This window comes from Akebia trifoliata, chromosome 1 (genome assembly GCF_017979445.1).
Source record: "Akebia trifoliata isolate Shusen 1 chromosome 1, ASM1797944v1, whole genome shotgun sequence".
Lineage (NCBI taxonomy): Eukaryota > Viridiplantae > Streptophyta > Magnoliopsida > Ranunculales > Lardizabalaceae > Akebia > Akebia trifoliata.
Genome location: NC_141375.1, coordinates 5,149,088 through 5,221,176, shown reverse-complemented (window position 1 = coordinate 5,221,176; position 72,089 = coordinate 5,149,088). Strand labels below are relative to the sequence as shown.

The 72,089-nt window shown below is 33.8% G+C and overlaps 3 protein-coding genes and 1 long non-coding RNA gene across 11 annotated transcripts in view; 1 reads left to right on the top strand and 3 right to left on the bottom strand.

Annotated features, from left to right (window-relative positions):
• Positions 1–42,796: 42,796 nt before the first annotated feature.
• On the bottom strand, positions 42,797–44,139 carry LOC147410511 (uncharacterized). Its single transcript, XR_015176840.1, has 3 exons — positions 43,981–44,139; positions 43,618–43,843; positions 42,797–43,428 (listed from the first exon to the last, which is right to left on the bottom strand). It is a non-coding gene; the product is annotated as an uncharacterized LOC147410511 (long non-coding RNA).
• Positions 44,140–50,415: 6,276 nt separating this feature from the next.
• On the top strand, positions 50,416–52,932 carry LOC147410510 (expansin-like A1). Its single transcript, XM_086442015.1, has 5 exons — positions 50,416–50,761; positions 50,916–51,025; positions 51,119–51,297; positions 52,464–52,596; positions 52,687–52,932. The coding sequence occupies exons 1-5, from the start codon at positions 50,650–50,652 to the stop codon at positions 52,930–52,932; spliced, it is 780 nt and encodes a 259-aa protein (XP_086298141.1). The 5' UTR covers positions 50,416–50,649.
• An 8,614-nt stretch (positions 52,933–61,546) lies between these two features.
• On the bottom strand, positions 61,547–68,322 carry LOC147410509 (uncharacterized). Of its 8 annotated transcripts, none has more exons than XM_086436313.1 (8): positions 67,809–68,322; positions 67,633–67,710; positions 66,156–66,248; positions 62,743–62,843; positions 62,407–62,482; positions 62,077–62,169; positions 61,879–61,971; positions 61,547–61,784 (listed from the first exon to the last, which is right to left on the bottom strand). In XM_086436313.1, the coding sequence occupies exons 3-8, from the start codon at positions 66,186–66,188 to the stop codon at positions 61,650–61,652; spliced, it is 531 nt and encodes a 176-aa protein (XP_086292439.1). In that variant the 5' UTR covers positions 66,189–66,248; positions 67,633–67,710; positions 67,809–68,322; the 3' UTR covers positions 61,547–61,649. The 8 variants fall into 8 exon arrangements, with proteins under 8 accessions (XP_086292439.1, XP_086292381.1, XP_086292391.1 ...); XM_086436255.1 differs by lacking the exon at positions 66,156–66,248 and adding an exon at positions 66,786–66,885 and having other exon boundaries at positions 61,567–61,784; positions 62,587–62,843; XM_086436265.1 differs by having other exon boundaries at positions 61,568–61,784; positions 62,587–62,843.
• Positions 68,323–71,692: 3,370 nt separating this feature from the next.
• Positions 71,693–72,089, bottom strand: part of LOC147410508 (NDR1/HIN1-like protein 13) — a 1,191-nt gene continuing 794 nt past the window's right edge. The window contains exon 1 of the mRNA XM_086436245.1: positions 71,693–72,089. This exon is cut by the window's right edge and continues 794 nt beyond it. Coding sequence (XP_086292371.1) covers positions 71,969–72,089 — 121 coding nt within the window. The 3' untranslated portion in view covers positions 71,693–71,968.

The following is a 72,089-nucleotide window of genomic DNA, read 5'->3' as shown; positions in this document are numbered from 1 at the left end:
AATGCCTTGACCAGACAAATTACAAGAGCTACATTAGGATGGTACAAAGATGGGTTATTAATGGTGTGATGCAAAGAAGAGAGTATAAGATAAATGACATATGACTGCTGTTACTTACATTAATAATCTGCATGAAATATAATATTATTGCTTTTATCTAAATGGATTTATTGACATTTTTTGCAAAGTGGTGTACACAAATTTAAAATTGTTTTAATGAGTCATTTTGAAAGGCATAATGTTTTAAATAAAATACACTATATCACAATCGGCTTGATGAGTCAAATGAGAATGTTAAACCACGTTTTGGGAGTGGCCTAAATGGCCAATATATTTTGAAATTTTATTTAAATTAGATTCTATATTAAAGAATTGACTATAATTAGGAAACACCTAATTGTTTGAAAATTAAAAGGGAATCCTCATTGAGTTTTATTAGGAAAATTTGATGGATAGGAATTCTACCAAGTCTTAAAGGCATCTTGATATTCCATCAATCATATAAAACCTTAGTTGATGAACCAAGAATAGAAAGAGAAGAAGAAGGTGAGTCTAAGAGCAACTCCAACGCAAATAGCGATACTGGCTAGGCATAATTGGTAGGCACTTTGTTATGGAGAGCAATTTTGCCTATTCATGGGGTTTGCACTCTAATTGTAAAAATAGAGAGAGAGAAAGTATCCTAGTCTCTACTTTTGCCTCTTCGTCTTTCTCTTTCCCTCTATCCAAAACATTTCAAATTAGCTCTCCAATGTAGAGTGCGTTGGAGATGCTCTAATATATTAAAAAAAGGTTGATCAATCAAATACACACACGATGAAAATATTGATCTCAATGGTAAAAGGTATGCTTCCGAATAACTTAATTATATGAATATTACCTTGATATATTTCTTGAGATGTATATATGGATTCAATCGATGTAAATAGCATTGTAAGGTTTAATGTTCATGTTGAATGGAGTTTGTTTGATGAAAAATCTAACATGTGATTCATTTGACCATTTATCCTTAAACCCACTAACTTCCCGTACTTAACCTCAAGGGGTTTGCCTAGTGGCAAGCCGAGCCTTGATAAGCTCCTGAGGAAGGGTAGGTCAAGCGTACAAAACCCCACGAAACGATGAATTTCTTAGGGCCACCATCCAGAGTTCGATTAACCCTCGAGTCAACCAATTGCATGTAGGACTTTCGAAGGGGTGGTGCGTGTGACCGTGGGATTAGTCTCACCCGAGAAGGGTGGGGATATCCACGATAAGTAGTTAAAAAATATTGCCATGCTTGCCTAGCCAAAAATAGAACTCTTAACAATCAACATTGAAGGGATGGGTAGCAAAGGAAAGAGATGTTTTGTCCAACAATGGGTTTTTTGTTTGATTGATAAGTTGTGCTTGAGCAATGGTTTTTTTCATAGCAAGAAGCTACGAGACAAGAAATAAGCAAAGAAAAGGGAAACTTTCAAAAGGACTTTTCTATCCACCCACGGTTGAGGTTCTCCATCAACATAACAGATAGGATTTTAGGGAAATTAAGATTTCCTAGAGATTAGTTATTATCTTCTATGGATTAAACACACACTTTCCTAGGGACACATTTTTCTTGGGAATCCCGTACATCACAACGGTTGCGTTGATGGAGAGATTCAACCCATGGGTTGAGAGGCTAGCCTTTTCCTGGAAAAAAATATAAATATAAAAAAGCAAAGAGAAGGGTAATTTAAATAACTGTGATGTTTTTAGTTTTAATTCTTTTTTGGACAACATAACTGCTATATTCAATCATAGAGGCTTTGAGGAGTTTGAAGACAATGAGTGGGGAGAGAAATATCAAGGGTTTTTTGGTCAGAGGATTGAAGAAAAGGATATTTGAGTCATTTTCTATTAGTCACTTACAATAGACTGCAATCAAGGGGTGTGTTATGGGTTGGATAATACAGGGATATCTCTAAGAATAATGCTGAAGTGACCCCAAGATTGACCTCATTATATTGCACTTTCCTTAAGTGGAAAGTGTGTAGGAATGATATATGTTTTTTTCTAAATACAAGTGAAAAGGATAGATGGTTCTGTGTGTGAGAATTAAGAAAAACTAGGGTTTCTTATTCCAATAATGACTAAATTGTTATGTTACATAAAAACTGAACTACATATAAAAAACATAGAAAATAGGAAACCTACCAACAATAGGATATCTACTAATAATAGGAAATAAACAAATAAATAAAAATAATATAATCTAACATCCCCCCTCAAACTCACGATGCTACTGCTAGAAGCATGGAGAGGTTGTCAAACAAGAAACAAAAATGCGAAGTGGAGTGTGCCTTGATAAATATGTCGGCAATTTGCACAGAAGAAGGAACGAAAGACAATGTGATAGTGTCAAGTTGAAAATGATGTCGAGCAACATGACAATCAATCTCAATATGTTTGGTCCGCTCATGAAATACCGAATTATATGGGCAATCTGAATAACACTCTTATTATCGCAATATAAGGGAGTAGGGTGACGAAGAAAAATACCCATATCTGTAAACAACCAACGTAACCAAACTATCTCACAAGTAGTAGAAGCCATAGTACGATATTTTACTTCTGTTGAAGATCTAGAAACAACATCTTGCATCTTACTCTTCCAAGAAATAAGAGAATTACCAAGAAACATACAGAAGCCAGTGGTGGACTTGTGATCTATAGGATTATCAACCCAATCAACATAAAAGTATGCACACAGTTCTAAAGATGAAGTAGATGGAAGTAAAAGACTCTGAAATTGAGTGCCCTGAAGATACCTTAGAATATGAAGAATAGCGGCCCAATGAGCTATAGTAGGCACAGTAACAAATTGACTGACTAACTACATGAACATGTGCAATATCTGGATGAGTGATGATGAGATAAACTAAGCTGCCAACAATAGTACGATATAAACTAGGATCCGTCAAGGGAGAGTCATCAGATGGAGAGTACCAAGCATTAGTCTCAAGAGGGGTATTAACAACCTTATTTTCAGTAAGACGTGCACGCTCAAATATATCAGCGATGTACTTGGACTGGGATAAAATATAACCTTTCGGAAAGGAGGTGACCTCAATGCCCAAAGAATAACGTAGCTTGCCCAAATCTTTCATTGCAAAGCAACGAGCTAACTCAGACTTTAAAGATGCAATGCCGTCAACATCATCACCAGTAATAATCATATCATCAACATATAAAGAAAGTAGAATACAACCTACAACAGTACATTTGACAAATAATGCCGAATCATGATGACTAAGATGAAAATCAAGCGAGTAATCACAGTAGAAAACTTCTCAAACCAGGCTCGGGATGCTTGTTTGAGACCATAAAGGGCTTTTCGACGCCTACAAACTGTACTAGGTTGGTGAGAAACACCAGGAAGAGGCTCCATGTAAACTTCTTCATGAAGATCACATTCAAAAAAGCATTTTTAACATCCATTTGAGATATGTGTCGTCGATGAACAAAAACAACTACTATGAGCGTACGAACAGTAGTCATTTTTGCAACATGGGCGAAACCATACTCCTGAGAGTAACCTTTAGCAACAACTCAGACTTTGTATCTTTCCATAGATCCATTGAATTTAGTTTTGATTTTGTAGACCCAACGAGAACCAATGGCTCGTTTTTCTAGTGGTAAAGATACCAAGTCCTAAGTATGAGTCTGATGTAGAGTTGTAAGTTTCTCAGCCATAGCATCTTGCCAAAGTGGGTCACGAACAACTTATCTATAGGACAAGGGCTTAGAAAGACGATGAATAGAAGCTAAAAATGAAGCAAAAGAGGTAGAATAACAAGAGTAAGAAAAATCTGGTAGCTTAGTAAACTTACAAACACGTGTAGATTGGCGAATAGGAGGACGAATCACAGTCTCAGGAGATGATTGGACAGCCGCAGGAGGAAGAACATGTGTATCAAGAACCAAAGTACCAGAATCTATTGAGCTGTTAGTGGGAAACCTACAAGATTCATTATTTAAAACTTGAGTAGCGGGTGGTGCTTCCTCAGTATCCATAGTGAAGGGATCAATGTGAATAAGATCAAGCTTGGTCATATTATGAAGACTAGCAAGAATAGAAAAAAATGAAATATGCTCAAGAAACACAACATGACGAGAGACATATAACTTTTGACTAACTGGTTCAAAGCAACGATATCCTTTTTGTCCTATGCCATAGTCTAAAAAGACATACAAAGCAGACCATGAGGACAATTTATTACGTTCGACATGAGGTCGATAAACAAAATAGGTAGAACCAAAAACAGGCAAGGAAGAGTAATCAGGAGCATATCCATATAACTTTTCGAAGGGTGACAGACTTGAATTGTGTAAAGTTGGAATCCTGTTAATCAAATGAGTAACAGTAAGAATTGCGTCTCCCAAAAATGCACTAGGAATATCGACAGACAATAAAAAAGAATGGGCTATTTCAACAAGATGCCTATGTTTTCTTTCTACAACACCATTCTATTCATGGGTATATGTACAAGAAGTTTGATGAAGAGTACCATCAGAAGTAAGCAAATTAGAAAAATCGTTAGAAGTGTATTCTCTTCCGAAATCACAACGAAAACACTTTATATAGCCAAATGTTGAGTTTTCACAAGAGCTATGAAGTTATTGAAAATAGAAAGATAATCAGAACGACGTTTCATAAGATAAACCCAAGAATAACGAGTGCAGTCATCAATAAACGAAACATAATATCGTGATCCCCTTTTTGTGGTTATAAGGGAAGGTCCCCACACATCAGAATGAACAAGATCACATGGAGCAAAAGAAAAAGAAAGACTTCTATAAAATGGTAAAGCAGAAAATTTTGCCAGTTTGTAACCACTACAATCAGAAATATCATAAGTTTTTAAATATCCTAATGCTCTAGTAGAAGTTAAAAATTGTAAACGACACGCTAAAACATGACCTAAACGAGAATGCCATAAATAAAAATTAGAAGGCGAACGACTCAAACGAAAAGATGACAAATCCATACTTGAAGTTGCAACTTCTGGTACTTTGAGTTGATCCAAAACATAGATTCTCCTTTGCCTATGGCTTGTCTCAATCAGCTTCTGAGATTGCGGGTCTTGCACATAACAAGTGGAAGAAGAAAAAAGACTAAGTATCCCGACTCACATAATTGACTAATAGAAACAAGATTCAAAGTAATATTAGGAATGTAATAAACATCCGGAAGATACAAACAAGATGCAACAATTGAACCAACGCCTACTGATGGCATAGGAGTGCCATCAGTAGTCACAATAGACACAGATGAATTGAAAGATATAGAAACAAATGATGAAAAATTATGTGATATATGATGAAAGATGCCAGAGTTTAAGATCCACAAGAAGGAAGATATACCTGAAGTACTTGAAGACGACAAACCTATATGAGAGGAAGCAGACATAGCATGTGGTTGTGAGGCAAGAAATTGTTGAAACTGCTCAAGTATATACGGATCTAATGATGGTGCAACCACTGCATTATTACGCTGGGATAATTGATTACCAAATTGCCATGGAGGAATCTGAGATAGCAATAGTGGTTGTTGAGGTCATCATTGTTATTGTTGTTGCTATTGCTGGGGTTGCGATGATTTGACTTTATTCAACAGTAATGGGCACTGAGCCTTCTAGTAGCCTTTCTTCTTACAGAGCACATTCATCAGGAGAAACCTTCAAATTCGACCTATTTTGATTCAGGGGTCTTTGAGGCGCTGCAAAAACAGATGTAGTAGATATTGGGACAGTCCCTTTGTTTGCTTGAGACTTAAGACGTATCTCCTCAACTAAAAGTTCATTGACCACTGAATCAACAAAAGGGAGTGGGCTACGATGCAAAATTGTCCCACATAATCCCTCAAAATCATCACGGAGGGCTATCAGAAATTGTACCAGTCGTTGTTCGTCTCTACGAGCGATGTAAAGTGAGAATACTCGCAATTCAGCGGATTCTCTAAGTGCTAACTAGTCCCATAATTCTGACATGGTAGAATAAAAATCTTGAATACTCATATCCTTCTGTTGAAGAGCACGAATATCTGTCTTCAACTGATATTGTCTTGTAAAGTTAGACTGCGTGTATAGTCTTGCTAGATGATCGCAAACCTCTTTGGCAGTCTCATACTTTGTCAACTGAGAACCTATAGAGTGCGTAACAGAATTATTGATTCAAGTGATAATCTTTGAATTATCAGCCTCCCAAACATCCAACGATTCTGTATAATCAGTAGCCTTGTTTGTAGGTTGAATTCTTGTACCCGTAACATAACTACACATAGATTTGCCCAACAAAAAATTCTTCATAACATAACTCAAATACGAATAATTTTTCCCATCTAATTGCACACTAATCGACTGGAGAGAATTATCTTTACGACAAGCCATGATGAGAAAAAAAAATAATAAAGAAGACTAACAAATAATCACCAAACAATAACGAAATCAAACGGAGATGCGAAATCAAACCAGAATCCAATCAAGATGTGCGGAAATGAGCGAATGGTAGCGAAAGCGATTGTGTGAACGCACTAAAAAAAAATTCTTCAACAAAAATTTCTTCAAAAATTTTTTGGACCTCCACCTCGAACCTCGAGCAGGGGCGAGCCGCCCCGAACCCCCTGCACCCCCTAACGAACTCATCGTGAAAGTTGTGGCTAAGAATAATCTTTCTTCAACAAGATGAACAAAATCCAGAAGATGGTGGCTCTTATACCATGTGAGAATCAAGAAAAGCTAGGGTTTCTTATTCCAATAATGACTAAATTGTTATGTTACATAAAAATTGAACTATATATAAAAAACATAGAAAATAGGAGACCTACTAACAATAGGATATCTACTAATAATAGGAAATAAGCAAATAAATAAAAATAATATAATCTAACATTGTCCCCATCACCACATCAAGAAAGTGCGATATGAGTTCACTCCAGCACGATTCTTATCTCTAATATAGATAAAGAGTAATGTTGGGGTGACATTGCGATTGTCACATTTCTGATGTGGAGGTGTGCACTTAACTGTAGATGCTTTTTACTCATATCTCGAGGAAATACATCTACGGTTATCACATCAATGCAGTGAAAAACAAAATCTCCCCCTGGATTTTCCTTAGATAAAAAAAATGAAGAATTATGTCTAAACTACAATAAAAAATAAAATAAAATTGCTTACAGAAAAATCAATATGGGATTTCATGGAATCCTTGACCGGCCAATCACTCAGGTATGTATTGAGGGGCATACACAATTTACAAAACTACACTCGTTAGGTTTCAAGTACTTGATCACACTACAAAATAAAAGGTCTTCAATGGCGGCTGAAAACAACATTGAAAAGTAAATGAAATGCTGGAATTAAGTATCAACGACAGTTTGATTTTCGCTGGCAATTATGACGTCGAGGAAAGTTATAGTGGCTGTGTTAATGTTGGTTATGTAACCGCCGGTAATATAAGACTTTTAAAGGCGGTTCCCCAACCCATTACCGACAGTTATCTATTACGGACAAAACCTTAAGTTCAAATGTATTTGTTTACTACTGGCGTTACAAAACTGCCGGCAATGGCTCATATTAACAACATTTCTTGTAAACCACCACTAAATAATGTATTAGAGGCGATTAAATTAATCGTCGTTAATATTATTAAAATTAGCAAAATTGGAATTAGTGGTGGTTAGTAACTGCTGTAAATAATATTAAAAATTGTGTTCTAAAAGTATCGAAATTTGAATTAGTGGCATGTAAAATATTTTTTAATAATAATTTTATTAACAAAAATTACAATGATTTAGGTCTGTCAAATTTTCAGTAAAAAAAAAGGTTGGTATCTGTACCTAGACAAAAATTAAAACTTGCAATTATATTGTTTCTATAATGTTTCATTAAAGCACACCTATATTTATATTTACATCAGTAGTTACACATAGCCAGCTTAGAGCATTCTTAACTATATTACAACGTTATAGATCTCCAGTTATAACATAAAATATATATATCTTGATCCGCAGATCAACCTTACATTTCGAATCCCACGATGGGGAAAGCGCAGATGGAAATTTACCTTTCTGAACAATGACTCTGATTCCATCACAAACGATCTTAATCCCAACCTTCTTACTCTTAAATTTTCCCATCTTCACCTTCACGTTGGTCTCTATCTCTATCTCCGACACCAATTCTCCACTCTTCTTCTTCAGATCTGAGTTCAACAAACTCGCAGAATTCGAATCCAGATCTTGAGCTTTACTTGTAATCGAAGATCTCATAACAGTAGTGTTCTTAGTTCCATGAACGAGAGATGGAAACAATCCATCAGCAAGATCGACGCCATTTGCTGTGACAGTGAAGGGATCATAGAAGAATGCGAGTTTTTCGTTAGGGTTTCGACTAGAGATTCTGAGATCGAAATTTGAATTGAGGTGTGAAGTGGAAGATTTGGTGGTTGTGAGGTTGAATTGGGAGATTCAAATTGTGGAGACAGAGAAGGATGGGTGATGGAGGGCATAAAGAAAAGCTCCAACAATGGCGGCCAAGAGGATCAAAGCGAGGAGTAGAAGAAAAGTCCATACGAAACAAGAGCAACAAAAGCTTCGGCAGTAGCGCTGAGGCTTGGATTGGGGACGATAGATGAAGTGTAGATAAATTTGTATGAAATGTGCTTACACTTTTACTTGCTTATGTTCAAATGTTTGTATATGCATCCTCACAAGGTCTGAAACAGTCTGACATATTTTGAAACCATCCGAAACATTCAAGTTTTGGGGGTCAATAGTTAGTTTCGATCGTGGCCAAAAGTGGAATGTTCCACCAAACTATTCTAAAATGGAATGAAACTTTGAAAAATGGTCATATTCCTCGCATACATTTTCAATCTCTTCTAGTCTCTCATCAAATTTACCTATGATGATTCTTGGGATAAATGTTCGGGATGTGTTTGATGTAGATGATGGAGGCCAACCCAAGCATATGAAGGGAGATGCTTGGATTACGTGGCGCAGTTGATCTACTCGAGTTGTTTCAGACTTTTCTCAACTTAACCTATTTCAAGTCAGTTATCTAATTTAATCTATTGTTTATTATTCTATTATCTCAACATAGATAAAATGCTGTGAACTTGAATTCAATTGGTTTATTAGTACTGATGTTCTTTATCTATTTTAGCTTTTTTTCTGCTCCTATCGGGTGGAATTGTTTTGTCTGTGAAGCATCTCTCTATTTCTAAGTGGTATCTCACTGGGTTTGATTATATTGGTTGGACTGTGCAGTTGTGGACAGGTTCAAACCAGTTCCTTTCTAGATTTGGCAGTTCCCAATGGTCTGTTTGGGCTAGGAAGAAGATGATGGTGAGAGAGAGAGGTGCTACTGTAAGTGGATGTTGATGATGGCGTTTGGAAGAAAGGAAGAAGATGATGGCAAGAGAGAGAGAGAGATAGGTGTTTTTTTTTTATTTTTTTATTTTTATTTTTTTGATCGGTAAGCTGAGGCTATGAAGGGCCCCAACCTTATATATTAAATAAAAGGCTAATGCCGAAGAAAACAAATGTTCAAATCCTCCAAGAGGATATTATACAGGTCCACAGGAACATTCGATTGTTGGGGGGGCGTTGGAATTTGGCTGAGAGAGCGAGAGAGAGGTGAGAATAGGGGGCTATGTGGCTCAATGTGAAAAGGAGGAGAAATAGGTACTTTAGGTTGCTGTTTTGGGGTGTCAATGGAGGTGAAATAGGGGCTGCAGGTTGCTGTTGGGGTTGTTGTTAATGGAGATGAAATAGGGACTACAGGCTGTTGTTGGGGCTGCTATTTTGAGGTGTTAACTGAGATGAAAGGCAAAGACTACAAGTTGCTGTTGTTGTAGGAGATGAAGGTTAGAATGCATTGAGAGGAGGTGTTGACAAGAGGTGAAGAAAATGAAAGGTGGCTGCTGTCATGAGAAAAAAAGAGAAGATCAAAGAAGATGAAGAAGAGAAATAGAAAGAAGAGAACAGGAGGTGTGCTAATGGCATGTAAGTTCTTTTTTTTCATTTTCTGTTCTCCCTATTTTCTCTTTTACTGTTTTAGTCCAAATGAGAGAGAAGAGAGCTCTCTCTCTCTCTGTTGTCGTCTCTGCTACAGTAAGAAAATGAGTCTGTTTTATTTTTTATTCTTATGTTCCAGCCTTGTACGTTAGATCCTCCTCCTCTTGGTGTTATCTCCTCGTTCATTCTTCGTTTTATTCCTTCTATCCTTTTTCTTTTGTTTCTAGCAGAATTAAAAGAAAAAAGAGCGTGAGAAAGGGGAGAAAATCTGGAGGGTTTCCTAAAACCAAGGCTCATGTTTGAAATCGACGTTCATGTTCCCATTGCCTGCGGTCCGTACTTTTTAGCAAACTCTTTTGAGTTCAAATATTTATTTTTAGATTATGTTGAAAAAGATAACAGAAAAATAACTGTAGTGAAAGAAATTTTGTATTTCTGATCTACATTCAAATGTACAATAGAATGGCCTATTTATTGTTGGATGAGGCTTTAAAAGAAAGGAAATACAATAATTACAAATCACATAAAATCAACATATTTAGAATAATGAATACGGTATAAAATATTTCTGTAATATCTTGAGAATATTATGGGAATATAATATTACAGAGATGTACTCTTGACATAGCGCAAAATGCGAAGACCGGCAGCATAATGAGTAGATCGAGGTGCACTCATAAATTGATTCACCAAATGAACAACATAGGCAATATCAGGCCGTGTAACAGTAAGATTGATGAGACTGCCGACTAGTTGCCTATAGAGAGTAGCATCTGATAAAGGCTCACCATCTGTGGCTAAAAGTTTGACATTGTTCTCAAGAGGGCTGCTCGTTGTTTTACTGTCTGTCAGATCTGCTTGAGAAAGTAAATCAGATGCATATTTGGCTTGAGAGAGATAATAACCATCATTACTCGAAGTAACCTCAAGACCAAGGAAGTAGCTGAGTGTCCCGAAGTCCTTCATTTCAAAATTTTGGCTAAGAAAGGATTGAAGGGCTCGAATACCGAAAATTGTCATCACCAGTAATAATCATTTCATCGACATAAAGAAGGATAAAGATAGCACTAGTAGCGGTAGTTTGAAGAAAGAGAGCTGAGTCATATGAATTAGAAACAAAGCCTTGTTGAGCGACCACAGAACTGAACTTGGCAAACCAAGCACGAGGAGCCTGCTTGAGACCATAAAGTGCTCGACGAAGTCTGCAAACTTTGTGTGGTGGATGGTGATAGCCAGGTGGAGGATGCATATAGACTTCTTCTATAAGATCACCATTAAGAAATGCGTTTTTAACATCCATCTGAAATAACTGCCAATGACGAACAACAACAACTGCAAGTAAGGATCTAACAGATGTCAGTCTAGCAACATGAGCAAAAGTTTCCTCATAGTCAATGCGATACGCCTGAGCAAAACCTTTCACAACAAGACGAGCCTTATAGCGTTCCACAGATCCATCTGCACGAGCCTTAATTTTATAAACCCACTTACATCCCACTGCAAACTTCCCAGGAGGCAAATCTACTAAGTCCCATGTATGGGCATCTAGTTCATCAGACATAGCTTTCTACCAAAGAGGGTCAGCACTAGCCTTATGATAAGAGTGAGGTTCATGAAGAGTAGCAAGAACAAAAAACCAATGACAATCATGGAGATGGGCAGGTGGTGTTCTTACCCTATCAGAGCGACGTGGTTCATGGGAAGGCTCGGGAGTATGATACAACAGGAGGATCCATAGTTGAATCAGGAAAATCAGAAGCAACCGTAGAAGGTTCTTCTAATAAGCTTGAGTTATCTACAAATGATCCAAGAAATAAGACAATGGAGGGGTCAGTGAAGACAGGAGAATATGCGGAGGAGGAATGCGGAAACTGCATTTGACTAGTGAACATTTTATGTTCCCAAAACTCTACATGACGAGATATCCGAAGTCTTTGGGCAATGGGGTCATAGCAGCGATAACCTTTTTGAGTGATGTCATAACCAAGAAAGCAACATAGGCGAGAGTGGGGTTCAAGTTTTGTACGCTCATGTGGAGGAAAAGTGACAAAACAAATACAACCAAAGACGCGAAGCAAAGATTAGTTGGGTGTGCTACCATACAAGCGCTCATAAGGAGTTTGGTTGTGAATAGTTGAGGAAGGCACATAATTAATTGTGTAAACAACAGTGAGATCGGCCTCACCCAAAAAAAACCAGGAAGGGAGGCAGAGATGAGAAGAGCTCTTATAGTGTCTAAGATGTGATGATGTTTGCGTTCGGCACGCCCATTTTGTTGAGAAGTGTAAGGGCAAGAATGATGAGAAAGGGTCCCATTTTGTTTCAAAATTTTTTGAAAAGATTTCTCATTATACTCCATAGCATTATCTGAACGAAAAATTTTGATGGTACGAGAAAATTGGGTCTGTACCATCTGATGAAAATTTTGATAAACTTGAGTGAGTTCAGATCGATGTTGTAATAAATATATCCAAGTATAACGAGAATAATCATCAAAAAAATAACAAAATAACGAGACCCCCCTTCAATGGGAACAGGGACAAGGCCCCAAATATCAGAATGAACCAAATCAAATGGTGTAGAAGACAAAGACTCACTTTTATTAAAAGATAAATGTGTTTGTTTTCCAAGATGACAAGAAAAACAATCAAAAGATTTTAAATCTACTGATCCTAAATGACCTTGAGATGCAAGGAGTTGGACACGTGATAGAGAGGCATGACCCAAACGAGAGTGCCATAGGTTGGAAGAGGCATTGGATATTGTGACAGCAGCTAACAAGTGAGTAGGAGTCTGCAAAAACGAAAACTGAAAAATACGTCCAATCTTACGATCTGCCCCAATTAGTTGACCCGTCTGTGGATCCTGCACATCAACACCCCTGTTAGAAAATGTCAACTCTAGACCTAGTTCACAAAGTTGGCCAACTGAAAGAAGATTTAATGACAGTTAGGGAACGAGGTATGTATTATCAATAGATAGATTAAGCGCAGAAATAGACCCAGTGTCACTAGCAGGTAACCTAGAACCATCAGCAGTATAAATGGCAGGTTTAGGAGAAAGGACAGACTTATGAGAAAATAAAGTAGGATCAGAAGTCATATGATTACAGCAAGCAGAGTCAATAAACCATGAATTTTTACCTGATGTGACGGACAAGGCAGTGGAGGAACGAGATAGAACCTGTTGGATTAATGCCTCAATGTTAGATGCAGTGAGAGCAGAGGTTTGAGATGGATTCTCAGTGTAAGATGCAGGTGCAGAGGAATCAGATGAAACAATTGCAGCTGTCTGTTGGAAAGGAGCCCGTGACTGACGTTTGTTTTGGAGCTTGTAGCAATTTGCAATAGAGTGGCCAGGCTGTTTGCAATAATTGCACATTAACTTCTTGAATGATGACTGTGGTGTGGACTGTCCGGGAGTAAGTTTAGGAACACTCTGAGAGGTAGCAGCGACAACCATATCGGGAGATTGTAGGTGCATAGTGGACCGTCGAGTCTCTTCAGACATAAGTTCTGTTACAGCAGCTTCTAATGTAGGAAGAGGAGTGCGGTGTAAGAGAGCGGCTCGAGTGGATTCAAAATCCACATGAAGAGCCATCATGAAATGCATAAACCTCCGACGATCCCCGATACTTTGCAAATATTTCAACATCTTCAGGATACTTCAATTGAGGATCTGTAGCGGATAATTGCTCCCAAAGACTATTAGTTTGAGAATAAAAATCAGCAATAGACTGACTTGGTTCCTGACGTGTCTGATAGAGTTTAGTTTCAATCTGAAACTCTAGTGAAGCATCATAAGTGCAATTGTATCATTTTGCCAAAAACTCCCAGGCAGCCTTTGCATTTCCAAGCTTTGGGAGTAGACTATGAATGGAAGGAACTGAGGTGTTCATAAACCAAGAAATAATCCGATAATTTGCACTATCCCAATCATCAAATCGACTAGCAAATTTGTCGACTGATTCACCTTCTCTTTGTGTGGGTGCAACAGTTTCTCCACTAACATAACGCCATAATTTTCTCCCTCTTAAAAAAACTTCCATATTTTGAGACCACAACATATAATTGGAGCCATCTAAAATATTGTCAATGGGACGGACAATATTATCAAGATTGGTAGACATTTTGGAATAGGGAAAAATTAGATAAATAAGCCTGAAGGCTAATCTGATCTGGCGCACGACTTTGTTTCTTCACATGTGTTGTTGAAACAAAGAATAAAAAGAAACACCAAAAAGGACGCTTAAACGAAAAACAGTAGTACGGACGGGGAACGGAGGCTTAAAAGAGGTACCAAGACAATGGTAGCTCTTACCATGTAGAAAAAGATAACAGAAAAATTACTGTAGAGAAAGAAATTTTGTATTTCTGATCTATATTCAAATGTACAATAGAATGGCCTATTTATAGTTGGATGAGGCTTTAAAAGAAAGGAAATACAATAATTACAAATCACATAAAATCAGCATATTTAGAATAATGAATACGGTATAAAATATTTCTGTAATATCTTGAGAATATTATGGGAATATAATATTACAGAAATATAATTTTCTAACTTGGTAATAATCTTCTAACAATATTTATGTTGTTTTCAAATATATATATAAATAAGATCATCTCACTAATTATAGTATTATGTGATGATTCTAAAGAGATGGAAGGTGATCAACTCAGATTCAAATCTAAAGAAAATAACATTTTTTCAACATTGAGAAGTGGGTGTCCAATGCATTTGATACGTGTTACGCCTTATACAACTAAATTGTAACGAGAAAAGAGAAAAATAACAAAACAAATCTAGGGAAAATCTTAGACTATTTATGTAGGTTAATAAGTTGAAACCCACTTCTAGAGGAAGATAACCACCATCAAATGTATAGTGTTTTCTGAAATTAACTTTACCTACTTTACGTAGTTTTCATTACAACAATGCATTATATCAACCAAAACAACGCATCATTTCTCTTGAATTGATGAATAATTTTTCCCAATGTACCATTCTTTGTCTTTATCACTATCATCGACATATCCACATATATGACAACCAGAATTTCAGATCTCCACAACCCGACCTAAATGTCCTAGGTTGATCTGTAACTTGAAGCTCGAGTATCAAAAAGGAAGAGAAAAATAGGGTAAAATGTATATGATAAACACGGAAGAGCATTTAAATTTGAAGGATGCCATCCAACTATAATCTTTGTGGGGCATACTTTTTTACCTTTCCTCTTCACTCTTTTTACTTTACTATATTTCCTATTTTACTCCTTTAACCCACTTTTTTTACCTTTCCTCTAGCTCTTTTATAAATTTGATTTCTTGCCCCATCTCAACAGTTGTCTGGAATTATTGTCAAATTGATTTTAGTTAATATAAGTAGGGGTGGCAATGACACAAGTAGTATCATGTACAGGTAAGGGTATTCAAAGTTTTCTCAAACTTGACTTGTTTAACAATTGTATCAAAACCTTTAGACTGAAACTGATCCATTTATTAAATATGCAATACGACAAGTGTAACTATTTAATAAATTGGTTGCAATGTATTAGGTTCAGGTTGACATGCATGGTCTGTTAATGACCCAATAACGACATTCGAAGGGGCAATTTTTAATCAATTTTAGTTAAGTTCTTTGTTTGTTTAAATTGAAAAAACCATTAAAATGTAGATTTTAACAATTGTTAATATTTAAGATACATCTTATATTTTATGATATGGAGGTCAACACATTAAACGGATCAAAATGGATTAAATGTCCTAACCTGAACGTGACCTATTTACTAACCTGTTGGATATGATTAGACTATACCCAAACCCACTAGTATCAATAATTGCCATAAGAACAGATTACTCAGACGAGTCTACTCGGTATCCATTTTCAAATCTTAAAAATGATCGTAGTGCCCACCTAGATTATCATATTGGCAATCCAACGCCATAGCCATCTAGATTTCAAGAAAAAACTCCTGGAAAAAAAGTTCAAAAAGAAAAAAACCAATGTTTTTTTATAGCTTGATCCAAGGTGTTGCAAATGGACGGCTAACAAGCACCCAAATTTAAAATTAAATTTCAACAATGAGAAATAACTTTTTTTTTTAATTCATAGAATTCCGTCCTCTACAACTCTAAGGTATTGGATCTTGTTTTTGAATTCCACAAGGTAATCTTTTGAGGAAATTTCATTTTTTTTTCCACCAGTGGTGTGTGATTAGTCTGTCCTACAATTATCATTAATCAATAAGGACTGGTTTGGGGCTTTCAATAGAAGTGCTTATGTAAGAATCACTTCTATATACTATGATTAGCACATTAATTGTTTTGTGTAGTGGTTAGTGTTGGACAATATATTTAAAATTTAGAAGGTACCCATTTAGCAATGCATTTAGGATGTGTTTCTCATTTAGCACTAAAATTTCTTTGTTGGCCAGAGAGAAGTTAGAAGCAACATGAAGTGATTAGAAGTGAGAAATGGCTCAAACCTGCTTCAAGAGGAAGCGAAACACCATCGCATGTACATTGTTTTCTAAAATTAACTTCATCTACTTTATAAGTTTCCATTACAACAATACGTTATATCAAGCACAACAACGCATCTTTATTCCTGAATTGATGCATGTTTGGTGTAGATTATCGAAAAATAAAGTCCTTGGCAAGAAAGGATCAATGCAAAGAGAGAATGTTAATCTGCTTTTCTTTTTTACTTCAAATCTAATTCAGTTTTACGCAAACTATTAAAAATAGTTTTGAGAATAATTTATCTAAGCCAAAACACTAAAGAAAGAAATTAAAATACTATGAAAAAGTGTAGATCAGTTTGATCCACCATCACAAATTCTATTAATGATTTTACGATCCTCTGTTTATCACGATCCATTAAACAAAGCTAATATTTGTGGATCGAAAAATTTAATGGTTATATTAGAAAGAAAATTCAAAGTATGTCATTAATGTATTAAGTCAAGATTATAGGATAAATATTAAATGTTCTATGTGAAGCATGGTTTATCTTGAACTTATCAAAGAATTAGCCATTAAAACTAAGGCATAAGTATTCTATTCCAATAATATTTACTTAAAATTATCACAATAAAACAATAAGACATTATTATGAGAACAATAAAGAGATTAATAAAAATTTGTTTTGGTTTCCTTGACTGATTTAACAGAGAGTTTAGTTGATAGTCATTGCAAGAATAATAAAACAACAATAAAAGAAAGAAAACATGAAAGTGAGAAAGTAGAGATGATATAAAAGAGTCTTCTTTATTGATTCTTGATTCTGAAACCGACAGAACTTCTTCAATTACAATTTTTTCTTTTAAACAAAAGCTCAAAGAAAAACAGGAACTAAAACTACAAAAACTAGATACTAGATATCTGTAACTCTGGTTTGGTCTCCTATTTATAGAGACCAGATTAGGGTTTCTAGAAGAATTAGGATTTTTAGGGTTTCAAAAGCTTTTTGTAGTTACAAAAATTCACAAATCCTAATTCATTACGAATGAATTTCAGCCGCCAAGCTTTTGTGTAAACTTCGAGGCTTCATTCATTGACTAGACCGCGCCGTCCTAGTCAACCTCGACACCACGGCCAAAGTGGGCCTACTGAACTTGGGTCTTAATCAGTTGACTTCTCCCGAGTCCTTGATTGCAATGATTTCTTTGACTTTTCTGAATTGTTTCCAAAAATTTATTACATTTTCTTGTTACAGGAAAATAACAGTAATTAATTTCAATATACATTATTAAATGAAAATCAATGATAAATATGAACTAACAATGCATTATGTCTAATGAGGAGTTTTAGTGTATAATTTACTTGTAAAGTCTATACAATAAGGGCTCTAGAAACCACTTTCTAGACCCTGATCACACCCCAAGCTTAGATTTTGTTTATCTTGAGCAAAAATTAAATTACAAACCACTTTCATAGGTCTCACAATTGCATTTAGCAGATGCAACAAGCCCTTAAACATGAAATTCACTTACATAGGACAAATACCAACAATTACCTCATAATAACACTCTCATTCACATAAAAAAAAAAGCTGGGCTCTTGTACCAATAAGAAAGTCCCCAAAATCCAACTTTCGATATATAAAACAATCCTTTAAAAACCAAAATTTTTTTAATAAAACTAAGCCCCAAATTTTTTGATTTTATGACTCCCAAATGAGTCCAAAATTTCAGTTCTTCTACATCAAAATAAATCTCAAAACATAACCTTTCTGACATAAAAACATTTCCACATAAACCTGGATTTTTTAGTGTCAAAACAAGTTTCAAAAATCTGTTTTAGAGTATAAAGATAACTTCCAAATTCAGAATTTTTAGTATCGAGAAGTGTAAAAAATCCATATTTTCAACACTAAAATTGATCCCAAAAATTCAGTTTTTGAAATACTAAATCAATCCTATGGATTTGGTTTTACTAGGATGAAACCAATAAAAAATAGTTTTTAGAGCACCAAAACCACCCCATGAGATCAGGTTTTATTTTCCTAAAACCAATTCCTTTTTTTTTTTTTAATATGAACAATCTCCCAAAATCAGTTTTTCATCATGGCAAACCAACCCCTAAAAACAACTTTTTGACATTAAAAGCATTCCCTAAAAAAATCAGTTCTTGTAATGTCAAAGTTGTCTAAAAAATCAGATTCTTAACATTCACATAGCAACCACAAAAATCTAATTTTTTACTGCATAAAATCAGTTCATACACCAAAGCAAGTCATAAAATCGAGACCATTTTAACACTCTAAAACTAAATTGAAAAAAATGTTTTCAAGTGTAAAAGTAGTTACTAATGATCAATATTCACACTACAAAAAAATTCTCTCAAAGTCAAATTTCTATGACATCAAACCAGACCATAAAAACAATCTTTGGACATTTAAAGTAGTCAAAATAAATAAATAGATAAACAAGTTCACAAAAATTGTTCAACATAAGTTCTAATTCATGGAGGACTTTGAACAAACATATAATAAACATTATACCTAGAAAGAAAAAAAGAAAAAAAAAAGAAAGTAGAACTGAAGAGATGTTAAAAATGAAAATGTTAGAAGTCCACTAGTTATAATGAAATCAACACCCTGCAATGTGTATCAAGTTACTATCTTGCATTAGAATCATCTTTAAATGAAAAATAATAGTAAGTACCTTATTACTCTCTTCCTTCCAAAGAATAAATAGACAATAACATATGATATTTATTTCCTTCAAGATTTCTAGGTTGTAAGATCAACTGAGAGAGACGAATGCAACCAAAACTTTTCTTCTTCTTTTTTCATTGAATTCCAACAACAATGGCTTCCAACATACACTAAACCCACACAAATAAAAGGGAGAGATTTTTAGAGAAAAAGGTTTCCAGCACCTTTTGTTGAATCATTTTCCCCTTTTATAGACTCCAAGTTAGTTCAGCCCACTTCCTTTCATGGTTTCATGAGAGAGTAAAAAGATGAGTTCGTTGGTTTCTTGAGAGGAAATTGTGGGTGGAAAACATGGGATGATGCTTCTCACCTATATCTCGGTGAAAAGCATACATCATGTGAAGCGTCATCTACATTCAGTTTCAACCAGCCCAAAGGTGGTTTTATCCAACGCACAAACTTCAACGTACTTGGAATAACAACCTTCTATAAGATACCAAGGTCCATTAGACATCTTCTCCTCAAATAGGAATAAGACTTCTATACTCAAGGACAAAGGCTGACTCTTGAAGCCATCTACAACATTTTTGAATGACCAATTAGATTTCTTCTTTTTTATCCTAAAAAATCCTACAGTTCCTTTCACACCATATGCACAATATCACAATCCAAGGTGTCATTGAAACTACAACCTGAAATTATTTTTTAGAACGATCCTACTCGCAAATAGAGTGGACATTAATAGAAGGCACTAAATCACGAACTATAGTGCTGAAGAAGCTCCAGATTTTCATAGAAAAAGAACATGAACAGAAAAAATGTTTTATTAATTGTTTATAACAACAAGGACATCAAGAAGCGAAATTCATTCCCCATTTCTTTCGGTTTTGATCAATTAGGAAAACTCCATGATGGAATTTACAAGCAAAGATTTTCATCTTTATCGGAATATGAGTCTTCCAGAAGGCCTCCCACTTGTTATTTCTAACTTCCTCACCTAGACTAGATTCCAAGCATCCTAAGAATGGAATAAGATCTTCTAAGAATTGTAGAAGAAGATCTAATTTGTATTTTCACTCGATAGTAGTGTTTTTTAGGGAGAGGTCCCTTTAAGCTCAGCTTACCAATAAAATAAAATAAAATAAAATAAAAAAAGAATGGAATAAAATTGAAGAACTTTGCTTCCAAATAACTTTCTCCATAATGCTCCGCTAAAGATGAAATTGAAGAATATATGCTGATGCACTCTCATCATTCACCACTTCAGTTTGAGGACCTTTAGAAAGTAAGGGACAACTCAAAGTATAATCATGATTGGAATGGGCATGCTAGTTGGGGTTCAATTGTCATGCTTCTAACATTGCTATGGGGGTTCTTGTGTTATTTTTGGAAAGTGTGATATTAAGGATTCAACTTCAATTGATTTACAAGATACAAAAGGAGTAAACTTGGCTTACTCTAGCTTAGTTTGGATGGGGTTATTGATCCAAATATTCATTTAGCTTCTTATTGGGTTATTGTTGCATAGATATGCATGTAGTTCACCATGTAGAAACAAGCAAAACAATTACTCAGAAGTTTACTCGGAAAGGAAATTGTTGAGTTTTCATATTAAAAAATACCCCTATTTTTGCTAGGTAAAATGATTAGGTTATTATTGTGGAAGTTGAGAATCAACCATAATCAATGGCAATGCAAACAAGAGAAAAACAATAAGAAAACAATCACATTCACATGCAACAAATTTATGTGATCTAACGATTATATTCACAAGCAACAATGATCAAGATCTTGCAAAATATTACCTGAAACGATGGCTTATATAGGGGTCTCAAACCATAGTCCCAAAGTAAAAAAGGAAAACCTGATATGGAAGTTTACTTAAAGGAAAGACTGAAACTTTCTTAATGGGAAAGTACCCCTCAAGAAGCCCCCACTTGCAGCTACCCAAGAATTTTTGGGTCCCATATTGAATTGAAGACATCCAATTCACATTTTACTACTATTGCATAGCTAGAAGCTACAATACCATTAGGGTGTAAGGGGCCAGTAATCAGTGAACCACCTTGGTCGGTGATATTTAGGCATTGGATATGCTCAAATCTAACAATTAGAAACCCCCTACTTAAGATTGCAACATCCCATCTACCACCAACACCATGACATTGCCCAAGATTGCAACCGTGTAAACACGATTAGTTCAAATGAATTATAACATTAGCAATCCAAAGCCTTCTAGATTCCAAGGAAACCCAACCCCCCCACCCCAAAAAAAAAAAAAAAAAAAAATACATTTTCTTTTGGACTTTGTCTAATGTTTTTAAAATTGATGGGTGGTGAACTTCCACCTAATTCCCAAATTTAAAATTAAAATCCAATGGTGAAAAATAATATATTTTCTTTGGAATTGTTTTCAAAATTGATAGAATCTTGTAATCTCTAACCCTAGAGAATCATATTATGTTTTTAGATGCCACAAAGTGAGCCCAAGGACCCTTAGTAAGGGTGAAATCCTTACTAACTTAGTACGGCTAGTTGGAATCATACTTTTAGGGAGCTACTATTGGTACCCAACTTTAAATTATTACACACCAATTTCCAAAATTATTTATCACGCCACAATTAAAGATTAAAATACGTTCTTCAAACATTACAAAGATTAATCCACATGTCACCATTGAGACCAAGATAATCTTTTACCCCCTAAATAAAACGGTACTCAACATATTTGTAGAGGAAAACTCATGGTCCATATAAATAGGAAAAAATGGAAAGAAAATAAAAAACTTCAAAAATTGGGGAAGGAAGAAAGGGAAATGTAACACCAGCTTCAGTATGGAAAGCAAGAATAGTATTTATTGAAAAATAGCATATAGAACAGCGTACTTGTAAGAAAAATTGTTCCAACAAAGAAATATACTCATCATGAAATAAAAAAATGTTAATGTTAGGATACACCTTCGATTTTTCTTCATAAAACAACACAAACTACCTTACAAATTATGCCAAAAACAACACGAAAAGGGAAAACCAGAATCAAATTTTCGTACATTTTCACAGTAGGCGATTAAACAGAAGGAAATAAAAAAATTTATATAAAAAACTTTAAATAAAAAAAGAACAAGAAAGGGTTTGAGAAGTGTAAAAAGTCCATATTTTCAACACTAAAATTGATCCCAAAAATTCAGTTTTTGAAATACTAAACCAACCTATGAATTTGGTTTTACTAGGATGAAACCAATAAAAAAACAGTTTTTAGAACACCAAAACCACCCCATGAGATCAGGTTTTATCTTCCTAAAACCAGTCCCGAATTTTTTTTTTTTTTTATACGAACTGTCTCCCAAAATCAGTTTTTCATGATGCCAAACTAGCCCTAAAACCAACTTTTTGACATTAAAAGCATTCCCAAAATAAATTAGTTCTTGTAATGCCAAAGTAGTCTCAAAAATCAGATTCTTAACATCCACACAGCAACGCCAAAAATCTACTTTTTTACAGCATAAAATTAGTACATACACTAAAGCAAGTCATAAAATCCAGACTATATTAGCACTACAAAACTAATCTGAAAAAAATGTTTTCAAGTGTGAAAGTACTTACCAATAATCAATATTCACACTACAAAGATAACTCTCACAAAGTCAAATTTCTCTGACTTCAAACTAGCCCATAAAAATAACCTTTGAACATTTAAAGTAGTCAAAATAAAAAAATAGATAAACAAGTTCACAAACATTGTTCAACATAAGTTCTAATTCATTGAGGACTTTGAACAAACATGTAATAAGCATTATACCCAAAAAGAAATAAAAGAAAAACAAAAAAAAAAGCAAAACTGAAAAAATGCTAAAAATGAAAATGTCTAAAGTCCACTAGTTATAATGAAATCAATACTTAACAATGTGTATCAAGTTACTATCTTGCAATCGAATCATCTTTAAATGAAAGATAATAAGAAGTATCTTATTACTCTCTTCTTTCCAAAGAATAAATAGACAATAAGATATGGTGTTTTTTCCTTCAGGATTTCCAGGTTGTAAAATCAACTAAGAGAGATGAATGCAACCAAAACTTTTCTTCTTATTTTTATTTATTGAATTCCAGTAACAATAGCTTCCAATATACACTAAACCCACCTAAATAAAAGAGAGAGAGAGAGAGAGAGAGTGAGAGAGATGAATGCAACCAAAACTTTTCTTCTTATTTTTATTTATTGAATTCCAGTAACAATAGCTTCCAATATACACTAAACCCACCTAAATAAAAGAGAGAGAGAGAGAGAGAGTGAGAGAGATGAATGCAACCAAAACTTTTCTTCTTATTTTTATTTATTGAATTCCAGTAACAATAGCTTCCAATATACACTAAACCCACCTAAATAAAAGAGAGAGAGAGAGAGAGAGAGAGAGAGAGTGAGAGAGATGAATGCAACCAAAATTTTCTTCTTCCTCTTCTTCTTCTTCAACTTTGACAAATTGTGATAGAGTGGAATCATTAGAGAATGGGACAGAGATATACAGTGGAAGTGGTAGAGACGAAGAGAGGAAAAGAGGAAACAAAGAACTTACCGCCAAATTGAAGACCGTGAAGGCGCCAAATTGAAAACGCCTCGATTCTTCATCTCTTTAATGGGATTTTGGAAGAAGGAGCATCGATTAAGGATTTGTTAGGGTGGTTCACAAAATTGCGATCGATTTTCGCCATTAAAATCAGCTTAATTGATTTAGGGTATCGTTTCTTCTTCTTCAAAGGTTTTTCCAACAGAAACGCCTCTCATTCCTCAGATGCTCGTCGTTCTTCATAGGCATTTCCAACGAAACTGCCACTAAACTGCTCCCTTGTTGACGCTTCACAAAACTGCCCAAAGAAAAAGCCTTTAAAAACCCTCATTTGTGTAGTGTGATGTGAAAACTTAAGCATCTCTTTAGGATTGTGAAAGCTACATATGTTTTTATGATTACAAGAACACAAGGAATTTTTTTATTCGAATCAATTCGAATAACAACACAATGAGGCTTGTTTTCATTGATATAGGGTAGACGCAAATAAGGTTTGGGTCTGTTAATTTTTTTTAACTCAATCAAACCAAATTCATTTATAAATATGATTTTTTTCTCATCTCAACATTCTTCTTGGATTACTGCCAGATTGATTTAAATTAAGCATGACTGGTGTAGAAATGATTTTGTTGATTTACCTCGTACAATTAAAATCACTTCGAAGATGGGCTATCTTTCTCCACAAGTATGTTGGGGCACTAGTGTGTCGATGGAAAGGGTAAGTGAACATCTAAAAGGAGTAAAAAACGGATTTTATGAAAAATAGTAAAATTTATTTTTTAACTGTTTGAGTAACGAGGAGTAGATGAAAGCGGTAAGTGAACCCCTTAAATAACTGTAGGGGAGGTAAGTGCAACTATCAAAAGGTTAATGGGTCTAAATAGAATTATATCAAATTATAAGGGGTGAAATGGTAATTTACATCCACTTATAATTCCCAATAGTAGCCTAGTGTCGATCTCATCGTTCATCCATCAGTTTCCCTCCTTCCCCAAGAACAGAAGTTACTAGTAAGCCTACTTTTTCTTCTTCTTTCTTAATAATATAATTGTATATATTTTCCATTTAAAGTATTCATTTTTTTTTTCTCTCTTGATTTTGGTATTTTTATTTTATTTTATTTCGAAATCTCTCTATGGTGTGTCGGTTCTGTTGTTAATTATATGGAAATTCTCAGAAAAAACACCAAAAGCTTGCATTTCATACTCAAAACAAAAAAGCTCAGAATATTGTAATCCATGAGTGTAGCATTTTTATGGTTCTTAATCAAACTTTATCACTTACTAGGAGTTCAGATACGTGATTTTTGACTATGAAGATCAACAATAGATGGATTTGGAGTCTCCACCATTCCCTTTTTTTTTTTTTAAAAGGTGGTAAATGGGCACCTAGAATATGATTTTTTTTTAAAAATAATTTTTATAATGACTCTCATATGAATAAAGTATCGGACTATCTAATATCTAGGTAAGGGTTCAGTTAAAGAGGGAGAGTTAAGTCGACTGAGCTTGAGGAATTTTTTAGAAAATGAGAGAGACTTGAGTGGGGATGTAAAAGCATGCATTTTTTGAGAAGGAGATGGGCATTTTTATAAGTTTTGAGGATGGCTTTTGGCATTACAAATGTCAAAGTAGAAGATCAAGGAAGAATGACATGAGATTTAGGGATGGGGTATTTGTCATTTTAAAGTTGGGGAGGGATAATTTGCAAAGGATGAGTTACTTTTGACCCAAATGGGTTGAATCTTTCGACCCAAATGGGTTAGATCTTTCCACCCATATGGGTTGAGTGTTGTACAAGGTTAGGGGTGTGAGTGTTGGTTAGAAGACTTATTATGTAAGGACGATAGGTGTTGATATTTTTGGAGAGTGGAGGAGATGGCGACACATGGGTTGAGTGTGGATCTTATAGATGGCCGAGGATTGGATCTTTCAACCCATATGGGTTGAGTGTTGGTTAGAAGACTTATTATGTAAGGACGGTAGGTGTTGATATTTTTGGAGGGTGGGGTTGTAGGTTAAGTAAGTTGACTAAGGAAATTGGGGTGTGGTGGGTATGAAGATGACTTCTAGACTGTTTTGAGAAGAATGTGATGGGGTTAAGTTGTGGCATGTGGTATGATGTAGGAATAGTGATGGGGTGATAAGAATAATTTCTTTTGAGAGATTAGTGGTGGGGATGACATGTGTCCACCTTGATAATCAAAGGATGTATGAATCTTGATTGGTGATGATCTTGGACATGGGTATGGGTTTGAACTAGAGTAAGGGTTTGGGCTTAGGATTGGGTAATGGTTTAGGTTGGGTTGCATTTAGGAATTGTTTAGGTTCATTGGGCTTTAGGGTAGAGTTGGACTTGATTAGATTAGGGTTAGAATGATGATATGTTGAGAAGATGATGGGGTTTAGATAAGTCTTATTATGGGTCCATATGATTATTAAGAGTCTTTGAGCTTTTGATTAGAAAATAAATATCAATTTTTTTAAGATTTGGATCTTTAGGCCTATTTATGATTTTCTAATGAAAATTTATCTTTTTTAAGCTCTTTTTGAGTGGGGCCCGTTCAAATTGGGGTGTCTATAAGGAGAACTCATTACATACAGGGAGTATCTTAGTAGAAGGTGAAAATCGCATCGACTCTTTGTCACTAAATAGTGAAAAGGGTCCGATTAGTAAATCGGGATTTTTTGAGAAATGGGAATCGCCACCTAATTTAGTTATAGGAATAAAAAAATAACTCCAAATAGATCTAAATCGGTCCACGAATAAAAGAAATGGGCAAGGGGCCAGATTATGGGTTTCGAAAGGTGTTAAGCACCGAACTCGCCTGATTAAGATAAATAGTCTCTACTATGATTCAAAACTATCCTATAGTCAATATATGGAGACTAAAGTCAAACTAGGGTCCAATCATCATCAATTTATATCGGATTTGCTAAACGAATCTTATGGCTAAAATCCCTTTAAATATTTTCATGATTCATTGAATTTTACATAAAAAGGGAAAATTTGTGAAAAAACCCTAATTATATCTCATGATTTAAAGCCAATTAGCAATCCACATGTAAATATCTTTTGAATCGAATAAAATAAAATTTTATAAAAATCTTCAAATTAGAAAATTATGAACGTGAAAATTCTAAATTAGCAATTTATGAAGTTTCTAAATTAGAAATATGAAATTTCCCAAATAATAAATTTAAGAATATATGATAAGTTTATAAATTAGAAGTTTATAAAAATGAATTCTTCAAAATATAAAGTTTCAAGAAAATATCAAATTTCCGAATTAGAAAATCCCAAATTTCCATGAATATGAAATTTTCAAATAGAAAAATGCAAAACCTTCTAAATTTGGAAATTACTAAAATGTGAAATCTCTAAATCAGAAGTTACTGAATATGTGTTTTTCAAATATGGTAAATTATAAAATTCTCTTATTAGAAAGTTCTATGAATCCGAAAATTTCAAAATAGAAAATATGGACATGAAAAATTTTCAAAATAGAAAATTCCCAAGACACGTGCAATTTATGAATTTCTGAATTACCAAATCATGATCATGAAATTTCTAAATCAATAAATTACTCACATAGATGAAATTCCAAAATTAATGAGAGATAAAGGTCTGCCAATTTCTGAATTTCGAAAAGAGTCATTTTGAATATTTATCGATTTAACAAACAAATTATTGTATGGCATCATTTTCAAATCATTGTACAAATATCACTTATCACAATCCTTCAATTTAAATAATTATACATTCCTAAACATGAAAACAATCAAAATAATTCTAATTACTCCAATTGTCAAAAGAATTTTAAAAAAAAAAAAAAAAATTCAACTTAAATATGGTGATCATGAATTTCATAAAAAAAATAATATAATTCCTAATCTTACTAATATAAGAAAAATAATGAGAAAGGATAAAAGAATAACAATTTCCTATACCCCAAGCTACATGATGATTATTATTCTAAAATAATTGGAAATACTAATATAATAATACATAAATAAATAAATAAAATGAAAAAGAGCAAAGCATGAGCAAAAGGAGAAGAGAAAACAAAATAAGAAAAAAAAAACAATTATGTCAAACTTACCTTGATGCCAGAATGGCGACTGGGTGTAGCTTCTTCAGGCACAACTCGAGATTGCTTGCGAGTATGGTAGTAAGGAAGATGAATGTGAAGGGAGCTTTGAGGAGTTATGGAGAGACGATTTTGTTGCTGCTGTGGAAGGCGTCAGAGAGAATTGGAGAAAGCAGAGAAGATTGTTGTTGTAAGAGGCATTGGAGAGAAGTGGAGAAGGTGATGGTGCTGCTGTTTGGAGGAGAATGAGAGGTGAGGATCTGGATGTGGCTACTGTGGAGAAGGAAAGGTGCTGTCCTTTTTCAATTCTTCCTCTTCTTTTTCTTCTTCTTATTATTTTTTAAAGAATAGTTAAAGAGAAAAAAAACCAGCACCTTGATAACGTGAGGACTTATTTGTTTGATTTTTTTAGAAGATAGAATGGGTTGAAGACGTTCCAGCCCCTGTTCTTTAAAACGTGGAGAGAGGTAGAGTGTAGGGGAAAGCAGCTACTATGTTTCTAGAGATAATGGGAGAGAAGAGTAAAGAGGGGGGCGTTGTTGCAGGGACATGAGGGAGATGAGGGCTGAGAGAGGGAGCTGGGCAAAAGACATGTGAAAATGAGGGCTGAGAGATGATGCTGGGTAGAAAACGTCTGTGGAGATGAGGGCTGAGAGATGATGCTGGGCAGCCACGTGAGGAAGAGTGAGAGACGTGGAGAAGGACCTCTGTGGAGAGAAGGAGACCTTCTCTTTAAAACATGGGAAGAAGGAGGAAATCAACAGGGAGAAAGAGCCATGGGGCGTTGGTGCAGCAGGAATAAAGAGCTTGTTCAGCCACAAGAAAAGAAGCCTTTTGAGAGTGAGAGAGGCGTCTCTCTTTATAGACAAAACCTTTCTATTTTCTTTGTTTCTCTTTTTTTTTTGTTTCCATTTTTAAGAGAATGGGAGTCACGATCTCACGTTACTCGCCTTGATGGTCCTCCAACAATTGATTGGATTTTCAGTTTTAATTTGGTAGGTTAGCTTTAATTTTTATTTTTATTTGATTGGTCAATTTTTGGTTTTATCAATTGGATTTGAATTCGATTTATTAATTAAATTTTAAATCAATAGGTCTATTGGAATATGATTTTAATTTGATTGGCCAATTGGATTTTAATCTCACTTTGATTGGTCGATTAGATTTTAATTTTGAATTTATTGGTAAATTGATTTTTAATTTTTAATTTTATTTTACATTTTAATTGGTTGAGTGATTTTTAATTTGAACTTAAATTTGATTTTGATTAAATTTTAATTTTTTGATTTTTAATTTGATTTTGATTTTAATTTTAATTGCTTGATTTTTAATTTGAGTTTGATTTTTAATTTAAATTTGATTTTCATTAAATTAGATTTTTAATTTGGTTTCGAATTTCAATTTGATTTTGATTTTGATCTTTTATCATATTTTCCTAAGGATCAAGGTCTCTAAGTTAGAGTTGGGCATTGAAGGGCATTTCGGTCATTTTTGTGATTTCTCATAAATTTCTCTGTTTTCGTCAATTTATGTCTCATTAGATTCAAAATCACATTCTAAGTGCAAAGGTGGCACTTTCGAGATTTTTTGGAGGTCCAAAATTCATAAGGGGTATTTTTATCATTATGATGATTTTTGTATATTTTTTATAAATTTTGGCATGAAGTTTCTTTCTGTTTGAACTTGATTATTTTCTAAGTCTCTAGGTCATATTTTCCTAGTGTAACGAGATCTCTAACTTATCGAACTGTGTAGTAAACCTAACCGTACGTGCTTGCTAAATCAAGTGTAAGATATAGTGATCCTAAGCAGGCATAAATTTCTATGTCGAGTCGTAATGAGTAGGGGAACATAAAATATTAGAAATGGAAGGAATCAATGACAGTACTCATAGGCCTTCGAGTTATTTGAGTTTATCATAAGGAATTCACGACAATTGGGTAACGAATTGTCGAATTTGGCATATGCAAAAATGGGGTGTCTCCAAATGCCCTTCTTTGGCAGAGGGTGGAAGCAAACTAGATGACCAATCTATTGTAGTAGATAGTGCGACATCCGAATTCCAAAGCCAGTGACAGTTCAATTTGCAGCCTGATTCGGTGATTTGTCGATATGTCTAAATCCTTGAGAGTAACTTCTTCTTCGACTAATTAAAATGCAATGCAAGTGCACGTGTACCAACTGTCACGACCCTATTCTTTCGAAACGGGGTCGTGCGGCACAAGGGGGTCAAATCCACTTGCAAGCCTGTAAAATGATCGTACACCACACACACGTAGCTAGCAAACAAGTAAACGAGGCAACACGAGGCAAAGCCCGGAGGCAACTTTGTTGATATAATATTAAATTACACAGTGCAACGCGTTACAAAAGCAATAGATGCGTTACAAGCAAATGATGATCCTATGACACGCGGGACTTCCACGGAGCTGGGCTTCAAGGGCTTCAACAACGTGGGTGTAGGCCGGGGATTGGGATAGCACTGACACCCTTCCTACAAGGTAGATATCTTTCCCTTTCCAGGTTTCCAGAAGGAAACATCAAAAGTGGAGGCCGGTCATACTCCCTTATTACTAAAATGCCACTAAGCTAACAAGTGTGCCCTAACACGGGGCTGACATGTACCCTAAGCTAACAGATATGCCGTGGTACGGGGGCTGACATGGCTTCATAACGAGCCTTACATGATATTACATGGGTGCTCCCAGGTAGCTCCGGGGCGAGCTTACACCTAACTCTAGGTGACAGATGATGTGGCCATTACATAGTGCAGTTATGATTTTGGAAAGGCATACTTACATTCTACACATTCATAATGGGAGGGTAATGAGCTTAGTAGTGAAAAACTGCGTAAAGTCAACATAAAATCTTAGCAAAGCTTGAGAAAATTATGAATTAAAAATTGAATAAAACTAAGTAAAATCTAAGCATAAAGTGCGTATAATCAATGCATAACTAAGCATAATCAAGCATAATCTAAGCATAAGATCTTAGCAAAATTTGAGAAAAATCTGAACGGGGTCTGAGCATAATTTGAGCCAAATCTAATTAGAATCTCAGTGGTCTGAGCAAAATATGAGCATAATATGAGAAAAATCTCAACAGAGTCTAAGCATAATCTGAGCAAAAGTTCAATGTCTTACTCTACCTATCCTGGGTGAAAAAGTAATGAAATTATTTTTTTATAGTCCTACTTTACCTACTCGGGGTGAAAAAGTAATGAACTATTTTTTTTTGGGTCCTACTCTACCTACTCGAGGTGAAAGAGTAATGAACTATTTTTTGAGAATCCTACTCTACCTACTTGGGGTGAAAGAGTAATGAACTATTTTTTTAGAAGTCCTATTCTACCTATTTGGGGTGAAAAAGTAATGAACTATTTTTTTTTCAAGTCCTATTGTGAAAGAGTAATGAACTTATTTTTTTGAACAAAATAATAAGATATTAACAACACTTCCGGATTATTTTGTTTTTGAAATCAAACGTTGAATTTTATGAAGGCCGGGTCAACATTTTAACTTTCTTTAAACCTTTGGGATTTTCAAAAATTACTATCAAGAAAGTAACATTTAATTCAGGGTTAACCTTATCCTTTGGGTTTAAAATTGATCAATCTTCAGAACAAATTCCCCTCGTTTGACAGGGAACATTGTACTGGGGATAATTGAACATAGTTTGAAAACGAATGCCCTTAGTATAAGAGAAGAAACTACACTCTTTAGAAAAACGAAGTGCCCTTGTTATGAAGGATTGAAATCTTTGATTACCGCAAGCGCAATAAAGGTTTAACTTTTAATTTTGACTTTTTATATTAAAGATTTTGAGTCAAGCTCAAAGAAATTAAAACACAATATTTCCTTTTAAAATTCATCATAGAATCTATTTTTTCTCCCCCTTGATTCATTTAGGGACGTAACGCTTTTCAATTTAATCTGGACGAGATACTTATATCCATTGAATCTATATTTCGTTCAAATTGGGTATTGATTGTACGATGATTAATTATTTGTCCTGAAGTCAATGCAGCTTGGCCTTTCAGACTTTCAATCTTTTACCTCAGATCACTTTTCAGGTTTTCAACTTGACTAAGATTTGTTTTTTTCTACTGTAATTTTTGCTAGATCGTCTTTTCAGATTTTCTATCTAGCGAGCATGCTCTAACTTTTGCTTAGATCGCCTTTTTTAGGTTTTCGATCTAACAATCTTAACCTTTTTTTTTCTTTTTTTCTTTGCTCTGATTGTTGCCAAGGTCATTATTTCGAATTTTCAACTTTGCGAGCTTGTCTTAATTTTTACGTAAGTCGCCCTTTCAGGTTTTCGACCTAGCAAATTTTTTTTAATATTTTTTTCTTCCCTTCTGAACCTCTAAAGCTATTGTCTAGCAAATTTTTTTTAATATTTTTTTCTTCCCTTCTGAACCTCTAAAGCTATTGTCTAATCATGATTTACTATTTTCCTTGATTTTTTCTCATGGTACTTAGGAGGATTTCCATAAGTGAGTTTAGGACTAGACTTAGAAACTAAGGTAGTTTGAGTCTCAAAACTCGAATTTGTGGCATTTCTTTTAATTATTTTTTCTTTTTCTTTAAATTTTCTTTCTCGTTTTGACATTATCTTTTTTTTTTTCTTCTTTTTTCAGATCTTTTGTTTCTTTTGTATATGGGGAATATATTTTTAGTTTTGAAGTGGTCTAGCCTGAAATAACTTCTCAAGTTGCCTACGTATCCCAATTGTTTTTGGGATCAAACCAAAATGTAGTTCGAGCACATTCCCTCCCCTTGGTTAAATAATCAGGTCAAGAAAAAAAAAGGGAAATTTTTTTTTGAAAAAACTGTAAAGGCTAAGGAAGGGGATATTGAGCTGGGTAACAAGAGAATTGATTCGATCGAAGATAGCCTCCTTAAATATAGTATTGCTCTATATGGCCAATGTTGAATAAAACTAGCATTTTGGTGTCGTTATGATCTTTGAAGTCTGACAGCTTTTCCAAATAGTTTTATTTTGATGACGAAAGGACCTTCCCTATTGGATTTGTATTTTTCTTTGTTTGGTTGAAGACAACTACTCAATTTTCTTTGAAAGCTAAATCTTCAACTTATATGTCTCGCACCTTCACTTTCTTATCAAAACACAAGTGTCTCATCTTGTACTTATGATAAATCAAATTTGCTTCCAACGAATGGCTTTCTATTAATACTTTAAGAAATGAAACTTTTATTTCAAAGCTTTTTCTCATATCACATAATAGAAGGCACTAAGTAACTCAAGTCAAATTTTGGCATGTTGAGGGTTCGAAAGACAATTCCTCATACCAATTTCTATGTGTCTCATACATTTTCGTGATGATGGCAAAGGTAATCCTCTTTAGGTATCCTGTTATTTTGAGAATTATAGCATAACCTATCCTTCGATTATGTGATTCTATTCTGGCTTTGAATGTAGTGTTCCCGTTTCATAGGGCGAGTATTTATTTAGTGTTGGACGACACCCAAGCTTACCCAACATATCCTTATAGGACCACGCGAACAAATCTTTTGAATTTTCTAAATAAATTCATCATCTCCTCGTGTTCTTCTGGGGATAAGTTAGTTCCAACCTAAATTTCTTGGGGATTATTTTTTGTTTCGAGGTCAACGACCTTCCATTCTGTGGACACCCCAATTTTGCATATGTCTAATTTGATACTTTGTCACTCAATTGTTGTGAATTTCTAATGATGATCACAAAGAACTCGAAGGCTTGTGAGTATTGCCCCCAATCTTTTCCATTTTCAGTCCTTTCATCCCCCACTCATGACAACTCGACATAGAAATTCATGCACGCTTAGGATCACTACACCTTACACCCGACGTAACAAGCATATACGCTTAAGTTCACTACACAGTTCAATAACTTAGAGACCTTGTTATGTTAGGAAAACATGACCTCAAAAATTAGAAAGAATCACGTAGGGACTGAAAGAAATCTCATGCCAAAATTTATAAAAATCTACAAAAATCATTTCGGACCTTCAAAAAGTCTCAAAAATACCACTATCACACTCAGAATATGATTTTGAATTTAACGGGATTTAAATCGATGAAAACAAATAAATTTAGGAAAATCACAAAAATGATCGAAATGCCCTTCAATGTCCAATTCTAACCTAAAGAATTTGATCCTTAGGAAAATCTCATAAAAGATCAAAATCAAATCGGAATCAAATTGAAGATCTGATCTAATGAAAATCAAATTTAAATTAAAAATCAAACTCAAATAAAAAATTAAAATCCAATTTAAAAAATCAAATTAAAGATTAATCGACCAATAAAAAACGTTAAAATTAAAAATCAAACTCAAATTAAAATGCAAAATCAAATTAAAAATTAAAAACCAATCAACCAATAAATTCAAATTCAAATTCCCTCGAAATCCAACTAAATCAAATCAACAAATTCAAAATCGAACTCAATTGACCAAACCAAATTGAAATTACATCTTAATTGAAACAATCAAAATTTAAATCAAATGCAAATTCAAATTTAAATTAAAAGAAATTTTTTTAACATCAAATTAAAATTTAAATTAAAATGTTGACAAAACCCATTTAAAATTCAATTCAAAATCAAATTAAAACTCAAAACCAAAAATTTTGGAATCAAAAATAAATTGGCCAATCACAACTCATCGACGGAAGACTATCATACTATGAGTAGCATGAGATCCCCACCATCATTCTCAAAAAAGAAATCAAAAGCAAAATAAGAAAAACGTTAAAAAAAAAGAGAAAAAATTAGAAGGTTTTTTTTATATATAAAGAGAGACTTTCTCTCTAAAGACGAGAAAAAAAGAAAAAAGAAAAAAAACGTCTTCTTTAGAAGCCCTCTTCTCCAAGGTGAAATTCTGCACCTCCCTCTCCCTCTCCCTCCACACGTTCCTAGCTGGGCCCTCTTTTCCATGTCTCTTCTTCTTCTCCATTTGCTTCACGTCCATTCCAACTCTCAGAGAAAGCACTCTTCTCACGTCATCTTCTCTGCTAGCTGCACCTCTAAGGACGTCTCTGCTGGATGTTCCTACAGGCTGACTCCCCTCACGTTCTTCTTCTACAGACTCTCTTTCTTTTTCTCTACTGAACCAACGCTCCCAACTCTCTCTACGTTTCATCTCTCCCACAGTCCATTACAGGCTCTTGCTGCCCCTTTTCCTTCTACATTGAACCTGCAACACCCACAGTCCATTTACAGCCCCTTGCTGCCCCTTTTCCTTCTCCATTAAACCCGTTGCATCCATCTCCATTACAGCACCTACAATACCCCAGCCGACCCTTTCCACGTTTCTCTCTGCCCTTCTCCCTCTCTACGTCTTCTTTACAACCCCACTCAATTACAGCACCTACCAAGACGTCCTTACTGCTTTAACTCCCTGCTGCACCAACGCTCAACACCATTACAGTAGCTAGTAGGATGGTAGTCCCTCACACTATTACAACACATATCAGAACGTCTCTCTCTCAGCCCTTTTCTTCTCTGTTGGCGGCCATTGCAACCCCTCTATTAGCCTTCATCTCACATCTCCACAACAGCAAATACTCAAAAGCTTTAGGGTCGTACCTGAAGGAATCAACTTCTGTCATCTCTCTATAGGTAAGCTTATTTCAAGTTTATTTTTGTTATTTTTGTTCTCTTCTTTTTCTCCTTGTTCTTCACCGTTCATTTTTTTGTGTATCTAAAGGATTAGGGAAATATTTTTTTTTATGCATTTTTTTCTACTTTCTTATTTGTTTTTGCATTTCAATAAGATTAAAGAAATTTTTCTAAGTAGTTTTTTTAGGTTTTTATATCGGTAGGATTAGGTGAATATTTTTTTTTATGTATGTTTTCTTTTTCTTTTTTTCTTTTTTTCTTTTTTTCTTTTTTGGCATATTGATAGGATTAGGAGGATATTTTTACTTTATGTAGTTTTTTTCTATGTTTTAGTATCAATAGGATTATGATAATATTTGTTTTATGTGTGTTCTCTGTGTTTTTTTATTCATTCTTTTTTGCATATTGATAGGATTAGGAGAATATTTTTTACGCCTCTATTTTCTTTTTAATTTTTTTTTTATTATTTTTGCTTGTTCATAGTATTAAGAGATTTTTTTTGTTAAAATGTTATGACTCATGATGATATTCAAGCTCCTTGGAATATTTTAAGGTTGGAAAATATATTTTTGTGATGAGTTGAAAATTGTTCCATGTGATTAGTGCGCTTCCTAACTTAACAAATATGCATATCGTTGAATGATAATTATTTTGAAAAATTCAAAAATTATCTATGCATGCTCATTTGGTTAATTTAAAGATTGGATAAATGAGGATTATTTCTTCAAATTTGGAAATTTTGCATGTATTGATATTTGTTAATCTCCAATGTGGTAAGTACGATAACATGGATTTTTTTTATTATTTTATAAATTTTCAACTAGGTGATTCTTTTTAAATTCATGATTTTCTAATTTAGGACTCCATATTCATAAGATCATTTTTTTTTTTGAAAAGTTTTTGAGCAAAAGTTTGTTTCGGAAAATTGATATTGGAAACTTTCTAATATGGAAATTGCGTAATTTTCTATTTTGGGGAGAACATATATTCATAAATTTCTGACTTAGAACTTTCACCTTTTAATCATTTCCCAATTTATATTGGGGCAATTTTAATCGTAAGATTCGTTTAGTACATCCAATATAAATTGATGATGATGATTGGACCATAACCTTGACCATAGTTTTCCCCATTTGATCTTAGGATTTTTCTTGGATCGTAATAGAGACCGATCATTTGGATTGGGTGGGTTTGATGCCTAGCATCTTCCGAAACTCGTAATTTGACCCCTTACCCATTTTTCTGATCCGTGGACTGATCTAAATCTATTTGGAGTTATTTGTGATTCCTAGACTTAAACTAGGTGGCCACTCCCATTTCTAAAAAATCTCCAATTTACTAATCGGACTCCTTCACTATTTAGTGAAAAAGGGATTGAGGCAATTTTAACTTCCTCGATTAAAAGTTGAGCCTGACCTTTGTCTTCTTGTTCAAATAATGTGAATAACTCAAGAGGGGGTTCCTTGTTAGAGGATCTTCTCTTAAAGCGAGATTATTAATAATTCGTTAATGTGCTCGAGGTATTCAAAAATTTCTTTTGTTCCATTAAATTCAGATAAGGCAACATACACCATTGCAGGCTCGATAAACTGACTCGACTCAATAGAAACAAAAGGGCTAAACTCGATATAACGAAAACAAAACATAGTGGAATTGATTAAAAAAAAAATTAGACTCAAACTAGGCCACATGACTTGTGAAAAATTAAAGACAAGTACCCAAAACGAGTTTGATTACACACTGAGGACTCAAGACATCGTTTTCAACCAATAGGACTAAGGCACTATGATCTTCAAGAAATAACTGGACAATGTTGAGAGATTCTAAGGCCATTTTTGATTGTTGGCTTGGTACTGACGTACATTCCAATTGATCGGACTTACTACATCAACTAAATAACGGATGCTTAAACTTAAGAGCAATGATATCCTGAAATTTCATCAAAGATGGATTATTCGTTATGGACCCAAAAGTAAGTTTTTAGTAATTAAAAATAAAGATCCCTCTTGATAGTGGTTATTAAATTAACCCCCTAGATTCAATGTCTCTAACCGATGAAACATTTCAAACAAGAAATTGCATGAAAATGATTTATCGATTGATCAAGAATCTTAAAAAAATTTGAGCCATGATTAAGGGTTGTACGAACTTCAAAGAGTAAAATCTAAGTTATGCTAGTCAGTATACCCCTTTATATATTTTCTACTAATCCTAATGTTGTTAATTGTGAAATAGTCAATCCATTGAATTAAATTAGCTAATAAAAAGTTATTGGACTATGTACCCATTTCAGTTGAGGCTGGTTCGACCCAATGGATCCGAATACTTTACTTGAGTTACTTCATCCACTATTTTAAACTAATTAGTCTAAGCGATCCATGTTTTGATCTATAAGATCCATTTGCCAATTGGGCTAAATGATTTAACTTGACATCAATCGGTATGTCTCATCAGTTACGTCTATTGGGTTGGACTAGTGTTATGGCTTCAATTTGAGCGGTGTAGATCAATTTATCTTGTTACCTTTTGGTTAAATTAAGTAAAGCAACATATGAGCACTCTTGGTCATTTTGAGTAGTAACTTAGTGGGACCGCACTTAAGTTCAAGGTTCTAAGCTCACTATATGATTGATGATAAGTTAGGCCAAAACTTAGGTCACTTTAACTCGAAACATCGATATACTATCCCAATTTCACCTAGTCAAGCAAAACGTGATGCTTTAGTTTGATATATCCGAAGGTACTGTACTAAAGTTGTAGCATTCATTGTCATCTCCCGTGTCTCGAAGGACCAAATTAGTTTCGATTCGACTATGAGATTTATAAGAACACTTTATGATGCAAATATGAGTATGCATGCTTGTAAGTGTGTGCGAAGGGACAAAATACGCCCATGACTTTTTCATGAATATTCAATCATAGAAACCACATATATTCATCAAAGCTAAACGCAAAAAATAATCCATCAATCACATCTAATCACATACTAACGAAAGAAAGGAAATAATCTAACCTAATCTAAGAGTCTTTTTGAGTTAACTGGTTTGACTCAAGCAAAAGGTCAACCTAAGGATAGTTTTGGATCAAGTCAAGTTTGACCTTAAAATCCCTAGTAGAGTCATCACTGAAATTTCCTCGACCCTTTTTTCATTAAATAATGAGGGGGGTCCCGATTGGTGAATGAGGATTTTTTGATAAATGAGAGTCACCACCTAGTTTTGGTCTAGGAAAAAAAAATAATTCCAAATGGATCTGGATCGGTCCATAAATAAAAGAAATGGGTAAGGGACTAGATTATGGGTTTCGAAAGATGTTAAGTACCGAACTCGTCCGATCAAGATTATCGGTTTCTACTACGATCCAAAACTATCTTATGATCAATATACGAAGACTAAAGTCAAATTAGGGTCTAATCATCATCAATCTATATCGAATTTGCTAAATAAATCTTATGGCTAAAATCCCTTAAATATTTTCATGATTTATTGAATTTCGCACAAAAAAGAAAAATTTGTGAAAAAACCTTGATTATATCTCATGATCCAAAGCCAATTAACAATCCATATGTAAATATCTTTCGAATCGGATAAAAAAGAAATTTGTAAAAATCTTCAAATTAGAAAATTATGAACATGAAATTTCTAAATTAATAATTTAAGAAGTTTCTAAATTAGAAATATGAAAATTTTCAAATCAGAAATTTAAGAATATATGATAAGTTCTCAAATTAGAAGTTTATAAAAATGAATTCTCCAAAATAGAAAGTTTCAAGAAAATATCAAAATTTTAAATTAGAAAATCCCGAATTTCCATAAATATGAAATTTTCAAATAGGAAAATGTAAAAACTTCTAAATTGAAAAATTACTAAAATGTGAAATCTCTAAATTAGAAATTATGTGTTATCCCAAAATAGAAAATTATGAAATTCCTATATTAGAAAGTTCCAAATAAGAATTTTCCACAATAGAAAATATGAACGTGAAAATTTCTAAATAGAAAATATGATCATGAAAATTTTCAAAATGGAATATCACAAACTTAAATAGAAAATTCCCAAAACACATGCAATTTTTGAATTTTTGAATTACAAAATCATGATCATGAAAATTCTAAATTGAAAAATTACTCACATAGACAAAATTCCAAAATTAATAAGAGATAGAGATATGCTAATTTCTGAATTTTCAAAAGTGTCATTTTGAATATTTATCAATTTAACATACAAATTATTGTATGGCATCATTTTCAAATCATTGCACAAATAACACTTATCACAATCCTTCAATTTGAATAATTATACATTTCTAAACATGAAAACTATAAAAATAATTCGACTCATTCCAATCGTCAAAAGAATTTAAACAAACGCAAAAAAAAAATAATAAATAAAAAAAATCAACTTAAGCATGGTGATCGTGAATTTCATAAAAAAAAAATATAATTCCTAATCCTACTAATATAAGAAAAATAATGAGAAAAGATAAAAGAATAACAATTTCCTATACCCCAAGCTACATGATGGTTATTATTCTAAAATAATAGAAAATGCTAATATAACAAATAAATAAATGGAAAAGAACAAAGCATGAGTATAAATAGAAGAGAAAAGAAAATAAGAAAAAAATAAAATTATGTAAGACTTACCTTAATGCTGGAATGGCGATTGGGTGTAGCTCCTTCAGGCACAACTCGAGATAGCTTATGACTATGGTAGTAAGGAAGAAGAATGTGAGGGGAGCATTGAAGAGTGATGGAGAAACAAGTCCATTGCTGCTGTGGAAGGCGTTAGAGAGAATTGGAGGAAGCAGAGAAGATAGTTGCTGTAAGAGGCATTGGAGAGAAGTGGAGAAGGTGAAGGTGCTGCTATTTGGTGGAGAAGGAGAGGTCAAGATGTTGTACGTGGCTGCTATGGAGAAGAAAAGGTGTACTCCTTTTTCAATTCTTCCTCTTTTTTTTTCTTCTTCTTGTGCGTTTTTCTATTTCTTATTACTTTTGAAAGAATAGTTAAAGAGAACAAAAAATAGCACCTTGATAATGTGAGTAGGATCTTTGTTTGATTTTTTTAGAAGATAGAATGGGTTGAAGATGTTCCAGCCCCTGTTCTTTAAAACGTGGGGAGGGGTAGAGTGTAGGGGAGAGTAGCTGCTATGTTTCCAGAGGTAGTGGGAGAGAAGGGTAGAGAGGGGGGCATTGTTGCAGGGACGTGAGGGAGATGAGGACTAAAAAAGGTAGCTGGGTAGAAGACCTCTGTGGAGATGAGGGCTGAGAGATGATGCTGGGTAGCCATGTGAGGAAGAGAGAGAAACATGGAGAAGGGACCTCTGTGGAGAGAAGGAAACCTTCTCTTTAAGATGTGGGGAGAGGGAGGAAATCAATAGGGAGAGGGAGCCTTGGGGTGTTGGTGTAGCATCGAGAGAGAGCTCGTTCAGTCACAAGAGAAGAAGCCGTTTGAGAGAGAGATAGAGAAAGACGTCTCTCTTTATAGACAAAACCTTTTTATTTATTTTTTTTTTCTCTTTCATATTGTTTCCACTTTTAAGAGAATGGGAGTAGCGATCCCATGCTACTCACCTTGATGGTCCTCTTACAATTGAATGGATTTTCAGTTTTAATTTGGTAGGTTAGCTTTAATTTTTGTTTTTATCTGATTGATCAATTTTTTATTTTGTTGATTGGATTTGAATTTGATTAATTGATTGACTTTTAAATCGATCAGTCAGTTGGAATTCGATTGGCATATTGGATTTTAATCACACTTTGATTGGTTGTTTAGATTTTAATTTTGAATTTATTTGTTCATTGATTTTTAATTTTTAACTTGATTTTACATTTTAATTGGTTGAGTGATTTTTAATTTGAACTTAAATTTGATTTTGATTAAATTCGATTACTTGATTAAATTTTAATTATTTGATTTTTAATTTGATTTTAATTTTAATTTTAATTGTTTGATTTTTAATTTGTGTTTGATTTTTAATTTAAATTTGATTTTCATTACACTAGATTTTTAATTTGATTTCGAATTTCAATTTGATTTTGATTTTTTATCATGTTTTCCTAAGGATTAGGGTCTCTATGTTAGAATTGGACATTAAGGGGTATTTCTATCATTTTTGTCATTTCTCATAAATTTCTCTGTTTTTGTCGTTTTATGTCTCATTAGACTCAAAATTATATTCTGAGTGTAATGGTGGTACTTTACAGAATTTTCAGAGGTCCAAAATTCATGAAGGGTATTTTCGTCATTTTGATGATTTTTGTAAATTTTTTACAAATTTTGGCATAAGATTTCTTTCAGTTCAAACGTGATTATTTCTAAGTATCAAGATCATATTTTCCTAGTATAGCAAAGTTTCTAAATTATCGAACTGTGTAATGAACTTAAACGTACATGCTTGCTAAATCGGGTGTAAGGTATAACAATCCTAAATGTGTGTAAATTTCTATATCAAGTCGTAATGGGTAAGGGAGAAGAAAAGACTAGAAATAAAAAGAATCAGGGACAGTAATCACACGCCTTTGAGTTATTTGCGCTCATCATAAGGAATTCATGACAACCGGGTAACGAATTGTCAAATTATCCATATGCAGAAATGAGGTGTCTACAGTAGGGCTACTCTCATTGATGGCATCGAAGAGGGCGAAATCAGGGACATCTCGTACTCCCATGTAATCAACAACGATAGAGCTATTGATGGATTGCAAGATAGAGTCAATCTGTTGAAGAGAGTACGTTTCATCTTAGTAGCGACTCTCTATTTTGCTAATTAACCATGTGCTTGCAACTTGTGTAGTGCCGCATTTGCTTATAACATCACAATCACATGGGTTTTCACTAGATTCCTACACTTGAAATTTCTATTTGAGTTGTTTCTATATGCTACAATCTTCTACAAGGACACAAATGTTTTGTGTGCAATTATTGCACAATTTGAAAGGAAATTAAATTGGTTTGGTCATTAACTCCTATTTTCAAAACCCATTCTCTCATCTTTGTATTTGATGGGTTTTTTCTAGTAATGACTATGCTAGACTGAAACTTCTCCAGAATGGCTTGTAACAAAAAAATAAAAAAAAACAACATGCACACACACATACTCACTACGTCATAATGTGCCAAAAACGACTGTCCAAGACAGTCGTTTAAAAAAAAAAACGTCTGCCCTTATAGTCGGAAAATGAGTCGTTTTAAAAGGAGTGATTTTTTAAAAACGACTGTCCAAGACAGTCGGAAAAAACGACAGTAAAATAAAGATATAGCGACGGTGGCCAACCATCGCTATAGGGTATTTTGTTTTTAAAAAAAAAATTATTTTATACCTGACCCGCTCACATGTTGCTAAATGTTGGAGATACCCCTATGTTTTGATATTGATGACCTACACCCCAACTAATAACATGAAAAGACCCAAATGCCCCTCATCTTCAACTTTCATAAATCTAACTATTTTCAGCCACCTACTATAAATTATTTATTTTTAGAAAGTAAAATCAAACAATTATGCAAATTTAACGTTGTCAAACAATTAACAACCACAACCTCTTGTATATAACGTCCTAGCAGGTGCTACCACAGCATACAGCCACTAGCTTCCATATCAACCTAGTACTATATCTCTTGTAGTTGGAACTCTAGAATTGGCCCCCTTGAAACTTTGTCCAAACTGCCAACCAGAAGGTGCCACATCGTAGCTAGTGACGGTCCTGCCATCGCTAGTGGTGACTTGGAAGGAGAGACTCTGCCCATTGAGGTATGAGTTACTCTGCCAATTTTGGCCCCAGTTCCTTGACATGGCTTGCCATCCTGTTTTAAATCCCTTGATTGACACTTTTAACAGTCCTCTCAATAGAGATAACTGGTTGTACTGAAGAAGAATTATTGACTCCGAGAAATAAGCACGCAGAATAAAGAGCTCCCATAACCATGATCAAGTCTTGTGGTGTGTCCCTACAAAACATTTAGAACATGTTAAACCATTCCTGCTTAAATGTTACGAGTCTTTCCATTTTGATCTCAATCCCCACTAGAAATGGAATTTAGAGAAATATATGAAAATAGAATTCAAAATGAGTATTAGATACAAAAAATCTGGACACACAAGAACGACCGACAAGTAGGATCAAATAAGAAAATTACCTTTTTGAGCCCACATTCCAAAACACAAAGCCAAGTATGAGTGCACTCATTGTGAAAGAATAGCCTCACAACATTGTAAGTGGGGCCTCTCCAATATACCAGTATTTGTTTCCAAAAACGAATCGTAAATTGAGTAAGAGAATCTTGTGAATATGTAGAAGTGAACTTCAAGGGTTCTGAACCAGCCGGTGGAATACTCAAAAGCTCAATCGAATCTTCCACCACCCTAAAGAAAAGCATTGAAATCCTTACATTCTGCTTGTTGGAGAACATCATTTTAATAGTAGGTTAACAAACAAGATGAAACATGTTAAAACCAAATCTAAACTGCATGATAAATGACAAAGAAGTGATCAAAATCACCTGTATTGATTAGAATTTCTGTATATGTCTGCAAAGTCTTGACCGATCCTATGTTCAGTAGCTGAAGTGCTGACCTCAAGCATCCAAGTGGCTGGATTGTAACCATTGGGAATAGGAGGGATTCCATCGATTCCCTGTGTGAGGAAAAAAACGTTAGGATGACGAACTTAATCATAAATAACAAAACTGATAGAAAATGAGATGCTTAAATATTGTGTTCAAAATATACTTGTTATATAAGCTATATAAGCCAGCAGATGAGGTATTACAGTAACTAATCCAAATGAATGGATTTTCATTATCAAAAGATGCAACTATTTCTACAAACTATCTGTGTGTTGGAGATAATTGGCATATTGGCTCATGTAAATTTGTATATATTTTACCTCTACTAAACTTATTCGTGACTTATAAGCCATGGAGTTTGAATCAAGAATTATACAAATTTACAAATTTGAAAATATATACAGATTTATGACGTAGTGAATAGATGATAAACTGTGGGAATGTTGATTGAGATTGTTCTTTCACATGTAATGAAAGCCGATTACAACCTCAATTAGAGGGAATGCGGAAGTTGAAGGTTCTAATTTCTAACAAGAGCCTATGATCATACTCTTTCAGAAACTAAAGTAAGAACATTTATGGGGTTTAAAAGTTATGTACCAAATCAGAAGGTCTAGACTGATATATTCAAATTTTGATTGAGACCAAAACGAAACATTGAACCCAAAACATCTGAATATTTTGAACTGTCCTGTGAAATCTTTGATGCCCAATGTAATTGAAGAAACAGTGAGGAGTTGTCTCTCACCACTGTTTAAAGAGTTGCTTTATAGTGCAATTAACGGTCCCTGCAATGTGAGAGGGTAAGGAAGTACGGCGTTGAATCCATTACCACTAATTTTGGGGGAAATCTAGCTATGAATTTCTTGAGTGGAGAGGTTGTTGATGAGAAATGGAGGAAGCAACATATTTTGGAGTTGAAGGTTTACGGGAAACGGATGGAGTTGGTGCAAGATCAGATCAAACTGGCATTAGAGGAGCTAAGATCAATGGGCAGCTCATAAAAAATTCTGTTATGTTTTCGATCACTAGTAAGTGTTTGGTTCTTTTCATTTAATTCTAAAATATGTTCGTCCTTGATTGGAATTTGATACTGTAAGGAGCAGTTGAGCTCAAATTTCTTTCCTTTTTTTTACTTCTTTTAATCTTAAGTTATGGTAGAACAGTAACAATGTTGGTGCTTTCTTTTTCGGCCCCAAACTTCAATGTTCAATCAAAGTTCCCCTATAATTTTTGATAGGTATAAAAATCTCATCAGAAGAGATAAAAAAAGAAAGGAGGTCGAGGCAATTAGCCTAAAACAAAGCGAGTGGAAGCAAAAATAAAGTAAATTGAAAGAAAAACAAGTTTAATCAATTAATCAAAGTTCATTCGATTTCTAGTTTATAAATCGGAAAATATTACTTGAGGATCTGATGGAAGGAGAAGGGTTAATCTATTATTGCTACATTTTTTCAATGCTTGCTTGAATTTACTTTTGCAACTCCATTATGTGGTGGTGCACTTTGTTGTAACTGTTTATCTTCATAAATCAATTTGCTTTGCTAGTGATAATTTTTTATTCATCATCATCATCATCACCACCACCATGACCACCAAAGCCTTATCTCAAAATACGGGGTTTGAACGAATTTTGTTCCTCTAGGTGATTATGTTTAAAACAATGTCTTTTCAGTCTTATCAACATTATCTCATTGTGGGACACATTGAGGACAATTATTATTTGAGATCAAATAAACAAAAACTAAAAGACAGGAGAAGAGAGCCTAATTGAGTCCACAATCCTGCAGCCCATGCCTGTACTTGACTCAACTAGTCGGCATGTGTGCGTGAGTGGCATTTTGGAGCTTTTTCTTGAATGCTTCTAAGAAAGGTAGAGCACATAGGTATAGATTACCTACATGAATCGACACCAAGATCTGTCGAATTTGCTTTGATTTAGGCAAATTCACTTGATCTTGGTGTCAAATTTACCCATTTTTTACGTTGTTTTAAGAGGTTCACACTCTTCTACTTGACCTACGGGGGCCTAAAGACTGACTTTCAAATAACATTCTTAATGCAAAAGCCTCACAAAAAAATAAAAGGACATGAGTGCACAACGCGTACATCGAGTGGCCTACAATCTATGTTGTTATCTTATCTTTCGAGGGACATGAGTCTGGGATCTGTGTTCGTAATCATCCACAAAGTAGTTGCTATTGGGTTTTTGTTCACTATTAACTTCATTATCCGGATTAGTTTTTTCCATAAAAAATTTATTAGCATTTGTGTGTTTGCCTACTATTACTTACTTCGAATTAATTAATATCAATCACATTGATTGTTTTCCTAAACTATTATGCTATGCCTTTGTTTTTGTGCTTAAATTTACAATATATGGAGGGAAAGGAACACATGCAATTTTTATGGCATCGCTTCTTCAAAGGCCAATATTAATTGTAGAGAAGATTGGGGATGACTTGAGGGGACTTTTTTAGGGAATTGTTATTGATGGTGATATATTAAGGTCTAGTGCCCTTATATGCAAGAATGAGAGAGTTCTTTTAGGGAAGTTCAACCCCCATGCGACATTTATTTTGGAAATACGGAGAGAAGGCTATAATCAAAATAAATATTGGTGGCTTGTTATCATCTATTGGAGGCAGATTGGGCTTAATCCGTCAGAATTTTATGGGACAATTTTTATTTGCAAGTTGGAGTGGTTGTAATGACAAAGATAATTTTTGTATCAAGTTGAATGAGATCATGGAATCAATGAAGTTTGTGGCTTCTAGAATATATCTCACATTTTGATATTCTTGAATTATCCTCACTTTATCAACAATAGCGTGGGATCTATTACAGGTTTTGGCTCAATCTTTTCTCCCATGTTCCTTTAAATTCTATGGGAGGGATTTTTATGTAATGGAAGATGTAACTTGATTCCTTGAGAGCTAATGAGGATTTTGTTCGATGACCATCGAGGGGTTAGTTGAGGTGGTAAGGGTGACTGGGTTTGCTCCCCATGTCACATCTTCGAATCTCTATATGTCCCTTCATATAAAATGACTATATTCAATTGCTGTACAAGTGCAAGGTGAGTGGTTAGTACGTGTGGCCTCCCAACCAGAAAAAAAAAAAAAAAAACAAAGGATTTTGTTTGATGATGTAACATGTAACTACACACATGTATATATTTTCATTAATAAGTGGATGGGATCCTTTTAACAGAAACTAGCAAAACAAAAAATGTCTAATAAAATGCTTAAATAAAATCATAACAAGCTAATATTAGATGGGAGAAGAATGATTTGAATAGTTATTGTCACCTTGATGCTTCTTTATCTCTGCTGTTTATGATGACTATTTCATGGGTTGAACAACAGAATGCCCTTCATATTCTGGATGCAAATGATCCGCATCTCCTATATTATGTATTTCATTGGACTACGAATAAAATACAATTAAAATAAGTTAGTTCTCTCAAATCAACATTCAACAAATACAAATATTTTGGTCTTCTAATAAAATCCTAGATTTCTGAAATTACAAATTTGGAATTAAAAATAATAATAATTATGATATAATTATGAGCAATAAGGCTATGTTTGGATTGAGAGAAATTAGGAGAAAAGAAAATCATTATGGGAAGAGAAGAGAAACTCAATTTCTCTCCACTATGTTTGGATTGACAGGAGAGAACTTGGGACAACTTTGGAATTTTAAAATATCTTAAAAGAGATTCAGGGGTATAGTTGGAATTATAAAACATTTTAAAAGGGTTTCTCTCCACTTTTGGAGAGAGAGAAAACTCACCTATTTTTTTCTCTCCTCTTCTCTCCAATTCTTTTCTCTTCTCTCCACCACTTAATAATCCAAACAAGAGAAATGGAGAGAAACTCTTTGTTGGTCTCATCAAGGTCCTTCTCAGATTGATCTATATGGGATAAGAGGTCTTGTATGATACCATAAGGTCCATGAACGGGATCGTTAATCCTTGCCATGGCTCCTGCCATTATAGTCTCACTAGTCGTCTCCCTCTGACTGGGCTCGACGAATAAGTAGAGTACCTTCGTAATATTATTTATTCCAAATAGTCTTGCAGCAGCCTCGAACTCTAGCAATCTGCTAAGCACATTTTGCCTTGATACCTACATCCAGCACAAGGTGGTCTTTCCATCACTCTACAAAGTAAAATGCAAAATTTCACAGAAGGAGAAGAGAAAAAAAAAGAAAATTCTTTTAAGAAGATCAAGACGATTGAATTGGGAAGAAATGAAGATCAAAACCAGAAATGGAGATCAAGAGATGGGTTGAGATTTTTTAGACGGAGAAACTAAGAATAGGTTTCCGTTACAGTGAAGGATGAAGTACACGCTTAAGAAAACAATGAAGAAATGCAGAGATTAGTTAAAAAGTGTCAGGTTAGCAAGGTTAGTCTCACAAACTTAGTAAGATTTTAAATCTTACCAAGGTCTTGAGCTCACATTCTGCCATCCAAAAATGTGATCCTATTCAACGAAAATATAGAGGATAAAATTTTAAGAACTTTGAAAACAAATTCAAAATGAAATTTATTTTTTATCGATGAATTTTAGTTTTAAATATGGGAGCTTGGATTCAACTAAATTGTTGGATTGCTAATGTGGAAATCAATTTGAGTAAATTATACGTAGTAAGTTTTAAAATCTTACAAAGTTATTAAGAAAAGTATTTTTCCTGTAATTTATGAATCCAGCTATATTTACTTCGGCAAATGTGTACATATATCAAACAAAAGATTTAGTTCGTGTATTTCTGTAAAAAAACAAAAAACAAATATTTTATTTATTAAAAACTAAATTCAATATAATTTTATTTCACTCATTTGTATTGACTTGCTAATTTTTTAGTTGAATCAAATCCATGAACATTCAAGTTGAATTTCAAAATTGTGTTTTAATTATTTATATATTTTAATAAATTTAATATACATAGACCAAATCAATTTGATGATGATCATACTCATCTCCATCATCATCATTGGAGTAGTCATCATTATCTATGTGACTTAAAGATTACTAGTTTTGGTAAGAGAAACAAGGTTTTTTTTTTTTTTTTAAATTGATTTATAAGAGACGACCATAGTTAATGGGCATGTCATTATAAAATATAAGAGTAACTCAAATATTTTCAAATAAACATGTTTCTTTAAAGTTCAAAAATCATTCAAAGGATAATTATGGTATTTTCGCTTTTAAAAATCTTTTTTTGACTAATATTTGATAAATTAGGTACTAAAGAGTCCATAGTTTTTTAGAAGGGACTTTTTAGTACATATTTTTAAAAAATAGATTTTTGCGGTCATTATCCCTTGATTTTATGAGAAAATTCAAATTTAATAAATAAATAAATAAATGAAGAAAACGTTTATAGGTTTGATTCTTGATTTTAGGAGAGAGAAAGAGGGGGGATATAATAGGAAATTGATTTAATGAAATAATGCTATTAAAAATATTTAATATTTTAAAATGATTTGGATCCTACTCAAATGTTTGTTTGATAACAAACTTGATAAAGTAGGATTCCCTAGGAGTAGTTGGAACTCCAGTGGAGTTTTTGTAATAAAAATGCAACAATGAGGTTTGCCAATTAAATCTCTTTTAAACAAAATATAAATAAAATAAAATAAAATAAAAACGATGATCTAGCCACCATTAACAAAAGTCTTGGCTTAGCCAACTTAGTTCCATGGGGGGGACTATACTTGGTCTAAGGTAGGTCAGCTTCTGATTCATCCAACCAATCCATTGGCACTAGAGTGCGGATCTTATGCACCAGGGTGGAGAGTTGATGCCCTCCTCCCCCATGCCATGTAAGTCATAATCCAACAATAAGGTTTGCCAAATATATCTCTTTTAATCAAAATTTAAAAAATAATAATAATAATAATAATAATGATGATCTAGCCGCCATTAACAAAAAATCCTGGCTTCACTCCTAGGCATAGTCAACTTAGCTCCAATGGGGGGGGACTATACCTGGTCTAAGGTAGGTCAGCTTCTGACTCACCCAACCAATCCATTGACACTAGAGTGCGGATCATATGCACCCAGGGTGGAGGATTGAAGCCCTCCTACCCCATGCCATGTAAGTCATAATCCATGGAAAGAGTCCAGATCCTATGCACCGAGGGTGGAGGATTGAAACTCTCCTCCCACACCCCGACACATGCCACGTAAGCATTTTAGAGACTAATTCCTTGAATTTTGGCTTACGTGGCATGTATTGGGGTGTGTGGAAGGATGGCTTCAATCCTCCACACTGGGTGCATATGATCCGGACTCTTTGACGCTACTACTTATCATGCGAGGGGTTAGTGGGCTCAAATTAAGTATGATAAAGGACTTCATGGGATAGGAGATCAAACTAATTGTTTTCACTTGTTCATACAGCACAGCTGTGCTAGTGCAATGTGCGCGTACATCACCGCCCGCACTGCGTATTCTCAAATGCCTGTCACTTTCCTCATCATCCCATATTTCACTTCAAATAAAATAAACAAGAGTGCTGATCCTCTATTGCCATGATTTGCTCTATATATAAATAGAGTAACCAATCTCCTTCTTCTTCCAAACAAAAATGCCAATCTTTCTGTGCATCCTCTTCTTTCTCACCTCATCTGTTTCTGCTTGTGATCGATGTGTCCATCAAACCAAGGCTGCTTATTATTCCTATGAACCTGCTCTCTCAGGTAACATTCTGTTTCTTTTTAATATGTTCTATCTTTATTTTTTTTATTGGCTGATGCCCAGATGGGAATTTGATTGAAAAATGATAAAGACCCATAAGAGATTTCTCTGAAATATTCAATGGGTAATTTTTGTTTTGTTGATTTATTTTGGCAGTTGGGAATTGTGGATACTTTTCCTTGGCTCCATGCTTCAATGGTGGATACCTTGCAGGTGGTGTTAGTTCACTTTATAGAGATGGTGCTGGCTGTGGAGCTTGCTATCAGGTTTGAAATTGTACACTCGAGTGAAACTGAGAAAGACGTGTCTGTTCTAATATTCTGTGTCACTTTAAGTTTCATTTTGGGGGATTTTGACAGATAAGGTGCAAGAACGAGGCCCTTTGCAGCAGAAGAGGGACTAAAGTGATTTTATTTGATCTCAATATAAGTTATGAAACAGGTTTAGTTCTCAGTAAAAGAGCATATACGGAGATGGCTCGTAGCGGTGCGGCCGAAGACGTTGTAAGGCTTGGGATTGTTGATGTGGAATATAAGAGGTAAGTTAAAAAATAACTGATATGATCTTACATTGCTTGGGGATGGCAATTTTACGCCGGACCCAGCCCTATGGGGTCAGTTTATTTTACTATTTTAAACAGTTTGGGGTGGTTTCGGTAGTAAAAATAAAAAATAATTCAATTTCGAGGCAAAGATGATTTTGATATACCCTGCCCCACCACGCCCCAATTATATATATTGTTATATAATGATTTAAACGATAACCACCACTTAGCCAAGTGGTTAAGACGCGTGAATTTGTTCCCAGGTATTTAAATTTATATATGGTTAGGGAAGGACGTTAGAAATGGACCAAAAATTTGATCCGTTCCGATCAGATAATTTCGGGTCTGGATCAATGTTTTGGATCCTTATAAGGATTTGATCCGAAATCTTTATGTCCACTCTGATGATATGTTAGAAAGTATATAAATTATATTATATATTTGTTGAGAAGTATGAAGTTTATTTAGAATTTGTACATAAATTCGGGTTGGGCCAATCCAACCCGATAAGAACCCGTTCCACTGTTGTCTGATCCGATACTTATCCGATTAGTTCCGGATTCGATCCTTATTGGATCAGTACCAAATCAACCCTGATCCGATACAGATCAGATCTATTAGAAGTCCTAACGGGGGCGGGGAAGGGTTTAGCTAAACCCAATACCTGCCCCGGTGCATCCCTAACATGGCTAGTTTTGTAAATTGAGGACATAGTTTTGTAAATTGGGGGTGTCCTCAATAAACAGAATTTCGTGTGAGTGTTCAACCTAGAATTATGTGAAATCTTGGATTGACTTTCTTTGGAGCAATATTTTTTCATGATTTCCTTCACCAAGTTTACAATTATCTTGCACAATCTTGATTATAAAAAATGACTTACAATGGGACCCGTTGCTTTTCTCTTTTTGTAATGGTTTTGTTTGACCCACCACCGAAAGATGTATGTTTCATAGGCACGTTACGCTGATATGTTAGAATTTTCAAAAAATAAAGTATTTTAATGTGGGTTGTGACTTTAAGAGGATGATTATCTATGATCATCAGTAAAAATGTATGCCCATCATTCAATTGGTCCTACTCTGTGGATGGGTCTTATTTATTTTACAATGAAACAATTTCTTTCTTGATTAATATATAGATTTTATCATTGTGTGGAGCAGGATACCCTGTGATTATGGAAACCAGAATTTGGCTGTAAGGGTAGAAGAGCTGAGCCAAAAACCAAATTATTTAGTAATCAAATTCCTCTACCAAGGTGGCCAAACAGATATCATGGGTGTCGAGGTAGCTCAGGTAAATCAAAGATTCGATATTAAATCAGCAAGTTGCATTTGCAATGACAACCCAAAGTTTTCTAATATTAAGATCGTGATGTTTTTGCAGGTTGGTTCATCAAATTGGTGTTATATGAGTCGGAATTATGGGGCAATTTGGGATACACGTCAAGTACCAACAGGGCCATTGCAGTTTCGGCTACAGGTAACAAGTGGGAATGATGAGAAGTTGATTGTGACAAAGAGAGTTCTTCCCGCTGATTGGAACATAGGGGCGATCTATGATTCAGGTATTCAGATCAGTGACATTGCTCAGGAGTGTTGCTCAAATTGTGACGTTGGGGACTGGAATTGATATTAGGCAAAGGGGGTGCCCTATATATGGATACAAAAGCAGCTCAATGAATTTGTTCAGTTGAACCTTCTTTGAGAACTAAAATGATATAAATGATTAGGGAACTAAGTAGTAATATAATATAAAACAATAAAAAAAATAATGATTTTCTGACGCACTCCTCTGACACACACCCCTGAAGTGGCATGTTTTAGAGGTAGTATACTAGGTCAGATTTATCTACAATATTGTTAGATGATGTCTAACATAGTAACATGGATGTTCCTTTCCTAAGTAGAATGAAAATTTCCATATTTCATAACAATGATATTCTCTCTCTTTCTGTTATTTATGTTGGACATGTATCTCTGGGAGACATGCGATCCACAAACCACATTGCCTTCGCATGGTTAGGCGTTTTTTTTTTTCCCCAAATAAGTTGTATTTTAGAATAAAGAGTTTCTCTACATTTGCATCGCTGGTATCTAACAATCATGATTAATTTTTAAGAGATAATCACCCATCCATGATCTTCAAATGGAAACCATTTTTCTTGATGGGAGAAAAGTTGCAAATGGAATATTTTTTAAAAGAACAAGAAAACCAATAAATAAGACTAAGAATGTAAGAATTAACATGTACATGTGAAATCAATAAATAGATGGATTCAAGTAACAACAAAATTAATTATCATTATCTTATTTCCACACATAAAAGTTTAGGAAAATACTGGAGTGACTTTAAAATTCACATCGACTCTCACTTTGCTGCCGTCGATTTTCGTCAAGATAGAGTACTGAAAAGCATTTATGGTTCCGTGCACTCCTATGTGTCCATCAAAGTGTTAATCGATGTCAATTTTAAAGTCAATCGAGCACATCATTGATTGGTGGAGAGAAAATTTCTAAGCAATTCGAATTTCATATTTTATGTGCTTTTTCATACACGTAGCAACATTCTATTGGTTCATCAGCTTAGCACAAAATTTTCTTAAAAAACATATGCTATCTCAAACATTCACCAAAATGCCTACACGCCCCCTCGACACTAGTCTTAAATAATAGACAATTTGTTTGACTTCATTACCCTCTCAAACTTGAAACCAAAAACCTTTCAAATTTGGTACCAAAACTGTTTTCTGGAATGTCTTGGATAAAAATTTTACCCTAACTTTCAACCTTAAGATCTAATTTAACCTTAAAATCCAAATAATAAGATAGCATTTTTGAAGTGGGGATTAAGACAATGTTTAAAATGATGGATTGAATATTGAGTTAAATAAAATAAAATTAATTTCCTATAGAAGTTGAAGTACTTGAAGATGACTAATTTTAGAAAGAAAAAATGTAATATCCTGAAAATAATGAAGTGTATAAATATAATAATATACTTATAAAGGTATGTTTGGTAAAACATAGTTCATAACATATAGATATAAATTTTATTTTTATAATTTTCTATACTAATAATATTTTTTCTCTTTGTGGGTAAAAAGATAATTTAGTCACTTCGAAAATATCATTATAAAAAAAATATTTATACTTATACGTGAGTTTGATGAACCTTTAAATCTGAAAAATCATAACTTAATCGAAAAATAATAATTTCTTTATATTAGTAACGTAACCATTATTTTTATTTAAGTAATTTGTCTTTTTAGACACCCAAATGTCAAAATTTCACTTCGGCCAAAACGTAAAAGACTCTCAGAATATAATTTTACAAAACATATAAATTTTAGGAAACAAAAGATTTATGAACTATTTTACCCTTCTTGTATTTTTTTATGAGTTCTTTATTTTTTTCTATATGATTTATCTTATTATAATCTTATATTTTATCATGATATATTATATAATAAAATTTTAAAAATAATATAATAATAGTAATGGTCTCATTGGCTAAAAGTTGTGAAATATTTTGAAAAATAGTATTTTGGTTTTTTTTCGTGAAGTCCAACAAGGAAGGATTTTTCTAAAATTTTAAAAGTCAAAGGATGTCTCAATATATTATTTTTGAATTTTAAATTGTTGTTGAATTGTGGGAGAGAAAATTGGATAGTTAATTGATGATTATCCCATAAACTTGATAATTTTGAATTTGTAAAAAAAAAATTATGCCACGTGTCTCTTCCCTATTTCACAGAATCCTATTTATTTTATTTCAAAATGTGACATATGTTTTAATCTTATTAGTTTATTATATTGAATTCGGAGATGTTTTCATATGGCTCAAAAATCAATTATCAATAGTTATGATAATGTAGGGTGTATTTTAGCCTAAATGTGCAAATTGTAGGATCAAGGCCATTCCAATTTGTTGGGAACCTAAGTTACTATTGGGGGATTAGAAAATTAAAATTTAAAAGTTTTAAAAACCCTAGAAGTCTTTCCAAATTCGTACTCACCTCACTTCACTCTAAAATACTTAGAGAAACACCATTATTTGTTTTAAAAAAAACACTATCGGAGAAGTCCCTAGAACTTTTATCTGTTAAAGTTATTTGCTCTTGGACGAAACATGAAATTTCTTCATCTAACAAGGTCTACAACTTACTTCATTTTCATATCAAAATATAAGATAGATACACACCTATATTTTTTCTAGATCTTTTCATTATAATAATGTTATCTTATTTTACCGAAGTTTCTTATGCATCTTTTTTTTATGTTAAAAAAATTATATGTTTATTTTTATATATTATATATAGGGGGAGAATCATTAATGATTAATGGATCATGATAATGAGATTTGAAAAATGATATTGTAGCATTAGCATAATGGATTGGTAAAAATCCTAATTGAGCAAGGAGTCAAAGTGCCCTAGGGTGAAAAGCCACAAACATCCAGCAAAAGGCCTCATGTTATGTGCGTGTATGACCTAGTACATGCTTACCTTGTGTTATGTGGATGAGACATTTGCATGACATATTTTTTTTATTTATTCAAATTTTTATATCAGTTACACAATAAAAAAATTTACAATATTCTTGATTTACTCGATTAAATCATGGGTAAGTATAGTAGTAGTACCTATGGAGATTTTTCTCACATTGTTTATTCAAATTTTTCAGATGCTCATCCCGAGGAGGTGTCTTCGTCGAATTATAGAAAAATTTATATTTATATTTTCCTTATTTCAATCTTGATTTGTTTCGAAATAAATTATGCGAATTAATAAATCATATGAAGATTTATTTATTTTTATTTTATTATATTTTATGTGATAGATTATCTCCGAGGAAAGTTTGCGTTGTCTTATTAAATTCGTTGAATAATGAATTAAAGTGATGATTGATTGTTCTTTTATTTCCTGTTTTGAAGTTGCAGCCACACCTTTCCTCGAGCACCTTATAATCTCCCTAAGCTAAACAGATCTGTGAGCCACAACTTGGCTCTAATACCAATTTGTTGTGAGAAACTACAAATAAGAACAAGATCCACACAACCTGATTGCTATTATAGTACTACAGCAATCAACTAACAGTAGCAGAAATGTATAAACAAGAGCAGAACAGTAAAAATGTAACAAAGAGGATTTATACTGGTTCAGAATGCAATGAGCATTCCTACATCAAGTTTCAGCTTGGCCATTCAAATCCCCTATTTGCAATGAGAGTTACAGAATACAAGGTATAGAACTCAGAGAATACACCAGAGAAATTACAATCAGCTCACACACTCAAGGTCCAACAATGGCACCCTATTACACTGGTATCTTCTTATTCTTACTTTTCTCTCTACATGAACACACCTTTCTCTCTCTCTCTTGTTGTGCTCTTTCAATCCTCCTTGGATCCATTTTTACTGTTCTATTCTTGCCTATACATTTTTGTTGCTGTTAGTTGATTGCTGTATTACTATAACAGCAATCAGGTTGTGTGCATCTTGTTCTTATTTGTAGTTTCTCACAACATATTGTGATTAGGAAATTGGTTGTTCAGTGTTGTGGTTAGTGTTGGAAGCAACAAAAAATAGACAGAAGTGAGAAGCGGCACATTTTTTTTCTGAAATTAACTTCACGTGTTTTACGTAGTTTACATTACAACAACACATTATATCAACCAAAGCAAATAATCATTTGTCCAAAATTTATGCATGTATATACATTGTTGCGAATGTGCCATTCCTGTTCTTCGTCACTATCATCAACATCACTACAACCTCAATATATGACGCCTCGAATTTTAGGTCTCAACGAGTCGATCCAAATGTCCTAGGTTGATCCATAACTTGAACCTGAATGTCAGAAACAAGAGAAAATATAATAAAATGTATATGATAAACATTGAAGAATATTTTAAATTAAAAGGATTGTGATTTGAGCTTTTAAAGCTTTAATTGAATATTACTCAAGTTTAATGTAAAGTTATGAAAAAAATTTCAAAACATTGTTTGTAAGAAAATATTTGAACAATAAGGCTTACAAACATGATAAAATAGATTCTCTTTTAGATTTTAAATTTGTCTCATCTCGATAAAATTATCGCAGCGATCAAACCACTTGGAATTTTTAGAATGCAAAAGTTGTCCCAAAAAGATGATAGGGAGATCTATGTTTTATACATTAATGGTATGAACCCAACCAATATATAAGAAATACTAGGTGTTAGTTACGCGAAAACTAAAGCTATATTTCTTTAGGGTCGTGAAAGTTACGTATGATTTTATAATTACAAGAACACAGGGAATTTTACTATTCAAATAACAACACAATGAGGTTTGTTTCTGTTGATACAAGGTAGACACATAGGGTTTGGGTCTATTAATTATTTTTTTAACTCAATCAAACCAAATTCATTTATAAATATGATTTTTTTTTCTCATCTCAACATTCGTCTTGGATTACTACCAGATTGATTTAAATTAAGAATGATGGTATAGAGATGATTTCATTGATTTACCTCGTACAATTAAAATCACTTCGAAGATGGGCTATCTTTCTCCACAAGCATGTTGGGGCACTAATTAAGAACTGTCATCCTTAAAACCAAATTCGTGTCCCTTTAGGATAGCAGTCCCATAGTGCCTTGAGCCCCCATGTGCGTGTGAGGCACACTCTATATTTCATTCACATTCAAGTAAGTGAGAGAGTGGGATCATTTATTGGGTGAACACCACTCTTGTATTTATTCTATGTGGACTAAAGTTTTAAGAGTATTTATCTCTAAAACTCTCAACAACAAAAAAAATCAAAAAAACTTTGACTTTTCAATTATCACAAATAACGAAAATTCTCTTTTAGCCAAAGTTTCACCAAAAAATGGAAAAATCCTACACCACTCACAGTCAAGAGAACTAAAAGGTTTTGAGTTCAAAACATGCCTCAACAAAACCCAATAAATAATAGAAAATTATGAATCATACAATAGTTACCACGTTTTTTGAATATAATGAAGCTGTTACTTTCTAATATAGGTTTTCAAGACCAAATCAAGCCGGAGGATGTATACACTTGTAGCAATCTTTGTGGTCATCTGATGAAGTAATCTAAAGAATTTGATAAGTTATAACTGTCAGCAAGAACATTTCCATAATTTATGAATCAACATGTGAATCTTCTATATATATATGCCATTCATCTTCACATTTGTCTATGTCACACCCCAGATCTAAATAATTTGTCACTTCGAATGCTTGTATTATGTCACCAATGACTTGGGTTAGATATTGTCAGGACATTTGTAGGAACCAACGAATGGCTGAAATGAGAAGAAAACTTCGTAACGAGCAGTACAGATACATTCCCATACCGTAGATCGGACACTAGAATTTCCCTTAATTTTTTTAGTAAGCTTGTATCATTTATTATCATCTCTTGTTTTGACACCAAGATCCATCAAATTTGCTTGATCTTGGCGTCAAATTTACCTAGTTTTTTTTACGTACACTCTTCTACTTGATTTACGGGAGCTTAAAGACTAACTTTCAAATAAAATTCTTCATGCAAAAGCCTCACAAAAGAATAAAAGATTTTGAGATCAAAACTTCCCAACTACGCATCACCAAAACATGAACAAAAGGAAACTTCCACATTTTTGGATAGATGAGAAGATGGGGAGGAACGGGAGATGATAAGAAAAACTAGAGTGAAGGAGAGCAAAAGAATTAAAGAGTTTTTGTTTTCAAGTATTTCACTAAGAAAACCTAATGAAAAACGATATATTTTTCATTATCAGTTAAATGGTTATGTCTTTCAACTCTGGTTTCAAATATCATCCAAGAATGAAATGACTCGGTTAAATGAACGTGTTGGCTATATAAATGAATGTGTTTGCTAGTTTTACGATTGAGATGACTCGAACAAAATTTTAAAATCTCGATCAACCTAGTGAAACTTGATCAGGCCAACTCGGATTTCACATTTTTTTTAGTTAAAAATTAATTTTTATATAATTTAAATTTTTATTTAGTTAAATAAAATATGATCATGTGACTAAACATCTTCAAATCTACCTTATTTGATAGGGAATGTATAATTATTTGCATATAATATATATTAATAAAGGAGAATGATACGTCGAAGACCTCATGGGGACATTAGCATTATTCGTTAAATTCACTTTTCAATAATATCATTCCCCATTTCATCCTTTAGTGAAAAAGACTAGTGTATGCTGATCTTTTATATCATAAATATTTGTTTACATAATAAATGATAATAAATGATAAGGATATTTTAGTAAATGCTTGGGCAATCAACACTAACACAATAAATGCATTTATTAAGAGCATAAAAGACTAACATACTCCTATCTTTTTTAGTAAAAGATAAAATGAGGAAGGGTACCCCATGATGTCTTGAACTTTAACATTCCCCATTAATAAATGCTTATAGATCAACTTAAATGACTTATCTCAACCAAAACAACTCACTCACTCATTTTTTACGAGACAAAAAGTCAAACCATGATTTGAAACGGTGCCTTTAAAATTACCTTCTAAGTTGTCAAAATTAAAAATATTATTTTATAAGGCTAATTTATTGCAACCAATAATATATAGAATTGTTATTCCCAACACCAACTTTTTCTAATGCCACACCAACTATTTCTAATTCTTTGGTGACTTACATAGGAATTGGTGTGGCATTAGCAAAAGTTAGTGTGGCAATAGCAACTCTTATAATTATACTATCTACATTTTTAATTCTCATTCTCTCTCTTTTGATTGGCTTATTCAAACTACCCCAACTTTCAACCCCCTGAATAACTTGTTTTACAAGTAGTTATCAGTTATATTTACATGAATTCATATTAAAAATGCTAACTTCAACTATGTTTGAGCCAAAACATCAAATGTATGGTAGGGTTGGGAGGATATTCTTGGGGCATTCTCCAGTTAGACATATTTATAAGAAACCTGCATTATTCTTTAAGAAATTTATTGGGGGTATAACTGCAAAGGAATTTTTTTTTTCCCCAATAGCATATAAATTCTTATAATTTTTTCAAATTCTTGTAGTGGCAAATACCCCAATTGCACTCACTGTAAATCTGCCCATGCTAAGGATTGATCTAATCGAAGTTCATAAATTGTTGTAACCTATTGGTCAGGCTGTCACCTAAGGTATCTTAATTTACTATGCCTCAATAACTTGTTGCTATTTCATTTTGGAATGTTTGAACATAGATTGATCAAATAATTTTTTTCACAAATTGATCAAATGAATTTTTACAATCAATGGACCCATGAAAGCCTACGGATCTCATTCTATCGATTGGTCTAGTATGGATTTTAATACATCAGAGAGAATGCCCATAAAGATTGTTAAGAAAATAAGGGCAATCAAACCAAGTAACGAATAGAAACAAACACAAATCACACATAAAAACATAGAGATTTACATAGTTCCCTCAAGATTGAGGTACATCCATGGATCACAATGATTCTACTATAAAGAGAAAACTCGCAATTATAGGTAACACCCTTTCACCAAAAAAACGAGCAATTATAACTCGATCAACGAAGACGTGTTGCTTGATTAACAATACCTCCTTATTAACCAGTACTATCAGGCTCTACAAACTGCAACAAGGATTTTTAGGAAAACTAAGTAGAAAGAAAAATTACACTAATTCCTAACTAGGAAAAAAATATTTATAGTTTTTCTTGGAAAATACTAGCTGCAATTCATGGTTTAGACTCTCTATCAAAAGTCATTCTAACACTACAAAATTTTAGGTTTTTAGCGTTGGTCAAAAACCGCCGCAAATACCAAAAAACCGCTGCTATTAGTAATAGTGATGGCCACGTGTAACGCCACTATAGGTGGTGTCGCTAAAAGCCATATGAAGCTCTATAGTGGCGGTCAAAAACCGCCGCTAATGGATTATATTACCGTCGCTATAGATATGAGGGAGACCTATAGTGACGGTCAAAAACCGCCGCTAATATATTGTATTACCGTCGCTATAGATATAAGTGAGTCCTATAGCGTCAGTCAGAAACCGCCGCTAATAGTGTATTAGTGTCGCTATAAATATGAGTGAGATCTATGGTGATGGTTAAAAACCGCCGCTAATTAGTTTTTTACCATAGCTATAAATACAATTTTGAATGCTTATAATAACGGTAATGACCACCGCTAATAAGATTTATTTATTTTTTAATTTCTTTTATTTAAAAATTATTTGTAATTAAATACCTATTTTTATACAACCTGTCAATTAAACACAATTACTTAGTAAATCAAATTAGTTAAGAGACAAGTACAACAAAATAATAAGTCAATTGAATTAAGAGTCAATGCTTATAAATCCATGTTTATCACTCAAAAAACAAAAGCTATCTATAAATGATAATACATCATTTCGACCTGTAATATCTTGAGAGTCTTCTGGTAATAAACTCAAAAGTTTTTTTATCCTATCCTGCAAAATATTTTAAACATTCTTAATATCTTTAAATTCAGATATTAACATAATTGATTAATGCTTGATGAAAATTATCTAAAATTAAACTTACAATCTTCTCTGCCGTGGCCAAATCATTGGGCTTGTGTGTCATGAGAAATAAGATTGCTCGACTTGGCTCAGTATTCGTTGAACTCTTTAATTTCTATGTGCATCACATTAAGACAATGACAACAAGATTAGTTTATAATATAAATAATTGGGCACGGAATTAATAGACAACATGATAAAAATATATATATATATATACCTCATCATATCTAATACAAGCTATACTCTTCGTCCCAATTGTATGAGTCATTGTCTGTTGAGCACGATTTGCCTTATTTCTATGACTTCGAGACTGTACATTAAATAATTGTGAGAAGTTAAATATATGAGATATAGAGTACCTTATAATTTGTTTGCAACTTTTCATAATTCAATATGTATAAATTTCAAATATAAATGTACCTGCCTTCCCTTCGAATTCCAAAGGCTACGAGAGAATACCATTGAGCCTCCAAAACATAGGATGGACGATTGGCACATCGAATTGCATCATCTTTGTATTTATCATAAAATTTGATTTTCAACTTACATTTATGATCCCTCCACTTCTTGCCGATAGATTGTAACACAACTTGTTTAAGCGTGGGCGGGATATCAAATTTGGCCTGTATCAAAAATCAATTGAAAATTATGAGTCAAAATTATTCAATGCTAAACTCATAAATTATCTAATATTATATTATAATTAATTTATACCAATGTTGTTTGCCATGCATTTTCCTTCATTGATTCTGGCATTGCATGCCAATCAAGGATGTCAAGGGGAAACATATGGCCATCTCGAGCCAATATACCCAAGTATCTTTGGAGCTTAGCCACATGCTTCCCCACAGACTGTCCATGGCTATCTCGCATTATTTCAAACCTTTCTCCTGGCTTTAGATTCTGTAATGAGAGGCATTGAGTGCGGCCTCTTTTTCTCTTCGACTTTGTCCTCTCACCAGATGAACTTTGTCCAGGTTCCATCTGCAAATGTAAAGTGCAACAGAACGTTCAAAAGGGAGTATAATAATAATGCCCCTTTCATGGTTACCTGCTGATTGTGAAAAAGTATTTTCCAACTTATGGCATTTTTATAGGATATCCTTAACTTTAAAATCAACTGTGTTTGGATACATGCATGCATATAGCATCAAATCTAGAATAGTGTGCAAAAACACAGCTTTTTATCACAGATTTAATAATTAACATCACGGGCGTAAAATCCCTTCATGGGCCCTTTACAGACATGTAGAGGAAAATAATTCATACTACATATCTCAGAATATGTGTTGACACTTGATCCACTCGCTCTCACTTCAATCTGAATTCCCCAAGCGTTATGGGTGTATATATAAAACTACAAAAGTACTCTGACATCCAATTCATCCAAACTCTAAAAGAAAAGATAAGGACAAAATGCTGGATTTGGCCTTAGTGCTTGGCTATGAGATAACACACCAGACCCTGACATCCCATATCATATCTCCAGAGGTAACATGTGTTATATTACAGGATACTCTGATTTGTAGCCCCATTCATTGTTTCTAGATCAATGCTTTGTATCAATCTCAGTCGATATCAATATGTATAGACGAATGCATTTTGGTATTTTAAACCATGAGTTTGGTTTGGCCAGCCCCCTCTTCCCTCACTCTATATAATTAGGCATAAGGAGCATACCAAACACAAGAACTACAATTCCAAAAAGAAAATTGAAATGCTAGATTCCCAACACCAAGAAGAAGAAAATTGAAATACATGATGTAAAATAACAAGAGAGAAAAATAATTATGATGTGCGGAATGACCTAGAACCTGATTTCACAGTGAGTTAATTTCCCACCCAATATCCATAAACCACCTATTAAGTCTGAATCCAACAAAGGTTCTCAACTTTCCATAACACAAAAGTACCTATAATAACAGCAATAGATCATTAACTTCTAGTTATCATTCAAGAGAAGATGAGAGAGTACTAGTTTGAATTAGTTTGCTTATTAATAGGTGTTTGAGTCCTTTACAAATCCCCTCTTTACAAATCACTTGATAACACAAACAATTGTTCTAATTGCAACAAAGTACCTATAATAACAGCTATAGATAAGCTTCTACTTATCATTCAGGAGGAGAGTATTTTCAATTAGTTTTCTTATTAGATGTTTGGAGTCCTTAACAAATCCTCCCCAAATTGCGTTTTGTATAAAGTTATTTTAATTTATAGCTTGTAACCTAACTAAAATCAACCTTAATTAATTTATCTACCATGACAACACCTTAAATTTTTATTAAATATGAGTCAACCTAGTATATACTTCGCTCATCATCCATCTCGATCTAAAGATAATTTGTCTGTCAAGTCTATACATCTAATGTATCTTGCCATTTTCAAATATGCTAACCATGTACAATAGGGTATTGCTTTATGATCCTGCCAGTGTCACCCACAACTTCACTTCTCAGCTCAGTGATTCGCATGAGACCACCAATTCTGCATGATTTCGTATTCAACTCCACTATTTTGTGTGCATGTGACTTATTTTTCGTATCTAGCTGTATAAAAAACCCTGAATGGGGCGTCTTCAATTTCGAGGTGTGTTCAACTATGTGCATGATTTCTACACTTTCTGCACTAGTTCTATCACAGGCTGCACTTCGATCCCTTGTTGGGTTCTACTTCTACCTTGGTACCACTGCTGATACATATCGAATTTCTTTTTTGCATTCTCACATAAAAGCACAAGTCTTCAATTCAAATCAAGTGACACAAAACATGCTAAGAACAGAACTTACATTCAATAGCAGTGTTCTATCTTAAATTGACAATCTAGATTAGAGATTGTTAAAGTAGGACATAATACAAGAATATTTCATATAGAGTATACTACAAAGAGGAAGAAACACTGAAAAAAGGAATGCAATATAGCATAAAATGGGGTGCCACCAGAACTTGGTTAGGAATGGGACACCTGACTAGATCCCTACTCAATAACCACATGAGGAGATAAATTATACTAAAAGAAAGTTGCCTCGGGGTTTAGTGTCCATGATATGGTATGTGATATGATTAGAATAATTGCCAAGGAAGATATTTTTATTTGCTTCAATGACAGGTAGGCCTTCCTGTAATTGATCACGTCGGGTTGGCATTACGAGGAATGTAGGAGATATGAATCGCTTTGTTGAAACTAATTTCAAATTGTTGCGGACGAAAGTGGGGATAGATATGTTAGAGGAGGAGTTTCTTCCAAATCTGGGAATGAAACTATGTCAATTCAAATGGTTGAGGGTTTTAGATTTCCATCTGGCACCATTTGTCTTAAACAGAATAATACCGTACTTATGTTCTTTCTCACACACAATTACAATAGAAATCACACAACAATCAAATTAAAATGATGGAGGCCATTTTAATTTGATTGTTGTGTGATTTCTATTGTAATTGTGTGTGAGAGAGAACACAAGTACGGTATTGTTCTGTTTAAGACAAATGGTGGCAGAGGTGGTGATGCTTCTGGGACAATGGGTATGTTTCCAAACCTTATTTTTTGGTGCTATCATGCACTTTAGGTGCATTTTAGAGAAGACCCACCACATGACACAATTTAGTTATTTATTTTTAATTTTAATATTTTTTTTTTTTTGTGTGTGTAGGTGGGGCTTGTGGTTATGGGAACCTATACAGCCAAGGCTATGGAACTAACACAGCAGCTCTTAGTACTGCCTTGTTCAACAATGGGTTGGCTTGTGGGTCTTGCTATGAGATTAGGTGTGTGAATGATCCAAAGTGGTGTCTGCCAGGTTCCATTGTGGTCACAGCCACTAACTTCTGCCCACCAAATAATGCCCTCCCAAACAATGCAGGGGGTTGGTGCAACCCTCCTCAGCAGCATTTTGATACTCAGCCTGTCTTCCAACATATTGCTCAATATAGAGCTGGAATTGTACCTGTGTCTTACAGAAGGTATGTGTGGGTATCCTTTTCTTCTCTTTTGGGCCCTAATGTTTTCTTGTGGGGGTTCTCTAGTCCTAGTGTATCATGCATAGTGACCTTTGGGTCTGAGTCTATTACTAAAGTAAACATCTTATTTCTAAGCAAGTGACCCTTCCAATACATCCTATTTTTTTAAAGTCTAAAACCCCCTATTTTTAATGTTGGATTACTTATTTGGTAGCCTTAATTTCATGTAAACCAGTTCACACCCTTGTTTGTTTTTTTATTTTCATATTTTGGACTCTTTTGTGGGGTTACATTTTAAAAAATGTAAGCGGCTATTTGAAAACTAGTACTAAGAACCACCTTCAGTACAATGCTTACTGCATGATCAACCATCTTTTCAATCGCACTAATAGCCCCCTTAACATCATTTCTTTCCCAATATCTACGGAGTACCTACAAAAGTTACATACCCATGTCTATTATCAGTCATGCACCATCTCCATTAAAAAATGATCCATGGTTGACCCACCATTCTTTTAATGTCCAGATTACATATTGCTATAATTAAGAAATGATATAAAGGAATGTAGTAGAAATTCAGTAAATAACCTGCTGCCACAAACCACAAAACTAGTATTAGCAGTATAGACTAAAAATGATTATGAGTTTGAACATGTTTAAATCAGCCATTTGATGTTATTTCAGGAAAATCAAACACTAATGGACCTTTCACATATTAGCGAGTAGGAAAAGGAATTGATAAATTCACCTATAGCGTCTTAGAAAACAACCAAATTCCCGCATGACCCAATGAACTCTATGCACTCCCATCAAAGAATTAAGTTAATCCACTTATCCACCTTCCTCTACTTTTTTCCAAATAAGACTCAATCTCCTCAATCGAAACTTATATGTAGTGGATCCTTCAGAGGTAATCATCATATAGATACATAGCAGTTAATATAGCATATTGTGCATAGAAAAAAGGACCTTTTTTCCATTGTTCCTGCATCCCAGTAGAACCATAGAACCAGCCAACCTTTCCAACACCATCCAAGAACTTGTACAACTCCCTTGGGCAAAACAAGTCCTTAAATATAAGGAAGAAGAAGAAACTTATATATTATAAGAAAGTAAAGAACTTGCCAACATAAGTCCTCTGACATGCCGCAGCTTGAAGACCACATGATTGGGTAGTAGTACTAGTAGTAGAGAAAAGGAATTCACAATATATGTTTCTCAAAAGAAATAATAATGGAAAGGAAGGGCAAACTGGTTTTCACCACAAAGGACACCCTCCAAAACAAGCATTTCAAACATTTTTACCACAAACTCTCCTCACCATTACAACAAAGATTAGAACTTCAAAACAAAGTGTCATCAATGACCTCTAACGATAAACAGAGTAGTTCTACAAATTTAATTTAATTCATGAAGAATGACTCAATTAAATTGTTCTCTATAATAACTTTTTCATCAAGGACATACCGATCCAATACCATAAATCACGATTCAATAAGATTAAATTCATTTAAGGACCAAATATATATTAACCACTCCATGAAAAACAATAAAAATAGAAACATAAAAGTTATTTGGAGAAAATGTACAGAAAATATAAGAATTCAAACAAAGAAAACCAAACTGAAATTGATTTTGATCTTTAATCAAAATCTGAAAAATAATTTGGAGTTTTAATCTTTAAATGATTAGAAATGTAATCTCAACCAATGTTGTAAACTAACCTATATAATCAGTCATTTAGGTTTTATGGATTTAGAATCCTAAATTTGAAAACCCTAGGATTGATGCTTTGAAACTAAAGAGAGAGACTCACCAGGATTTTAAACCTTCAACCTTGGATCGAATACGCACAATTAAATCCAGAAGCTATGGAAGGCAAGGACGATCGATGCTTCAAAATAATAAAACCAGATTTGCTCAGAAAAATGAACAAAATCCACAATCAATGTTTCAAAACCAGATTTGCTAAAAATAAAGAAAAAAACTCACAATCTATGAGATCTGAAACATGAAGAAACCAAATTCGATGATAATTTCGAGTGGTCTATAGTTGTGTGAGATTTGAAACACGAAAAATCCTTTGAAACCCTCAAAGTGAGCGAGAAAGCGGGAGATGGTGGAAGCCTCGAAGACGACTTTGAGTAAGTCTCGAAGAAGACGATCGCAGCTTTGCAACTTGAAAGGGAGAGTTCGAGATCGCAGCTTCACAACTTCGCAGCTTAAAAGGGAGAGAGAGAGATGAAGGAAGTCTCGAAGACGATCGCAGCTTCGGGAGAGAGATATGGAGGAAGTCGAAAAACAGAGATGGCGCAAGTGACGATCGCAGCTTCGCGACTTCGCGGGCTTTTTATTTTTTTTTATTTTTTTACAAAAATTTTCGTTATTTATTTTTAATTTTATTTTTTTAACAATATATATTGTGTAGAATTTCATTTTCCTGTAGCGTATAGTGGCGCTTATTTTGGCTGCCACAAAAAACTTGTCACTAAAGATTGGTATTTTTGTAGTGTAAATTGACTTGCCATTATTAACTACAACCAAGCCCAAGACCAGTGTAGTTGTTTTAAGGCCTAATCCATGGTTATTGGGCCTAACAACAACAAGGCATAAGAGCAACGAGTTGTAAAAAACCCAATGAGTAGGTTAGTGTGTTTCCATACTGCAGTAAGACCAAGAAAAGTTGTCTTTCCAAGATTCAAATCTTACTAACCTAATAAAATTCAAATCTTACTCAAGCCATTGAGCTCACCTTATAGTCCAATACATCTAAAGCCCAAGTCCATTGGAAATGATGGGAGAAGATATGAGGCCACGTCATCATTATTAAAGCATCCACTATACAATATTGTAGTAGCCAAATTGAGACTAATGTTTTCGTAACATCTCAATCGTATATTTGATGGATATCCTTCATGGGTCAGGTTCAAGGGCCATGTGAGAAAACATGTAAGAAAACTTTCGGCGGTAAATAAAATTTTAAAATATGGGTTAGAAATTTTAGATTGAGCTGATTTTTTGTGAGGATGATCTCTATGATGGGAAGATCATCCAAAAAAAAAAAATCAGCCCAATCTGAAACTTCTAACCCCATTAAAAGTGATTTAGAATGTGGACCGTCGATTGTTTTTCAATTTTTATCACTAATTTGTAAATCACTTTTGATGGATTTAGAGGTTTCTGATTGAGCTGATTTTTTGTGAGGATGATCTTCTCATCATAGTGACCATCCTTGCAAAAAATCAGCTCAATCCAAAACCTCTAACCCTTATTTTGAAAAACGAAAGTTTTCTTACATGTTTTCTCACATGGCCCTTGAACCTGACCCATCCTTAATAGCCTCCTCTCAATTGCATGATTGAGAAGGCATAGAAGTGTGGTCTTTATCCCATGCATCTCAAGTACAATTAGTTTTAAGTTGGGATATTTTGGAGTTTGATATCATACATCTCAGGTACAGCTAAATATGAGTTGGGATGTTTGGCTAGTTTTGATTCCATGCATCTCAAGTGCACATCAAACTTTGGGGTTGAAGTAATTGGTTTCTCTCAAGCTGCTTTCTAGAAAAAAAATTTGGAAAATATTTGCAAATTAAAGAAAATATTTTCTTGAATTGTTAAAATTTGTGGACCTCTATTTTGTAAAAGAGACGTAGGTTGAACTTCTGCATTGTTAACTACTCCAAACTCACATTCTTACAATCCACCAAATAAGTTCTCTAAAAAAAAAAAAACAATATTGGTGTTTGTTTGTTGATAATTGAAGGGTCGCAAGGCGAAATCATGTGGCCAATATCTTTAAATTCAAACATTCATCCGCTTACAAACCAGATCAAGGATATATCGCCTTCAACTACGTTGTCGTCAACTCATCCTTGAGGGGGCATTTGTAGGGATCAAAATTTAAACGAGCCCCTACAGTTTTCTAAGTTAACAAAAAGCCTCATAAATCAAAATGAAGCCCACAAGTCTAAATTGAGGGTCTATTAATCGGGATGGGCCTCATATAGTTTGGGTTTATATTTTCGTAGATAAAGCCTATGATCTAACAAATTCAAGTGGTCCATATTAGATATTGGGTCTTCTACCCAAATAAATGGGTTTGGCCCAATAATAATCCATAGAATCCTTGAAAATTGGATTTTGATGAGTTTAACCTTTAAACAAACCAATGAAATCTCTTTAAGTTGGGGTATAATTGGAAAGTTAAATTATCTTTAAGTCTATAAATACAAGAGCTTTTCTCATTGAGAGGGGATCAAGATTACTTTTTCTCAGAAGACAAAAGCTTTCCTTCTAAAAAAGAATAAACTCTCAAACCCTCTTCCAGAGGCATAGTAAAAGTTCTTCAGAGATTCGAACTCTGATTAAAGAGAAGATCAAGCATAAAATCCTTCTCCAGAAGTCAAGAAAACCTTCTTAGTTGATAAAACGCAAAGTCTGAAGAGAAAAAAATCTACAGAAACCTCTACAGAAGATCAAACACAAAGCAAAGTCATCATCACCCAAGTAACTTTCTCAATCGATAAAGTGCAAAACCCGAAAAGAAGAAAAGCTACATACATCATCATTATTATTTTGTACTTGACTGTTAATCAAAGGAAACATTGAGATCTATATCTCATTTTCATCAAAAATCAATAAAATCATTTGCAATCATATTTCATGAATCTCAAGGTAGATCTGTTGAAATTTATTGTCAACAGTGGCAAATACCCCAATTGCACTCATTGTAAATCTGCCCATGCTAAGGATTGATCTAATCAAAGTTCATAAATTGTCGTAACCTACTAGTCAGGCTCTCACCTAAGGTATCTTAATTTACTATGCCTCAATAACTTGTAGCTATTTCATTTTGGAATGTTTGAACATAGATATATCAAATAATTTTTTCCACAATTTGATCAAATGAATTTTTACAATCAATGGACCCATGAAAGCCTACGGATCTCATTCTATCGATTGGTCCAGTATGGATTTTAATACATCAGGGAGAATGCCCATAAGGATTGTTAAGAAAATAAGGACAATCAAACCAAGAAACAAATACAAATCACACATAAAAACATAAAGATTTATGTAGTTCCATTGAGGTGCGTCCATGGATGACAATGATTCTACTATAAAGAGAAAACTCACAATTAAAGGTAACACCCTTTTACCAAAAAAATGAGCAATTATAACTTGATTGACAAAGACATGTTGCTTGATTAATAATACCTCCTTATTAACCTGTACTATCAGGCTCTACAAATCGCAACAAGGAGTTTAAGGAAAAATAAGTAACAAGAAAAATTACACTAATTTCTAGGAAAAAAATATTTATAGGTTTTCTTGGAAAATAGCAGTTGCAATCCATGGTTTAGACTCTCTTTCAAAAGTCATTCTAAATTGATTTCCTTCGACATTGGATTATTGTGGTAGTGGATTGAAAATGGTAGATTTTTTTCCACGAGATAAAAAGGAAAAAAGAATAAAAATCTATTGCTCTCTGCATAAAGCACGTTCAATATTTTCCCTCTATCAAATTGATAGTGGGAAATTAGGATGTTTGGGATCTCCAACAAGAAATTAAACCTTAACACTTTCCTAACTAACTTAGTGAGGGAAAAGGCCTTACTAAACCGCATCCATTATCAAAAAGACCTCGAGATGCATAAACAAAAACTTGAAATTTGTTACATATATTGAGGTATTAATTTATGTATCTCGAGAATTAGTTTTACAATGGATGAGACTTATTAAAGTTTTTTTACCTTACTAAGGTAGTAAGGCTAATGGGACTCATAATGACTCGGACCCTATACTTGTGAACCTTTTTCAGATTAGAAAAGTCTCATTTTCCCCAAAAAGATTTTGAACTTGAACCCATGGCAATTAAGATGTCTTTATCGAGACATTAATGACAATGTCTTTATCAAATCCAACTATAACATGAGTGCCCAATCATCGTTTGGAACGGTCAAGATCTCAGAGTTTATAAATTCTTTCAATATTATTACATTGCATGAAAGAGTCCATACAGCCCAAAAATTACAAAAAATACAAAAATATAAGTAATTCTTTAATCCTCCTTCACTCCAAAATCCAAACAAACTCACCCCACAAATTTACAAACAAAAAAAGACAAATTATCTCAAAAAAAAACAAAAATCAAAAGGTCCATTTCAAGATCTTGATCCGAAGATCAACCTTACATTTCGAATCCGACGATGGGGAAAGCGCAGATGGAGATTTACCTTTCTGAACAACGGCTTTGATTCCATTACAAACG

Coding starts and splice junctions, on each gene's coding strand:
- LOC147410510 (XM_086442015.1), top strand. CDS start 50,650: ATGCCAATCTTTCTGTGCATCCTCTTCTTTCTCACCTCATCTGTTTCT. Junction 51,026..51,118: donor GCTGTGGAGCTTGCTATCAG/GTTTGAAATTGT, acceptor GGATTTTGACAG/ATAAGGTGCAAGAACGAGGC. Junction 51,298..52,463: donor GTTGATGTGGAATATAAGAG/GTAAGTTAAAAA, acceptor TGTGTGGAGCAG/GATACCCTGTGATTATGGAA.
- LOC147410509 (XM_086436255.1), bottom strand. CDS start 66,848: ATGGTGTTGGAAAGGTTGGCTGGTTCTATGGTTCTACTGGGATGCAGG. Junction 62,483..62,586: donor TCAATGAAGGAAAATGCATG/GCAAACAACATT, acceptor TTTTTGATACAG/GCCAAATTTGATATCCCGCC. Junction 61,972..62,076: donor CTTGTATTAGATATGATGAG/GTATATATATAT, acceptor TGATGCACATAG/AAATTAAAGAGTTCAACGAA.